Source organism: Petromyzon marinus, unplaced genomic scaffold (genome assembly GCF_048934315.1).
Source record: "Petromyzon marinus isolate PM22_M1 ecotype Great Lakes invasive population unplaced genomic scaffold, UKy_Petmar_22M1.pri1.0 PM_G_Scaffold_42, whole genome shotgun sequence".
Classification (NCBI taxonomy): domain Eukaryota; kingdom Metazoa; phylum Chordata; class Hyperoartia; order Petromyzontiformes; family Petromyzontidae; genus Petromyzon; species Petromyzon marinus.
In genome coordinates this window covers 1,700,013-1,771,733 of record NW_027422994.1, presented here as the reverse complement: position 1 = coordinate 1,771,733, position 71,721 = coordinate 1,700,013, and the positions used below count along the sequence as shown (strand labels likewise).

The window sequence follows — 71,721 nt, the reverse complement described above, 5'->3', positions numbered from 1 at the left end:
CTAGGACAGCCCTGATGTCACGTGGGTCCACACTCTTTGCGTCTTTCGGTAAAGTCACGGAGGTAGAAATGAAAATGTATTTATTATTTATTTTAATTACATTTCATTTTATACCTACCTTAAATTTAATTTGAAATTTTGATTAATTTAATTAAAATGTATTTTATACCTACGTAATTTTTTTATAAATGAATATTTTTTTATAATTTAAATTCATTTTATTTTATACCTACGTAAAATTTTATTTAAATGTGTAATAAATTTAATTTAATTTCATAAATACGTTAAATTAAATTGAAATTTTTTATAAATCAAATTGATTTTAATTTATTTTATACTTACGTTTAATTTTTTTTTTTTATATATAAATTACATTTATTTAAATTTATTTTATTTTATACCTACATTAAATTAAATTTTTAATAAATTACATTTATTTTAATTAAATTCATTTTATATCTACGTTAAATTACATTTTTTAATAAATTACATTTATTTAAATTTATTTTATACCTACACATGTACAGTCATTTTAACTGCTCTGACTTCTACAAGCTAAGTGCAGCCTGGAATCGTATTAAGTAATACATTTTACAATTACAATTCCTTATAGAGGAACCCCATACTAATGAACTGACTACGTATCTATATAATTAAAAGACCGCACGCAGATACCGCAAAAGCGGACCCCGTTGTCAATGATATAATTCGATGTACGTACAGCTTTTGCTGTACGTACATCATTAAAATTACACCGATTGTAATACGTCACCAAAGACGACACAATTTTAATTTGACCACCGGGTCTGATCGCATTAACTGTGCAGGTGGCGGGTCGAGAGGTGACTTGCACGTGTGTGCAGCTTGTTGAATATTGACGTGCGATGACTTGTGGAGAGGAAGAATAATGATGATGATGCAAGTCTTGAAGTCTGACGTTCTCCGAGTTGTGTAGCCTACCGCGTGCGACTTTGGGGATTGCGTAATGTAATTTTAGTTTCCTCTGAAATTTTTTATTTGGTTTATTCTAACGATGTAACTGACGTAGGGCGGGCTTGGGAGCGGCGTTGACGATGTGTTTTGGCGTTGCACCAACCCAGCACCTTTGCATTCAGAAGTTGGAGGTGCTTTGATTGTTACAGCGAGAGGTGGAATCATCACCGCCATCGTCATGGGTTTAAGTGGGCACGGAGCCCGTCAAGGGAATGGGTAGGTAGAGGAATGGGGTTGGAGAGTATACACAACTTGCATTTCTAGTAATTTCAACAATTTATGGGCATGCGCATCATTAACAGTATCCTGATTGATGAGCAAAACAAAATTGCAATTTAATCGTGAATCTCTTGTCATAAATGAGTCCGAAATATCAATAGTCATGCTCAAAACCGCATTCCTATTATAAAAATAATTGAACCCCCATTCATGATAATTCCAATATGGTCATTATGATGCTCAGAATTACACTTATATTCTCAGAATCATGAACATTTATTAAAACAGCAGTGTGCTCAAAATGCTCATTTAACAATTTCAACATGTACACAATCAATTCCAAGATTCTAATCAAAGTAAGTCCTATGTATCTTGGTGTTTTCATGCTTATCCATTGCGCGCCCCCCCAAAAAATATACAAAAGTGTATTTTTATGTTTGCATGGTGTACAGTCTGGAAATTACCCACATGGCAAATTTCAAGCTTGGTGCGTGTCGGGAAGTACGCTAAACATTTTGAACAGACACACATTCACAACTTTGCCTTTAATATATGTGGAGATTGGTAATAAATTGTTAATTTTACTACTTTCACGTTGACGGATTGGAAATAGGAATAGCACTGGCTCACCACGGGGCTTATCGCGTGGTATCTGGGCACTTTATTTGAAACGTAAACCCCACAGTGTGTGAGTACAATTCCTCGCAAGTTGCGTCCACAGAGACAGACAGACAATGACGTTTCTAGGTAAGAGTAAGAAATGAATCTACGTGTCGAGGAGAGATGAGAGAGCCAAGAGGTCACCTCGGGAGACGGGGCGGCGCGTCAACCTTAGTCACGTGACTGAAGGAGTGTGGGCGTGCCGTGCATACGTGTGTGTACTGTGTGTGTACTGTGTGTGTGTATTGTGTGTGTGTGTACTGTGCGTGTGTGTGTACTGTGCGTGTGTGTCGTGCGTGTGTGTGCACCGTGTGTGTACTGTGTGTGTGTGTACTGTGTGTGTGTGTACTGTGTGTGTGTGTGTACTGTGTGTGTGTGTACCGCGTGTGTGTACTGTGCGTGTGTGTGTGTGCTGTGCATGTGTGTGTACTGTGTGTGTGTACTGTGTGTGTGTGTACTGTGTGTGTACCGTGTGATTGTGCGTGTGTGTGTACTGTGCGTGTGTGTACTGTGCGTGTGTGTGTACTGTGTGTGTGTGTGTGCGCCGTGTGTGTGTACCGTGTGTGTGTACCGTGTGTGTGTGTGCACCGTGTGTGTGTATACTGTGTGTGTGTAACGTGTTCGGCGGTAGTCCAGCGGTTAGTACGCTGCTCTACGAACATAACGACAGCCAACACCCAGTGACGATTATTTGAACCGGTTCTGGGCCTCCCCTAGGTCGACTCAGCCTCAAGTGAGTACCCGGTGTGGTGTGCAAACATCATTACTGGGGAGACAAAGGCGGTCGGGCACGGTGCTGGCCACCCACTCCCTTCGTGTACCATTCCGGCCTTCATAGGTGGTGCTGCTACTTGCTAACAGCACTTGCCCCAACAGTCTGTTAAGGCTACACGGGGGATCTTTGTCTTTGTATCACCACCCAGGAGTCACGAAGTTTTTGAGGCTCCGAGCCACGTGGGGATCCACAACAGCGTGAGGCGGTGCCACTCACAGGTGAGACTCGGGGATATGTGATTTCTAATCGATAGCCATCCGTCAGTTAACCCATCGCAACTGCTGAGTCTGTCACGCGACTTCCTCCTTCCAGCGAGCCTTTGACGCTTCACGTGGCCTCAAAGTGTACACAGTGTGTACGTATACACAATAATGTCCACGTTGTTGTTGCTGAGTTCACGCACTCAAGGGAGGGGGCAATGGAAAATGAATCTAAATCAACTTAAACTCCATCCCCATGACCTCATTGGCATGAAGTGCCAGCGGGAGGTGTACCTCGCTAGTGACGTCGTGTCACCAAGGTATTCACACTCCCCCAACCCCGTCCACCGCGCTACTTGATCGTGACGTCACCTCCGCTTGGGTCACTGCCGATATCGTTCCAGTGGCAATCCTTATTTGGGCAAAGCTACGCCCAGTGACTGGCGGTTCATTAACATAATGTGTTCGTTGAAGCCGTCGCGAGTTTATTGCGACGGGTTCAGCAGCCACGCCCTTTCCCTCGACATTGGGCCGGGCTCATTAACATAATTTATTCAGTTACAGAGCCGCTCATTGTGGGAGGGGCGTGTCTCTTACCCCGGAAGTGGCGTCATGTTACTTGCTTACCCGCGTGACGTCGCTAGGTAACAGGAGGCTGCCGATCCGCGCTTGCACTGAAATCCGAGGTGAGAAATTATCATGGTGGTGGTGGTTGTGGTGGTGGTGGTTGTTGTTGTTTACCAAGGTAGAACCTCGCTCTCTCTCGTAGGGATGTCAGTTGAGTAGCAGCGAGCATGGGAATCGATGTCCAGGTTGGAACTTTACATCGCGGGGCCTAGCCACGCGGGGCCTTGCCTCCTGCCCTCGCCTGATTGCATTCACTTTAATTATCTCGCTTAAGTTTAATTTGTCTTCACCCGGCTGGTTACTTTGTAACTTTGTTTTATTGTAAATATTCACGCAGTTTTTATTTTCTTTTGTTAGCAGGCCAAGCCCGCTTGAGTTCCTATACCGCTCTTGTTATCAGAAGCGACCTGCCCACAACAACACAAGGTGAGGCTTTGTCAACGTGTGTGAATGTTTTGACTTAAAACTTTGGTGACTGCAGGAATTAATATTCTTGGTTCTTTCGGTAAAGTCACGTAGATAGAAAATAAAATAAAAATAACAGATAATAATTTTTCTTTTTTTTTAAATTAAGCAAAACACCCCACAACGTTTCTATGGCAACATTAATGTTGAAGATGCGAGGGCTTACAGGAATATTTATGACATTTGCCCTCTCATTGCGTGCCATGACAGTGTTGTTTGCACAGTCACACAGAGTCACTGTAAGATGTTTTTCTTGGTCGTGTTTTTGTTTTTTTGCTTGTTGTGGTTGCACCCGATTCAAGAGCCGAATGGCTCACGGGACTATAACCAAAATAAATAAAACTGAAAATCAAAAAACTGAAACCGTGTGATGAATTTTGGGAAAGTTTTTCACTGCATCTCCAAATATATATAAAAGACAAAGTTGTGATTGTATTAAGTCTATTGCATTGCAAAGTATTCTAAGTAAAAATATAAATGTTATTAAACCAATATTAGATCATAAATACATTTCTACCCGACAATATACAAATCTACATTGTGCTAATGTTTTAATTCTACTTTTATTAACTCACAAACTTTCAAATATACTGTCTAGGACACATTTTCAAAGAAATATTTTCATGTACCCAGACAATATTTGCACGTGCCCACATAAAAAAAAACTTGCAGACTGCATACGTAGCTACGACAATGCAAAGCAGCACACACAGCCATGCATTCAATAGCTTTTTACGTTTCGCGGGTTTCTCTCTAAGTTTATTCGGTTTCTATTTCAGCTTATTGGGGTTTTCTGTCTCCTAGTGAATGGGCAGTGATGAGTCTATGGGCAGTGCTGAGTCTACGGGCAGTGCTTATCAGTTCTACGGAATCTCAGCCTCGCTAAACACGTGATCGCCTATCCGCGCTACGTTTTCTGAAAGCGTCAAGATAAGGCCTCTGACGCGATCACAGGCACGCGCGCAAGTCACCCGTCCGTGGTAGTGACACGGAACGTCGGACATAAGCGACCTCCTCTTCCACCAGCGCACTAGGAAACAGTTTCGTGTGTAACCTCATCAAGACCCCTCCCCCAGACACCTACGGAGCTTTGCGCCGGTAAGTGCCGTAGTGAGGCCTGGTCCCCGGGAGTGTCGCCGGTCTCGGCTAGATTGCTCACCCGGCCCAGGGTGGCGATGTTGGCCGCCTGGGGCTCGCTGGGGAGACAAAGGCGGGCGCGCGCTCAGGCGCTTGGTCACCCCATCGTGCGCCACACGGCGGCAGCTGCTGCTGCTGGAGACTGAACAGCGGCTCGCCCCCCAAGGGTCTCGTTCCAGGGCTCGTACGGTGGGGGGGGGGCATCTCTATAGTTTGTCTTTGATGGTGGTGGTGGTGATGGTGGTGGTGTTGGTGGTGGTGATGTTGGTGGTGTTGGTGGTGATGTTGTTGGTGGTGGTGATGGTGGTGATGGTGGTGGTGGTGATGTTGGTGGTGGTGTTGTTGGTGGTGGTGGTGGTGATGGTGGTGATGGTGATGGTGGTGATGTTGGTGGTGGTGATGTTGGTGGTGGTGGTGATGTTGGTGGTGGTGTTGTTGGTGGTGGTGGTGATGGTGGTGATGGTGATGGTGGTGATGGTGGTGGTGATGTTGGTGGTGATGGTGGTGGTGGTGATGGTGGTGGTGATGGTGGTGATGTTGATGGTGGTGGTGGTGGTGGTGATGGTGGTGGTGATGGTGGTGGTGATGATGGTGGTGGTGATGTTGGTGGTGATTGTGATTTTGGTGGTGATGTTGGTGGTGGTGATGGTGGTGGTGATGTTGGTGGTGGTGGGGATGTTGGTGGTGATGTTGGTGGTGTTGATGTTGGTGGTGGTGGTGATGTTGGTGGTGATGTTGGTGGTGGTGATGTTGGTGGTGATGGTGGTGGTGGGGATGTTGGTGGTGATGTTGGTGGTGGTGATGGTGGTGGTGATGTTGGTGGTGGTGGTGATGTTGGTGGTGGTGATGGTGGTGGTGGTGATGGTGGTGGTGATGTTGGTGGTGGTGATGGTGGTGGTGATGTTGGTGGTGGTGATGGTGATGTTAGTGGTGGTGATGTTGGTGATGTTGGTGGTGGTGGTGATGGTGGTGGTGGTGATGTTGGTGATGGTGGTGGTGTTGGTGGTGATGTTGGTGTTGGTGATGGTGGTGGTGATGGTGGTGGTGATGGTGGTGGTGATGGTGGTGGTGATGTTGGTGGTGGTGATGTTGGTGGTGGTGATGGTGGTGGTGGTGGTGATGTTGGTGGTGGTGATGGTGGTGGTGGTGGTGATGTTGGTGGTGGTGATGGTGATGTTAGTGGTGGTGATGTTGGTGATGTTGGTGGTGGTGGTGGTGTTGATGGTGGTGGTGGTGATGTTGGTGGTGGTGGTGATGGTGGTGGTGTTGGTGGTGATGTTGGTGGTGGTGATGTTGGTGGTGGTGATGTTGGTGGTGATGATGTTGGTGGTGGTGATGGTGGTGGTGATGTTGGTGGTGATGGTGGTGGTGATGGTGGTGATGGTGGTGGTGGTGATGTTGGTGGTGGTCGTGATGTTGGTGGTGGTGGTGATGTTGGTGGTGATGGTGGTGATGTTGGTGGTCGTGGGGATGTTGGTGGTGGTGGTGGTGGTGATGATGGTGGTGGTGATGTTGGTGGTGGTGATGTTGGTGGTGATGTTGGTGGTGTTGGTGGTGTTGTTGGTGGTGGTGTTGTTGGTGGTGGTGATGTTGGTGGTGGTGATGTTGGTGGTGGTGGTGATGGTGGTGATGGTGGTGATGTTGGTGGTGGTGATGTTGGTGGTGGTGATGGTGGTGGTGATGTTGGTGGTGATGTTAGTGGTGGTAATGTTGGTGGTGGTAATGTTGGTGGTGGTGATGTTGGTGGTGGTGATGTTGGTGGTGGTGGTGGTGGTGATGGTGATGGTATTGGTGGTGGTGATGATGTTGGTGGTGATGTTGATGGTGGTGGTGATGTTGGTGGTGGTGATGTTGGTGGTGGTGGTGATGTTGGTGGTGGTGGTGATGTTGGTGGTGGTGATGTTGGTGGTGATGTTGGTGGTGGTGGTGATGTTGGTGGTGATGTTGGTGGTGGTGATGTTGGTGGTGATGTTGGTGGTGGTGATGGTGATGTTGGTGGTGCTGGTGATGTTGGTGGTGGTGGTGATGTTGGTGGTGGTGATGTTGGTGGTGGTGATGTTGGTGCTGATGGTGATGTTGGTGGTGGTGGTGGTGATGGTGATGTTGGTGGTGATGGTGGTGGTGGTGATGTTGGTGGTGGTGATGGTGGTGGTGGTGATGGTGATGGTGGTGATGTTGGTGGTGGTGGTGATGTTGGTGGTGGTGGTGATGTTGGTGGTGGCGATGGTGGTGGTGATGTTGGTGGTGATGTTGGTGGTGATGATGTTGATGGTGGTGATGTTGGTGGTGGTGATGTTGGTGGTGGTGATGTTGGTGGTGGTGATGTTGGTGGTGGTGGTGATGTGGTGGTGGTGATGTTGGTGGTGGTGATGTTGGTGGTGGTGGTGATGGTGATGTTGGTGGTGATGTTGGTGGTGGTGATGTTGGTGGTGGTGATGTTGGCGGTGGTGGAGATGTTGGTGGTGGTGATGTTGGTGGTGATGTTGGTGGTGATGATGGCGGTGGTGGTGATGATGTTGGTGGTGGTGGTGATGTTGATGTTGGTGGTGGTGGTGGGGATGTCGGGTGGGACAGAACAGGGCAAGGTTCCTATGTAATTGGCCACTGATGTTATCCATTGTGGGAGTTAAACTCAGGTGGATGGGGTCATGGCTCAGTGTTCTAACCACTGCACCGCTGCTTCATCCACGTTACAGACTTGAGTCTCAGCAGCTGCTGAAGAGGCCCACTGAGCTTAGTGCAGCTCTGTTGCAAAGACGACCGCAGCCCAAGGCCGCCGCCAGTTGCAGGACATTGCAAGGTGTAGAGATGCGCCTACTGACAAGAGCAAAAACAACTTACTTCCACGAAATAGTTTAAACGTTACATTTTGATTTAAAGCTTTCGTGACTGCAGTAATTCATATTCTCAGCTCTTTCAGGTAAAGTCACATTGAAGAGAAACAATAAAATAATAACATATATATAAAACATATAGGAATAGGTTTTACCCTTTTAACTGACACAAAAACTGACACCTTTATTCAAGGCATCATGTTTGCAATAACCACAACACAAGCAGTCAAAATGCAAACAAAAAAGACAACTCTGATAATAATATGCACTGTCCTTGAATTTTGGCGTCTTCTGGTCCAACACCAGTGGAGACTGGGCTCTAAGAAAAGCCGTCTCGGGTGTGGACCAATCAAATTCAAGGACAGTGCCAATATTATTATCAGAGTTGTCTTTTTTGTTTGCATTTTGACTGCTTGTGTTGTGGTTATTGCAAACATCATGCCTTGAATAAAGGTGTCAGTTTTTGTGCCAGTTAAAAGGGTAAAACCTATTCCTATATCTTGTTACTGGCAAAGGAGGTCTCATAATATTTATAAAACAATATTATTTTATTGTTTCTCCTTCAACGTGACTTTAGCGAAAGAGCTAAGAATATAGTTTAAACGTTGTTCTCAAGGCTGTGTGATGCACCGAGTCGGAGTGTGACTCTTCCAGTCCGAGTGGCAGCCAGAGGAACGCAGAACGCGCCCGAGAGTCCAACCCAGGGTTGGGCAGATTTCTTGACTCACGGTGCCACCAATGGGTTCTAAAATTTGACAAGAGGGTGCCGGGCCAGGAACAGACGGACGGAGCGTTCATTTGCAAGGCAATTTTAACAAATTGCATGAACATGAACGACACAAAAACGTGTCGTAACGTGACTGATCAAACATCACGAAAACGTCTGAGGCCTGCGCCCAAAACAATTACCGCACTCCCGGTCAAAGTGCGCCGTCTAATCTGGGAAACGGGGGCATTACAGGAGAAAGGTAAAATTTAATTTAACAACAAAAACAATAATAATATTTGGACAAGTTCGGCAGGCCGGATTAAAAAGCCCAACGGGCCGTCCTTTGCCCACGTCTGGCCCAGCCCGTGTAGAGACGGAGCTACGGGATCGCTTCATGACGCAGGAGTGAAGTGTAACGTGGCCCTTGCAGTACCGAGAGCGACTGACAAGGGGGGTGCCCTTCACCCCGCAGCGGATAGACCACGGCTGAGACTGATGACGGACCGGTTGAGGGTCACGGCGTTCCTCTGAGGCCGAATGAATCAGCCTCGCCCCCCTCCGCTGCACTCCGGGCTCTCACGTGATGTATCCTGTACACAAATCGAACGTCTCTGAATATGGATTCAACTGTCGCCGGTTCCAACGTGCAAGCCTCATCTCCCCTCTTACACCAGGCACCGCCTCTGTGCGCTCTGCGCCGCAGGAGCCGAAGGTTTCTGATCGAAGCAGCGAGTTGACCTTCTCCTTGTGTAGAGGTCAACCCTCGGTTCGTCTTTTGCTTCGCCTTCTCCTCTTGCTGCCTCCAAGATCTGGAACTTACTTCCCTCAACCATCTGTCCACGTCCAAGCTAAATACATTTCCTCCTCTTCTCTGCCTATGGCCGTCTCTCTCTTAAAATACCGGACAAATATCACGCCTCGTTGTTACCGGTTAGGTGCACGCGTCTGTTGTGGTATAGCGTCGTGAGATTCGGTTGCATGTAGATGCTCTCTAAATTAAAAATCGTGTTAACTTATTCTGTACAAGCTACACCACTGTCGTCATGTATAATTATCACACACACACACCATTCACGCTATTCGCCACCGCAGAGTTAATCGTGTAGGCAATGTCACAACAGTAGTGCAGCTACCGACCTACTCACCTACAAAGAGTGCAATATAGCTAGGAGCTGATATGATTAGTCGATTATGTGAATTGACTTATAACTTTTGTGTGCATGTATGTTGTTGAACTTCTTTCACGCTGTACGGTAGTTAACCGTGCCAATCAGAGATGTGGGGGAAGGACGAAAGACTAAACACAAAGCAGTTACATTTTGATTTAAAGCTTTCGTGACTGCAGAAATTCATATTCTTAGCTCTTTCGGTAAAGTCACGTTGAAGGGAAACAATAAAGTAATAAAATATATATAAAACAATAAAAATCATGATGACCGTTTGTGTTATGGTCGAAACGTCGTGAGAATTTTTATTGTGTTTTATATATTTTATTATTTTATTGTTTCCCTTCAACATGACTTTACCGAAAGAGCTTAGAACACAAAAAGCAGTTCTAAAGAAATGAGTTTTAAATCTAGATGTGAATGTGCATAGCTCCAGTGGCTTCCTAATATAGTAATAAAAAGTATTCCAGGCGGCTGCAGAAACACACCTGACAGCGTGCGACACCGTGACCGTCTTTGTTCGGTGGCTGAGCCAAAAGGCACTGCGAGGATGACCGCAGTTTGCGTGAAGGTTCCTTAACCAGAGGAACGCGTGGTCAGTAACTCGGGTGGATTAAAAAACAGCGACCGTTTCAGCGTCACGCTTCCCGAAGGTAGGAAACCCCCTACAAGCCACGCCCAGCATGATACAACTGATTATGCCGCGCCCATAACCTCCCATCCAGTGGCACATATGCGGACACATTTTAAAAAAAAACTAATTATTTTCCAATTTGTCGAGTAATGAAACCGATATATTTGGTTGAGTGATCGACGACTTGAGAAATATGATGATATCCCAGCTCTAATTATAACTGCGGTTATTTAAGAGATGGTCAAATCAAAATTCATCACCATAATTCATGACACATTTATAAATTCATATATATAAAATATTTTACTTAATTAAAACCATGCGATATAATTTATTTCGTTATTGAGCTGCGTGAATTGTAAAACATGCACTCCATTGATTTAAAATATCCATTTAAAAATTGTATCCTTTTAGCAACTTGATCAAAACCTATTTGCGATTTGGCATCTTCATGAGATCAAAGATGAATCGGCCCACTCTGAAACACAAGCAAAATGAATATCTGAATATGAATGGCGTGACCAAATAAAACATATGCTGGATCGTTTTGGTGAACGCTACACTAACAACAATAATCATTTCTATACAACGTCTGGCTCGCGTGATTACTCTGTGTGGTTCATAAGGTGGGGGGCGTGTGCTGCTTTGATGATGGCAATTCAACCCCAGACCCACCACCCTCCCCAACAACTCGCTCCAACCATTCTGCGGTCATGATTTGGGACTGTGCTTCCATTTGCAAGTAAACTCACATTTCAACAATGAGGGTTTGAAAGCATTAAGCATTAGCTCTGTCTGCATGTCTGCTCTGTTGTAAAGATGATCCAATATGAACACAATTGTAGTACAACAGCTCTGTTGCTGTTAGGGACCTAACAATGTTGAAAACTGGCCAAAATTGATTAAACGGCCCACTCATGGTCCAGAGCAGAACTCGGTACCACCTAAGGTAGCAAAACTTAAGTCGTACCCATTTATTTGGATGGAAAATGAAAGTAAATTACTTGATAGTCTCACTTATTGCATTTGTTTATCACTGGCCACGTAGAGAAATTGAAACTGCTCAATTTAGGCCACCTCACGTGGTACCGACAAAGGAGACATCTCATGGGCTATGAAAAAATATGAATAGGTTGTATCCTTTCTGGCAATAAAACAGATCTTAAGATTCATTGAAGACGGTTTATTGCCAAAAAAGGATCAAATCTATTCTTATTTTGTCATACTTTGATACCGGCAAAACGGTCTCATTTTGAAGCGTCTCATGGACTATTGGATGGGGAGAAAAAAAACGGCGCTAAAAGTCAGTGCCGACCTCTCCTGTCGTGCCCAGTGATGTCATCACGGGCGAAGTTCACCGCGCGAAGTCAAACGCCGCTCGAAACGCAAACTCATCGCTCGGTGAACATTTCCGAGGACAAACAAACGCATGCCGGGAACCGTGTGAGTTTGTGTTTCTTGTTTCCTCTGCGCAATGTGGGGGAGGGCTTCATCGAGCAGTGGATTGACAAAAGCGCTGTATGCATACTGCACAGGCTACGCTAACGTCACATTTAGGCCCATGGACAGAACAAACGCGTCTCTCTTTCTCCATCCGTCTCCACTCTCTCTCTCTTCCTCTCTTCACTGCTGGCCTGTAGGTTTGGGCCGAGCGAGTTCCTGCCGGGGATTTGGCTTTTCAGGAGCTGATTCCCCCCGTGGCTTTGTCGGCACGAGGCGACCGCGCGGAGTGTCAAGGGCTCCACCGGGCCCCAAGGCGCTGCCCCAGCACCACCGTAGTAGCCAAACCATCGGTGCTCGGCATGGCCTGCATGAAGGTCCTGCTGGACCTCATGTTGCGCACGGGGTACAGCATCGTCCAGGAGAGCAGACAGAGGAAGTTCGGACCGCCGCCCGACTGGCGGCGGTCCGAAGAAACACCTCGCAGCCCGTGGCTGCGAGGTGTTTCTGGGGGGGATCCCGCGCGACCTCTACGAGGATGAGCTGGTGCCCGTGCTGGAGATGGTGGGGAAGCTCTACCACCTCCGCCTCATGATGGATTATAGCGGAGAGACCCGCGGCTATGCGTTCGCTACCTACGCGACGCTCGCCCAAGCCACGGATGCCGTCAAGAAACTCAACAAATTCGAGATCCGTCCCGGACGCCGCATTGGAGTCCACTTCAGCGTGGACAATCGCCACCTCTTCATTGGGGGGCTGCCAAAGGACAAGAAGCAAGCGGAGGTGATGATGGCGATGAGCGGTGCCACGGAGGGCGTGGTGGACGTCACGATGAGCGTCTGTTACCGGGACAAAACCCTCAACCGAGGCTACGCGTTCATCGAGTACCGGAGCCATCATGCGGCCGCCATGGCCCGGCGGAAGCTCCTTCGAATCAACTTGCAGCTATGGGGCCGGACCATCAAGGTGGACTGGGCGTGGCCAGAGGCGTGGCTAGGCCCCGCCTCCGGCCACGCCCTCTCGTGAAACCTTGGAGCAGGTTACACGAGAGGGCGTGGCCAGAGGCGTGGCTAGGCCCCGCCTCCGGCCACGCCCTCTCGTGGAACCTTTCGAGCAGGTTACCGGAGTAACTCGGCTAGCCCCACCTGTTGCCTTTGCCCCAGATGCGCCTCCTTCCCTGATTGGTTGTTACCTCTGTGGCCGTACCTGTGAACCCCTTGCCAGGCCAGCAGGTGTCACCCTGTCATGTCAGTAGGTGTCACCCTGTCATGTCAGCAGGTGTCACCCTGTGATGTCAGCAGGTGTCACCCTGTGATGTCAGCAGGTGTCACCCTGTCATGTCAGCAGGTGTCACCCTTTCATGTCAGCAGGTGTCACCCTGTCATGTCAGCAGGTGTCACCCTGTCATGTCAGCAGGTGTCACCCTGTGATGTCAGCAGGTGTCACCCTGTGATGTCAGCAGGTGTCACCCTGTCATGTCAGCAGGTGTCACCCTGTCATGTCAGCAGGTGTCACCCTGTCATGTCAGCAGGTGTCACCCTGTGATGTCAGCAGGTGTCACCCTGTGATGTCAGCAGGTGTCACCCTGTGATGTCAGCAGGTGTTACCCTGTGATGTCAGCAGGTGTCACCCTGTGATGTCAGCAGGTGTCACCCTGTCATGTCAGCAGGTGTCACCCTGTGATGTCAGCAGGTGTCACCCTGTGATGTCAGCAGGTGTTACCCTGTCATGTCAGCAGGTGTCACCCTGTGATGTCAGCAGGTGTCACCCTGTGATGTCAGCAGGTGTCACCCTGTCATTGCACTTTAATGAAAACCGACAACAGAATCCTTGAAGAAAAAACTAATTCAGGTGTTTGACATGTCGATGCCATTTCGTTTTGAAAATGTAGCGCAGAAAAATATATATTGTTCACATCGCATTCTGTTTTGTCAATGATCTCTGTAACGTGCGACTGCTCTGCAAGCCATGCATTAACCCCTTTCTGTCTCAATTTAATTCCCAGCATGCAATTCTCCAAGCCTCAGATTTTATAAAATCTTTCGTGCAACTTTAATCCTAGTAAATATATTTTTTTATTTTAAAACACAAGCATTATATTTAGTCTATTGCATGGCTAAAGTATTCTAAGTAAAAATATAAATTGTATTAAACCAATATACAAATCTACATTGTGCTAATGTTTCAATTCTACTTTTATTAACTTACAAATATATATAGTCTAGGACACATTTTCAAAGGAATTTTTCATGTACCCAGACAATATTTGCACGTGCCCACAGAAAAAAACTTGCAGACTGCATACGTAGCTACGACAACAGAATCCTTGAAAAGACGAATTCAGGTGTTTGACATGTCAACGCCATTTCGTTTTGAAAATGTAGGGGAGAAAAATGTATATTGTTCACATCGCATTCTGATGTCAAAACATTTGATTCTTTATAAAATAAAAAAACCCTTGAACAACTTTGCTGCACATGGAGATGTCCGTGCACCGTCTCGTTTCCACAGCCTCTATCCCGGTGCCATTTGTATTTCATGCACATACCGCTGTTAAGAGTTTGATGTTTTATTGATTTTCAATTTTGGTGTTTTTTTGCTGTAATGTTTTTTTGTTAGTTTTTTAGTGGAAATAAAGTCCTGAAAAGTATCTTCCTCTCTCTCTCTCCACTCTCTCGGCCGAGTCTCTGCCACTTTTGGTTCTGAGTGTCGCATGCTTGGGATCCTTTCCCTCCTCTGTGGATTTAATTTGATTTGCTGATTTACACGTCAACATATTTCAGACTTTTTCCTTATCATTACCAACGTTTCCATGGCCATGCACTTTAGAGTAACTTATTACCTTTTACCACAGCATCATAATATAATTTTCCTGGATCATTGCCTTCATAGCTTTGATCAATCACCAATGGTTTACTGGTTCGTTTTTGTATTTACTTATGCCACCGTCTTTCCCAGTGGGACCATGTGGCGTGAAGTTGTGTCGCACATAAACAGAATCGGTGCACATCACGATTTTCCGTACTCGACTGTCAGTTGCCATCCCCGGGGCGATGTGCACATTTGTCAACTCGGCGAATCGATTTGATTTCTGGGCCCCGTTGGGTCGCCCCTTTTGTGCTTTTGCGTGAGCCGGATTTCAACGCAATTCCCGATCCGCTGTGGTGCCACGGTCTCGGAGCAACTCTGCCATTGCCTCGACTCCCCCGTGCCCCCCCACACCGAGCACGCACCTGCAGCGCGCGCACGTAGCGTCCTGGCGGGGGATTGCCCGGCACGACGGGTTTTCATCCGAAGGGTCTCTGGGATGAAAGTCCCGCGGTTTCCCGGCGCCAGGAGAATGGCCGACCCTCGCAGAGCGAGTCACATTGCGGCGCCCCTGAGTTGGCTTCAAATTGTTTGGGCGCGCGAAGTTTCGCCGGGTCGGCGGCGACGAGTCGCACGCGACGCTCCCCGCCTTCTCGAGCCGCTCGCGGCATCTGTGCGACACCGGCGAGCGCCGCTACGAGGCGGCGATAGGCAAAGTTCCCTTTCGTCTTCGTCCCTCCAACTCTCACGGCGTCCGCGAGACGCCGTGAGCACGGCCGCGAGGTACGTGATGGGGCGTGCGAGCATTTGCGGACTTGGGTAGCGGTAGGCCTACGGTCGGCTCGTAGAATATTCCCTCCGGGCGGTGCGGGGTTTGCGCCATGAATAAAAGTTAGCAGAGAGCATCGGTGTGGTGCGCGTGTGATTCCCGTGCGGAGCGGCTCCGTGGGCGGATGCGCGGCGAGAGCGAGGGCGGAGCCGCGGCCAGAGCTCGCGCGTTGAGATCATCGCCCGTCGGCGTGGACGCGAGTGGGCCGCCGCGTGCTGCGTCAGCGTCAGCCGTAGTGGGCGCGCGGCGTGCACGGACGCGCGTTGAGATAATCGCCCGCAGGTGCGAGACCGTTCGGGCCCCGTGTTAACGACGGCTGCGGTGCGCGCGGATGCTCGTGGAGGTAATCGCTCGCCGGTGCAGGCGCTAGCGTGCCGCTGTCCGCTGCGCTAGCGATAGCCGCGGTGCGCGCCGGGGTGCGTGGGTTTACTCCGTGCGGCCGTGAGCCAGCAGCACGAGTCTGTCCCTCGGAGAGGGCGCTAGCGCGGGGGGTCCGATCGCTCGGTCGGCGGGGGCCCGGCGGGAGCCGACCGACGCGGTGGAGGAGGCGGCGGAAGGGGCGGACGTCGCGCCCCACCTGCCTAGCGAGGGCGGTGGGGTGGACGTCGGCCCCCACACCGCCATGGCCCTGTACACGTTAAAGTATTGAGCACAAACTCAAGGAGCAGGTAAAATGGTAATGTTGCTTGGATTTAATTTTAATATCATTGCAACTGTATAGTTTTGATATGTTTTATTGAAAAACATTCCCGTGCATTGGCATGTCCCTCTGTCTCAAACATTAATAATGTATCATCTGCAAATGTCCTTAAGCAATGTAAATGTTTGTTCAACATTGGTATGCAGCTTGAAGAATGACGGAGTCTTATAACTGAAGACACTTCGGATTTTCAATCAAAATTTACAAATAATCCACTCTACCACAGATATTTTGTACAAACCCAGTGAGATGGGAGTGCTGCTTTGATGCATTACGCTTGGATCCGATCTCATGGGTTCAATTCAGGCTAACCCCTAAGGGTACAATTTTATTTTTACAGTTTCAATCGGACCAAGTACCTGGGGAGGTTTATTCCAAGTCAACATGGCTTAAAATCTGCCATGCTGAAATAAAATAGCTGGACGTTATTGCTTCTGATGTGAGTGCAGGACTCGCTATCCATGCCAAGGTGCGGAGGCTGATTTGGGCGACCAAAGGAATTCCGAATGCATGTTACAATCACGTTAATTTCAGATGACTGGATTCATTGGTAGAGTGCTCCACCTTGGGTAGAGATTTCTGGCTGGAAAGTGATGTCGCTAAAACGTTTGTCTCGCAGTTTTAAAGGTTGCAATTTCAAGATACAGTTTGGGCATCAGAGCTCAATAAATTTAGTACTAGTGTGTGAGGTTAACAGGAGTGATCCTATGGAGAGACTGGGCTACGCCATATAAATGTGGAATTTATATCAGTTGACAGGTCAAACGTACTCTTTGTCCTTTTTGGTCACTTCATTATTATAGGCTAGTGGTGTTTGTGTGTTTTAATCACAGAGATGGGGGGGGGGGCATTGCACCTCGCTACACCCATCCACTGCTGACGGTAGAGGTTGTGTCTGTGTGTGTACACACAGACAGTGTAAACACACACAGTGTACACACACACACACATTGTACACACACACAGTGTAAACACACACAGTGTACACACACACAGATTGTACACACACAGAGTGTACACACACAGAGTGTACACACACACACAGTGTAAACACACACAGTGTACACAGACACAGTGTACACACACACAGTGTACACACAGTGTAAACACACAGAGTAAACACACACAGTGTAAACACAGTGTAAACACACACAGTGTACACACACAGAGTGTACACACACAGTGTACACAAACACGCATTGTGTACACACACACAGTGCACACACATATTGTGTACACACACATTATGTACACACATTGTGTACACACACAGTGTACACACACACAGTGTACACACTGTGCACACACACAGTGTACACACACACAGTGTACACACACTGTGCACACACACACATTGTACACACACATACAGTGTACACACAGTGTACACACACAGTGTACACACACACATACAGTGTACACACAGTGTACACACACACATACAATGTACACACAGTGTACACACACACACAGTGTACACACACAGTGTACACACACACACAGTGTACACACACACAGTGTACACACACAGTGTATACACAATAATGTCCACGTTGTTGTTGTAGCTGAGCCCACGCACCCAAGGGAGGGAGCAATGAAAATTAATCTAAATCAACTTAAACTCCAATCCCGCTCTGTGACGTCCCCACTCAGCATTACTTCATCGGCGTGAAACGCCAGGGGGAGGTGTACCTCGCTAGTGACGTCATGTCACCAAGGTATTACACCGCGCTCTTGAGCGTGACGTCACCTCCGCTTGTGTCACTGCCGATTGCGTTCCAGTGCCAATCCTTATTTGGGCAAAGCTACGCCCAGTGACGGCAACTCATTAACATAATTTATTCGTTAAAGCCGACGAGTTCATTGCCCACGACACATGGGACGAGTCACATTAACATTTATTTTCTATTTAGTTACGGAGCTGCTCATTGTGGGAGGAGCGTGTATCGTTCCCCGGATGTGACGTCATGTCGCCCGCTGCCGCGTGACGTCACGAGGTAACAGGAAGCTATCGCTTCCTGCACTGAAATCCGAGGTGAGAAATTCTCATTGCGATTGTGGTTGTTGTGGTGGTTGTTGTTGTTTACCAAGGTAGAGCCTCTCTCTCGTAGGGATGTCAGTTGAGTAGCAGCGAGCATGGGAATCGATGTCCAGGTTGGAACTTTACAGCGCGGGGCCTAGCCACGCGGGGCCTTGCCTCCTGCCCTCGCCTGATTGCGTTTGCTTTAATTATCTCGCTTAAGTTTAATCTGTCTTCACCCGGCTCGCCACTTTGTAACTTTGTTTTATTGTAAATATTCACGCAGTTTTTATTTTCGTTCTTTTGTTACCAGGCCAAGCCCGCTTGAGCTGCTATACCGCTCTTGTTATCAGAAGCGACCTGCCCACAACAACACAAGGTGAGGCTTTGTCAACGTGTGTGAATATTTTGACTTAAAACTTTGGTGACTGCAGGAATTAATATTCTTGGTTCTTTCGGTAAAGTCACGTAGATAGAAAATAAACTAAAATAAGATAATAAATTAAAAGAAAAAGAAAAAAATTGAAAATGAAGCAAAAACCCCACGACGTTTCGATCTCAACACAAGTGGTCTTTATCTTATTGAATTTAATCTGTTATTTGTATTTTCTATCTACGTGACTTTACTGAAAGAACCAACAATACGTGCGTCAATGTATCGGTCAAAGACGCGAAGCGCGTGCCGCTGTTGACTCTGAATGTGTGGAGGGGAACACCTTCACCACGGGGAGAGAGAGACAGACACGGATAGCCTCGGCTGTGTTGATTGATCCTCGATTCATTACTTGGTGGAGTGAGGAAGAATTAATGCTGAGCAGATGAAGGTAGCCAGGCATGGTTCTGGTCACACCGCCACCTGTTTACTCATGGCAGTGTGTGACAGTGTCAAGTTTGTGTTTGCAGTAAAGTCGATTAACTCTGTTGAACACGAGGTTATATCAAAACAATAGTTTATTTCAGTTTTCCTCTGGAACTTTATATGAATGGAAACAGGAGGTGAACACAGCACACACATTCAGCTGAAGTCGGAACTGTACATCCCCATCATTCAAGGACATATGAGCCTGGACTCACACCTGAGTTGCGATTAAACATTAATTTATGCATTTCTGCACAACACAAATAGTATTGTTTTCAACACCCTTTGCTATGTCAGCTGAATTTAGCTTTCATAAATATTCATTTTGTAGTCAGACAGCCAAATTTGTGTGCTTAGAGTTTTGAGTTAACATTAATCTTGAAGATATGAAGGCTTCCAGGCATATTAATGACATTTTCCCTCTCATTGTGTGCCATAACAGCCCGTGGAGAGAAGCCCTTCAGGTGCAGTGTGTAAGGCGTTTGCACGTTCATCAAATCTGATAATTTTGGGAAACTTTTTCACTACATCATGAATATATTAATAAGTATAGACGTGTAAGTCACGTGTGCATTCCTCTGTGCCTGACGTGTAGATGGTGTGGATATTCTTTTTTTCTGTCTGCAGCTGACGCTTCCTCTGCAGAATTGGTCTGATGGAGCAAAGGCACTCAGCGCAGCTCGGTACGACAAGTCAACAATGCGACCAGCGTGCATACAGCACGGACCGGACTGGAAATCTGACACGGCACCAGAGAAGTCACACAGGAGAGAAACCCTTCAAATGTACTGTGTGTAACAAGGCATTTGCATGGCCATCAGTTTTTCAGAACCAACAGAGAACACACACGGGAGAGAAACCCTTCAGGTGCACGATGTGCGGGATGGCGTTTGCACAGTCATGTAATCTTGTAACACACCAGAGAACACACACGGGAGAGAAACCCTTCAAGTGCACTGTGTGTGGGAAGGCGTTTGCACAGTCATCTGCTCTTAAAACACACCAGAGAACACACACGGGAGAGAAACCCTTCAAGTGCAGTGTTTGTGGGAATACATTTTCAGGTTCATTTGCTCATAAAACACACCAGAGAACACACACGGGAGAGAAACCCTTCAAGTGCAGTGTTTGTGGGATGGCATTTTCATGGTCATCTGCCCTTAAAAAACACCAGAGAACACACACGGGAGAGAAACCCTTCAGGTGCACTGTGTGCGGGATCGCGTTTGCACAGTCACCACATCTTCAAGTACACCAGAGAACACACACGGGAGAGAAACCCTTCAAGTGCAGTGTGTGCATGAAGGCATTTGCACAGTCATCTGCTCTTGTAACACACCAGAGAACACACACGGGAGAGAAACCCTTCAAGTGCAGTGTTTGTGGGAAGGCATTTTCACGGTCATCTGCTCTTAAAAAACACCAGAGAACACACACGGGAGAGAAACCTTTCAGGTGCACTCTGTGCGGGAAGGCGTTTGCACATTCATCAAATCTTCAAGTACACCAGAGAACACACACGGGAGAGAAACCCTTCAAGTGTACTCTGTGCGGGAAGCCGTTTGCAGATTCATCAAATCTTCAAGTACACCAGAGAACACACACGGGAGAGAAACCCTTCAGGTGCACTCTGTGCAGGAAGGCGTTTGCACAGAAACTACATCTTCAAGTGCACCAGAAAACACAAAAGCATCAGAAGATCCACAAGGAGTGGAGTCTGAAATCAGCTTGTGAAAGTCAAAGTGCCGCAATGAGCCTATCCCTCATGAAACAAGAACCGGACGAAAATCCCAGCTTGGGCACTTTTAAAGGTATCAAGGTGAAATATGAAGAGATGATGGTGAAATGTGAAGAAGTGATGAGCGATGAAGTGAAGGTAAAATGTGAAGATTCAACTCCAAAATGGGACCTTCACATCGTGAAGCAGGAGGAGAATTCTGACTGTGAGGCAGAGTGAGGCAACTCCCAGCAGTTTGTGGAAGTGGAGGTGTGGGTGGACTTGCTCCTAGACAATACAAAGTCAAGTGGAGACCCGGTAGATGTGTAAGCCAGAGACGATGTCGCTACAATAGATGCACCTTTGTCACAGGCCCTTAATGACAAGAATGTGAAGTTGCACACTTTGTGGGCCCATGGGTTGGGTAGATCTCTAACCAGGAGCAAGAGCCAATAAGCTCCCAAGCATTCACTATGTTATAATAATTGCTTTTACATGGTGCTTGCTTAATCGCCTCAGCAACTCGGAGTTTTGTGTCGTACCTCGTCTGAAACACTCGAAGAGCATCCCCAAGTAGCAGCTGCCCCTGTGTGGCACAAGGTGGTGGCCCTGCACCGGCCTGCATGTGGACAAGAGCCTGTCAGTAGGGGGCGATGATTGATGTGTCATCTCAGTTGTGTAGTTTGTAGGTAATGTTTAGAATTTGCTACATTTTCACTCAGACGCCAGCATGCAATGGCCTCGTTTTGAATGACACAATAGTATGTTTTACATACACTGTGAAGCAGACTTTGCAACTTTTTTGTAAAAGCTTCTTGTTAATACGATATAACGTGATGCAGGATATTTCACTGCAGTAATCCAATTGTGTTAATATGCCTGTCAATAATTTAGAATGAATACTTGTCTGGTTTTGTGCATACTTGTAACATTTCATCTATAAGGGTCAAACATTGAATAAGTGATGTTAGGACAAAGTGTGTGTTTGAAAGTAACCTGTACAGAGAACTCAGGTGAGACCCGTTCTTCTTGTGATACAGGCCAAAGGGTACTTTTGTGTTTCACGAAGCGTCTGCCTCTGGAGCAACTCATTGTCTTTGAAATAGGTAGCACGCTCGGATCATTCATCAGTTACAAGGCATACCACTTGAAAGTTACACGTATGGGAGGAGGTACATTCTCTTCAACACGAATTGTAGTTTTGTCTTACGTGTTGACGTAGATTTTGTCTAACTAGGACTAGAAATGCTCCTTGCTGATTCACGTCTGGATGTTCGTTACCTATCGGTTGAAGCAAACCGCACTGTTGTTGTTGAGACGCTGTGCACCAATAAGGGTCCAACACATTGACGGCCTTCAGGCCAGGAAAGTCACAGCATTTGCACACGAAGGACGCATTCACGCAAGCACCCCATGCTCCGTTTTGAAGTTTTAAAATGAAACATCTTTGAATTGTGTTGTGTTTTGAATTAGATGATTTTATTTCTTCATTAAAAGCTTGTATCAATTTACATCTGGAAGACTTCATTGAAAAGGACATTTCGTGTGAATTTTCTCTCGTCATTAAGTAGATGGCCTTGCCGGGGGTTCGGTTCAATGTGGACACAAACAGTGTACACACACACAGTGTACACACACAGTGTACACACAATGTACACACACAGTGTATATACACACAGTGTATACACAGTGTACACACACAGTGTATACACAGTGTACACATAGTGTACACACACACAATGTACACACACAGTGTACACACACACAGTGTACACACACAGTGTACACACTGTACATACAGTATATGCACAGTGTACACACACAGGGTACACACACAGGGTACACACACAGTGTACACACACAGTGTATATATAATTTCCACGTTGTTGCTGAGCCCACACACTCAAGGGAGGGAGTAATGGAAAATTAATCTAAATCAACAAACTCCAACTCTGTGACGTCACCACTCTGTATCACCTCATCGGCGTGAAACGCCAGGGGCAGGTGTACCTCGCTAGTGACGTCATGTGACCAAGGTATTCACCCCACCCCCGTCCACCGCGCTCTTGAGCTTGACGTCACCTCCGCCTGGGTCACTGCCGATATCGTTCCAGTGGCAATCCTTATTTGGGCAAAGCTACGCCCAGTGACTGGCGGCTCATTAACATAATGTGTCCGTTAAAGCCGTCGCGAGTTTATTGCGACGGGTTCAGCTCTCAAGCCCCCATCCCTCGACATATGGGCCGTAGTCATTAACATAATTTATTCAGTTAAAGAGTCGCTCGTGGGAGGGAAGTGACGTCATACTACTTCCTGCTGTCGCGAGGCAACAGGAAGCTGCCGTGTGCGCGCTTGCACTGAAATCCGAGGTGAGAAATTCTCATCGTTGTGGTGGTGGTGGTCGTTGTGGTGGTGGTGGTTGTTGTTGTTGTTTACCAAGGTAGAGCCTCTCTCTCGTAGGGATGTCAGTTGAGTAGCAGCGAGCATGGGAATCGATGTCCAGGTTGGAACTTTACAACGCGGGGCCTAGCCACGCGTGGCCTTGCCTCCTGCCCTCGCCTGATTGCGTTAACTTTAATTATCTCGCTTAAGTTTAATTTGTCTTCACCCGGCTCGCCACTTTGTAACTTTGTTTTATTGTCAATATTCACGCAGTTTTTATTTTCTTTTGTTACCAGACCAAGCCCGCTTGAGCTGCTATACCGCTCTTGTTATCAGAAGCGACCTGCCCACAACAACACAAGGTGAGGCTTTGTCAACGTGTGTGAATGTTTTGACTTAAAACTTTGGTGACTGCAGGAATTAATATTCTTGGTTCTTTCGGTAAAGTCACGTAGATAGAAAATAAAATTAAAATAACAGATAATTTTTTTTTTTTACAATGAAGCAAAACACCCCACGACGTTTCTATGGCAACATTAATGTTGAAGATGCGAGGGCTTACAGGAATATTTATGACATTTGCCCTTTCATTGCGTGCCATGACAGTGCTGTTTGCACAGTCACACAGAGTCACTGTAAGATGTTTTTCTTGGTCGTGTTTTAGTTTGTTTTGCTTGTTGTGGTTGCACCCGATTCAAGAGCCAAATGGCTCACGGGACTATAACCAAAATAAATCAAACTGAAAATCAAAAAACTGAAACCGCGTGATGAATTTGGGAAAGTTTTTCACTGCATCTCCAAATACATATAAAAGGCAAAGTTGTGATTGTGTGTGTTGTCTGTTCAAAATGTTTAGCGTACTTCCCGACATGCAACAAACTGGAAATTTGCCATGTGGGTACTTTCCAGACTGTACACCGTGCAAACATTATACAAATACACTTTTGTGTTTTTGTTGGGGGGGGGAGCTCAATAATGTATAGATTTTTTGCACGGCAAGTGACCTGTGATGTCAAATCTGTCACGTGACCCTCGCATGTGGAAGCGTCACGCATTGTAGTGTAGCGGTTAGTGTTGTCTGTGTGTGTGTCTGTGTGTGTCTGTGTGTGTGTCTGTGTGTGTGCGTCTCTGTGTGTGGAAGCGTCGCGCATTGTAGTGTAGCGGTTAGCGTTGTCTGTGTGTGTGTCTGTGTGTGTCTGTGTGTGTGTGTCTGTGTCTCTGTGTGTGTGTATCTGTGTGTGTGTCCGTGTGTATCTGTGTGTGTGGAAGCGTCACACATTGTAGTGTAGCGGTTAGCGCTATGCTGCGCTACAAACCCGGCGACCCGAGTTCGATTCCCGCTCACGGCCACCACCGGCGACGATTATTTGAACCGATTCTGGGCCTCCCTTAGGTCGACTCAGCCTCAAACGAGTAACTGCTGTGGTGTGAACATCGCCACTGGGGAGACAAAGGTGGCCGAACGTGGTGAATCCAAGTCCCGGGCGAAGCCGGGTAGTACAGCTAGTCGTGAATATATGAATCAATATAGACGTGTAAGTCACGTGTGACTGTATATATTCATTCCTCCATGGCTCGATACTGACGTGTAGATGGTGTGGATATTCTTATTTTCTGTCTGCAGCTGACGCTGGTCTGATGGAGCAAAGGCACTCAGCACAGCAGCTTGGTACGACAAGTCAACAATGCGACCAGCGTGCATACAGCACGGATCGGACTGGAAATTTGACACAGCACCAGAGAACTCACACAGGAGAGAAACCCTTCAAGTGCACTGTGTGTGACAAGGCATTTGCATGGCCATCAGTTCTTGAGACCCACCAGAGAACACACACGGGAGAGAAACCCTTCAAGTGCACTGTGTGTGGGAAGGCATTTTCACAGTCATCTGCTCTTAAAACAAACCAGAGAACACACACGGGAGAGAAACCCTTCAGGTGCAGTGTGTGTGGGAAGACATTTTCAGATTCATCTACTCTTAAAACACACCAGAGAACACACACAGGAGAGAAACCCTTCAGGTGCAGTGTGTGTGGGAAGACATTTTCATGGTCATCCGCTCTTAAAACACACCAGAGAATACACACGGGAGAGAAACCCTTCAAGTGCAGTGTGTGTGGGAAGGCATTTTCAGATTCATCTCATCTTCAAAGACACGAGAGAACACACACGGGAGAGAAACCCTTCAAGTGCAGTGTGTGTGGGAAGACATTTTCAGATTCATTTGCTCTTAAAACACACCAGAGAACACACACGGGAGAGAAACCCTTCAAGTGCAGTGTGTGTGGGACGGCATTTTCAGATTCATTTGCTCTTAAAACACACCAGAGAACACACACGGGAGAGAAACCCTTCAAGTGCAGTGTGTGTGGGACGGCATTTTCATGGTCATCAGCTCTTAAAACACACCAGAGAACACACATGGGAGAGAAACCCTTCAAGTGCACTGTGTGTGGGAAGACATTTTCATATTCATCTACTCTTAAAAAACACCAGAGAACACACACGGGAGAGAAACCCTTCAAGTGCAGTGTGTGTGGGAAGACATTTTCAGATTCATCTGCTCTTAAAACACACCAGAGAACACACACAGGAGAGAAACCTTTAAGGTGCAGTGTGTGTGGGAAGACATTTTCACATTCATCTACTCTTAAAAAACACCAGAGAAGACACACGGGAGAGAAACCCTTCAGGTGCAGTGTGTGTGGGAAGGCATTTTCAGATTCATCTACTCTTAAAACACACCAGAGAACACACACGGGAGAGAAACCCTTCAAGTGCAGTGTGTGTGGGAAGGCATTTTCACGGTCATCTGCTCTTAAAACACACCAGAGAACACACACGGGAGAGAAACCTTTCAGGTGCACTCTGTGTGGGAAGGCATTTTCAGATTCATCTCATCTTCAAAGACACCAGAGAACACACACGGGAGAGAAACCCTTCAAGTGCTGTGTGTGTGGGAAGACATTTTCAGATTCATTTGCTCTTAAAACACACCAGAGAACACACACGGGAGAGAAACCCTTCAAGTGCAGTGTGTGTGGGACGGAATTTTCATGGTCATCAACTCTTAAAACACACCAGAGAACACACACGGGAGAGAAACCCTTCAAGTGCACTGTGTGTGGGAAGACATTTTCACATTCATCTACTCTTAAAAAACACCAGAGAAGACACACGGGAGAGAAACCCTTCAGGTGCAGTGTGTGTGGGAAGGCATTTTCAGATTCATCTACTCTTAAAACACACCAGAGAACACACACGGGAGAGAAACCCTTCAAGTGCAGTGTGTGTGGGAAGGCATTTTCACGGTCATCTGCTCTTAAAACACACCAGAGAACACACACAGGAGAGAAACCTTTAAGGTGCAGTGTGTGTGGGAAGACATTTTCAGATTCATCTACTCTTACAATACACCAGAGAACACACACTGGAGAGAAACCCTTCAAGTGCAGTGTGTGTGTGAAGGCATTTTCACGGTCATCTGCTCTTGAAAAACACCAGAGAACACATATGGGAGAGAAACCCTTCAAGTGCAGTGTGTGCGGGAATGCATTTGCACATTCATTAAATCTTCAAGTACACCAGAGAACACAGAAGCATCAGAATATCCACAAGGAGTGGAGTCTGAAATCAGCTTGTGAAAGTCAAAGTGCCGCAATGAGCCCATCCCTCATGAAACAAGAACCGGACGAAAATCCCTGCTTGGACACTTTTAAAGGTATCGAGGTGAAATATGAAGAGGTGATGGTGAAATGTGAAGAGGTGATGGTGAAGAGCGAAGAAGTGAAAGTGAAATGTGAAGAAGATTCAACTCTAAAATGGGACCTTCACATCGTAAAGCAGGAGGAGAATTCTGACTCTGAGTCAGAGTGAGGCAACTCCCAGCAGTTCGTGGAAGTGGAGGTGTGGGTGGACTTACTCCAAGACAATACAAAGTCAAGTGGAGACCCGGTAGATGTGTAAGCTTGAGATGATGTCGCTCCAATAGATGCACCTTTGTCACAGGCCTTTAATGACAAGAATGTGAAGTTGGACACTCAGTTCCTAGTTCAACTTGCAGAGTAAGGGCGGCCAGGCTTTGTGGGCCCGTGGGTTGGGTAGATTTGTAACCAGGAGCGAGAGACAATAAGCTCCCAAGCATTCACTATGTTATTATAATTGCATTTACACGGTGCTTGCTTAATCGCATCAGCAACACGGAGTTTTGTGTCGTACCTCGTCTGAAACACTCAAAGAGCATCCCGAAGTAGCAGCTGCCCCTGTGTGGCACAAGGTGTGGCCCTGCACCGGCCTGCATGTGGACAAGAGCCTGTCAGTAGGGGGCGATGATTGATGCGTCATCTCAGTTGTGCTGTTTGTAGGCAATCTTGATTCGAAACTTTCGTGACTGCAGGAATCCACACACTTGAGTTATTTCGGTAAAGTCACCACGTGGGTAGCAACATAACAGACCACGGCGTTTAGATCACAACACAAGGAATCGTCATCAGGTGGGACAACCACAGCAAGAGAAACTGCTGAAGAAGTAGGCGCGTACTCCAGCAGTTTCTTCTTATTGCTGCTGTGCTTGTCCCACCTGATGACGATTGCTTGTGTTGCCATCGAAACGCCGTGATTTATTATTTGTAGCGTAATGTTTAGAGTTTGCTACATTTTGACCCAGATGCCAGCATGCAACGGCCTACTCGTTTTGAATGACGCAACAATAGTACGTTGTACATTCACTGTTAAGCAGACGGTGCGTATTTGTAAAATAACTTCTTGTTAATACGATGTAACGTGATGCAGTCAATTTCGCTGCAGTAATTCAATGTTGCTAATATGTCCGTCAATGATTTAGAATGAATACTTGTCTGATTGTGCGCGTACATGTAATATTTTGTCTGAGGGTCACACATTGAATAAGTGATGTTAGGACAAAGTGTGTGTGTGTTTTGGAAGTAACCTGTACAGAGAACTCTTGTGTTTCACGAAGCGTCTGCCTCTGGAGCAACTCATCGTCTTTGAAATAGGGAGCACGCTCGGATCATTCATCAGTTACAAGGCATACCACTCGAAAGTTACACGTATAGGAGGAGGTACATTCTCTACAACACGAATTGTAGTTTTGTCTTACGTGTTGACGTAGATTTTGTCTAACTAGGACTAGAAATGCTCCTTGCTGATTCACGTCTGGATGTTCGTTACCTATCGGTTGAAGCAAACCCCACTGCTGTTGTTGAGACGCTGTGCACCAATAATGGTCCAACACATTGACGGCCTTCAGGCCAGGAAAGTCACAACATTTCCGGCACACGAAGGACGCATTCACGCAAGTACCCCATGCTCCGTTTTGAAGTTTTAAAATGAAACATCTTTGACTTGTGTTGTGTTTTGAATTAGATGATTTTATTTCTTCATTAAAAGCTTGTATCAATTTACATCTGGAAGACTTCATTGAAAAGGACATTTCGTGTGAATTTTCTCTCGTCATTAAGTAGATGGCCTTGCCGGGGGTTCGGACACAAACAGTGTACACACAGTGTACACACACACAGTGTACACACACAATGTACACACAGTGTACACATGCACACAGTGTACACACACACAGTGTATACACACATACCGTACACACACACACAGTGTACACGCACACTGTACACGCACACAGTGTACACGCACACAGTGTACACGCACACAGTATATACACTGTACACATACACAGGGTATACACTGTACACACAGTGTACACACATACAGTGTACACACACAGTGTATATACACACACAGTGACACACACAGTGACACATAGTGTACACACAGAGTGTACACACACACACAGTGACACAACAACAACCGCCATTCGCCACTAAGTGGCGGTGACGTCACCACGACGCTTGTGCCAGGCACAGTGACACACAGTGTACACACACACACACTGTGTACACACACTGTACACACACACAGTGCACACTGTGTGTACGTGTACACACAGTGTACATGTACACACAGTGTACACGTACACAGTGTACACGTACACAGTGTACGCACACAGTTTACATACACATAGTGTGTACACAATAGTTTCAGTTGATATATATTGGTATACCCCTGTGAGCCATTCGGCTCTTGAATCAAGTGCAACCACAACAAACACAAACAAGAACAAGAAACACATCTTAAAGTTACTACTTTGTGTGACTCTGCAAACAGAAAATCCATGAAAAAAACAGCAAAATGTTCTTGAAAAAAGCACCGTACACCAACGCTGTGTGCTAAAAATCCCAGTGGGATGCAATGTCCACGTTGTTGTTGCTGAGTTCAAGGGAGGGAGCAATGGAAAATGAATCTAAACCAACTTAAACTCCAATCCCGCTCTGTGACGTCACTACTCAGCATCACCTCATCGGCGTGAAACGCCAGGGTGAGGTGTACCTCGCCAGTGACGTCATGTCACCAAGGTATTCACCCCACCCCGTCTACCGCGCCCTTGAGCGTGACGTCACCTCTGCCTGGGTCAACTTGCGTTATCTGTTCAAGTACAATCCTTATTTGGGCAAAGCTACGCCCGGTGACTGGCGGCTCATTAACATAATGTGTTCGTGTCGACCGTCGCGAGTTTATTGCGACGTATGGGCCGGACTCATTAACATAATTTATTTAAATTAAGACCCGCTCGTTGCGGGAGGGGAGTGTTCTTGTACCATGCAAGTGACGTCACTCCTGCTGCTGCGTGACGTCACGAGGTAACAGAAATCTGCCGCTCCGCGCGTGAACTGAAATCCGAGGTGAGAAATTCTCATCGCGGTTGTGGTGGTGGTTGTGGTGGTGGTGGTTGTGGTGGTGGTGGTTGTTGTTGTTTACCAAGGTAGAGCCTCTCTCTCTCAGGGATGTCAGTTGAGTAGCAGCGAGCATGGGAATCGATGTCCAGGTTGGAACTTTACAACGCGGGGCCTAGCCACGCGGGGCCTTGCCTCCTGCCCTCGCCTGATCGTGTTTGCTTCAATTATCTCGCTTAGTTGAGCAATCTTTGTAAGAAAGTAATCTACCAGGCTATGCGTTTATTGTGTGTTGACCGACTCTCTGTGTTGCATTGCATTACATTTCCAAGTTTTACTCAGTTTGTTTGATTAAGTGTGCTTTTGATTTAAAGCTTTCGTGACTGCAGGGATTAATATTATTGGTTCTTTTGGTAAAGTCACCACCACGTAGAAGGGAAACAATAAAATAATAAAAATATAAAACAATAAAATTATCACGACGTTTCGACTGCAACACAAGAAGCAATCATCATCAGGTGTGAAAACCATCAGCAAGAAAATGTTCATGTGTTGCTGTGGTTTTCACACCTGATGATGATTGCTCGTCTTGCAGTCGAAACGTCGTGAGAATTTTATTGTTTTATATTTTTATTATTTTATTGTTTCCCTTCTACGTGGTGACTTTACCGAAAGAACCAAGATTATAAGTGAGCTTTCTCTCTCTCTGCGTGTGCTCGTGTTATTATTATTTCCTGCAGTCACCAAAGTTCCAAATCTCTCATTGACACAAGGCCGTAATGATAATATGTTATAATAGTTATAATATATATTGGTGGGGGACATATCCCCCCCCAATAATCAAATATGCTCAAAATATATTGCTATAAAAATATTATTTCATATAATAATTGCTATGCTATGTTAATAAAAACAATATGCTAAACCTTGGCCACAAAATGTGGACTTGTCTTCATGTAACAATGCGTAGATTTGTGTTTGTATGATTGCGTTGTACTTTATGAATCCCTAATCTCTGCCATTACATACTATGAAACAAGAAAAGTTAAAAAATAAACAACAGAGCAATGTAATACAATACAATATTATACAATATTGTTAGTGAAATTTTTCAATATTTTAGAAATTAGTTTTCAAATTTAGATTTTCTTTCTGGGGGGGGGAGACCCCAGAGCCCCTGGTAGATTTGTTCCCCCCCCAATGTTGACTCCATGGCTACGGCCTTGCATTGACTCGCGAATTTCTCTACACCCCCTCCCCTCTCTCTGCCCCCCTCTCTCTCTCTATTTAAGGCCTCGACACAGAGACGTTGTTTCTCTGTGTGCCTACAGTGAGGGAAAACAGTATTTGTTCCCCTGCTGATTTTGTACGTTTGCCCACTGACAAGGAAATGATCAGTCTATAATTTTAATGGTAGGTTTATTTAAACAGTGAGAGACAGAATAACAACAATAAAATCCAGATAAACGCATGTCAAAAATGTTATAAATTGATTCGCATTTTAATGAGGGAAAGTATTTGACCCCCTCTCAATCGGAAAGATTTCTGGCTCCCAGGTGTCTTTTATACAGGTAACGAGCTGAGATTAGGAGCACACTCTTAAAGGGAGTGCCCCTTATCTCAGCTCGTTACCTGTATAAAAGACACCTGTCCATAGAAGCAATCAATCAATCAAATCCCAAACTCTCCACCATGGCCAAGACCAAAGAGCTCTCCAAGGATGTCAGGGACAAGATTGGAATGGGCTACAAGATCATTGCCAAGCAGCTTGGTGAGAAGGTGACAACAGTTGGTGCGATTATTCGCAAATGGAAGAAACGCAAAAAAACTGTCAATCTCCTTCGGCCTGGGGCTCCATGCAAGATCTCACCTCGTGGAGTTGCAATGGTCATGAGAACGGTGAGGAATCAGCCCAGAACTACACGGGAGGATCTTGTCAATGATCTCAAGGCAGCTGGGACCATAGTCACCAAGAAAACAATTGATAACACACTTCACCGTGAAGGACTGAAATCCTGCAGCGCCTGCAAGGTTTCCTTGCTCAAGAAAGCACATATACATGCCCGTCTGAAGTTTGCCAATGAACATCTGAATGATTCAGAGGACAACTGGGTGAAAGTGTTTTGGTCGGATTAGACCAAAATGGAGCTCTTTTGCATCAACTCAACTCGCCGTGTTTGGAAGAGGAGGAATGCTGCCTATGACCCCAAGAACACCATCCCCACCGTCAAACATGGAGGTGGAAACATGCTTTGGGGTGTTTTTCTACTAAGGGGACAGGACAACTTCACCGCATCAAAGGGACGATGGACGGGGCCATGTACCGTCAAATCTTGGGTGAGAACCTCCTTCCCTCAGCCAGGGCATTGAAAATGGATGGTGGATGGGTATTCCAGCATGACAATGACCCAAAACACACGGCCAAGGAAACAAAGGAGTGGCTCAAGAAGAAGCACATTAAGGTCCTGGGGTGACCTAGCCAGTCTCCAGACCTTAATCCCATAGGAAATCTGGAGGGAGCTTAAGGTTCGAGTTGCCAAACGTCAGCCTCGAAACCTTAATGACTTGGAGAAGATCTGCAAAGAGGAGTGGGACAAAATCCCTCCTGAGATGTGTGCAAACCTGGTGGCCAACTACAAGAAACGTCTGACCTCTGTGATTGCCAACAAGGGTTTTGCCACCAAGTACTAAGTCATGTTTTGCAGAGGGGTCAAATACTTTTTTCCCACATTAAAATAAATTTATAACATTTTTGACATGCGTTTATCTGGATTTTTGTTGTTATTCTGTCTCTCACTGTTCAAATAAACCTTCCATTAAAATTATAGACTGATCATTTCTTTGTCAGTGGGCAAACGTACAAAATCAGCAGGGGATCAAATACTTTTTTCCCTCATTGTATGTGTGTATCTCTCTGTGTGTCTCTGTGTTATCTCTCTGCCTATGTGTCTCCGTGTCTGTGTTTTGTCTCTCTTTCAAATTGAGCAATCTTTGGAAGAACGTTATCAACCAGGTGGGGTGTTGCCTCTTATGTTGGCCGACTCTCTGTGTTGTATTGCATTACATTTCTATTCTAGATTTTAAAGCTTTCGTGACTGCTAGGATCCATACTCTTTGGTTCTATTGGGTAAAGTCATGTAGGTAAAAAAATTAAATAACAAAAACCACGACGTTTCGGCCACAACACAAGCGGCCTTCATCAGGTGAAGGGACGAGACTGTCTGGAGGACATCGCTGGAGTGGAAAAAGCCACGCGCAGATCACGACCTTTAAGCTGTGTGAGAAGAAACAAAGCGCCTTGACAAAGGAATTAGGATATAATTTAGCATTGAAATGGCTCATTGAAATAGCTAAGTTAAAGTATACACATCCGCAGAGGCACCCCTTGACAAAGGAATTAGCATAGAATTTAGCATTGAAATAGCTGAGTGATGTTCTGTGCATGTGGACAAGAGCCTGTCAGTAGGGGGCAATGATTGATGCGTCATCTCGGTTGTGTAGTTTGTCGGCAATCTTGATTCGAAGCTTTCGTGACTGCAGGAATCCATACTCTCTCGTTATTTCGGTAAAGTCATCACGTGGGTAGAAACATAACAGATAACGGCGTTTAGATCACAACACAAGCAATCGTCATCAGGTGGGACAACCACAGCAAGAAGAAGACGCTGAAGTAGGCGCCTACTTCAGCAGTTTTGTCTTCTTGCTGCTGTGGTTGTCTCACCTGATGACGATTGCTTGTGTTACGATCTAAACTCCGTGATCTATTATTTGTAGCTAATGTTTAGAATTTGCTACATTTTGACCCAGACGCCAGCATGCAATGGCCTACTCGTTTTGAATGACACTGCAATAGTTTGTTGTACATACACTGTTAAGCAGGAGTTGCGTATTTTTAAAATAGCTTCTTGTTAATACGATGTAACCTGATGCAGTATATTTCACTGCAGTAATTAAATTTTGTTAATATGCCTGTCAATAATTACGAATGAATACTTGTCTGTGCGTATTTTAAATGTTATTCTTTTATAAGGTGATGTTGATATCGAAAACTGACACATAGCTGGCATGCCATAAATAGGAAATTAACTCTGCTTATTCGAATCAATGTATTCATATATGTTGATAAACTGTTTCAAGCAGATTTTGTCTCTTAACGGCGACTACAGGGACCACGTGATTGTTTAAAAATGTCTTTGATTATAACTATAATTGCCTACAATTCGTCATGTGTAGCTTATTTAGACTACAATTTATTCACTACCCAAAATGTATTTACTTGAAAACATAGAGCTGATATTTGTAAGCAGTCTTTTTTATTTATACGTTTGAAAAAATATATTTGCACAAATTGAACTTGTTCAGATACAAGGTGAATTCACAAGGCTTTGTAAAAAATCCAATATTTCAGAATTTTGCCTTAACGGAGAATATTTAAAAAAATGTTGGTAACAATAAAGATTCAGAAATATATATTGTGCCGTGTCTACAATTTTATTGTAAAGTGGAATTGGTAAAAAAAAATGTATTTGTACACGTATAGGCGTTGTGGTCAATAAGTCTGGTGACACAGAGGAATTGTGGTCCATAAGTCTGGTGACACAGAGGCATTGTGGTCCATAAGTCTGGTGACACACAAGTTTCATTTATTAGGTATAGCCCTGTGAGCCATGCGGCTCATAAGTCGGGTGCAACCGCAACAAACATAAGTCTGGTGACACAGAGGCGTTGTGGTCCATAAGTCTGGTGACAGAGGCGTTGTGGTCCATAAGTCTGGTGACACAGAGACGTTGTGGTCCATAAGTCTGGTGACACAGAGGCGTTGTGGTCCATAAGTCTGGTGACACAGAGGCATTGTGGTCCATAAGTCTGGTGACACAGAGGCGTTGTGGTCCATAAGTCTGGTGACACAGAGGCGTTGTGGTCCATAAGTCTGGTGACACAGAGGCGTTGAGGTCCATAAGTCTGGTGACAAAGGCGTTGTGGTCCATAAGTCTATGGGCTGTGTTGAGTCTATGGCAGTGTTGAGTCCATGGGTAGTGCTGAATCTATGGGCAGTGTTGAGTCTATGGGCAATGTTGAGTCTATGGTAGTGTTGAGTCTATGGTAGTGTTGAGTCTGTGGGTGGTAGTGTTGAGTCTATGGGTGGTAGTGTTGAGTCTATGGTAGTGTTGTGTCTATGGTAGTGTTGAGTCTATGGGTGGTAGTGTTGTGTCTATGGTAGTGTTGAGTCTATGGGTAGTGTTGAGTCTATGGTAGTGTTGAGTCTATGGTAGTGTTGAGTCTATGGGTGGTAGTGTTGTGTCTATGGTAGTGTTGAGTCTACAGTGAGGGAAAAAAGTATTTGATCCCCTGCTGATTTTGTACGTTAGCCCCATGCCAAAGAAATGATCAGTCTATAATTTTAATGGTAGGTTTATTTGAAGAGTAAGAGACAGAATAACAACAAAATCCAGAAAAACGCTTCGCTACGTGGCCACGAGTGACGGTGAAATATGAAGAAGGGGCGACCCTGAAGCGTGAAGGTCAGGAATCTTCTCCGGGTGCTCCTCCTCCCACGTTTGCAGGCGCCTATCACCGTCATCACAGCATCCCAATGGCAGTATTCTCGACACGAATATCTCGAGACTCAAGGAGGCTATTCTGGACAAATTCATTCGCGTTATTCTTATTATTATTGTAATCCTCATGTGTGTATGTTGAACTTCTTTCGCACAGTACGTAGCAAACCTTGCTATACATCCTAAATAGAAGAGTCATCCTATGCAGAGGCCGGTGCCTGCCAATAAATGTATAATTTCCACCCTCAAGCTCAGATGAGAGCCGTCAAATGTATATTTGACAATGGTGACACTTTGATTTGTGTTTCTGGATAAGGTTAACATATAGGTTGCATTTTGCATTCAGATGATTATACAGGAATACAGCTTCTGACCTTCAAGTGTGCATAACGTTAATTTTATTTAAGCCGAGATGCCATTCATTAATGTGAATGGAAATAAGCTCAAATATATGTTTTATGAAAGTATACCACATTGATGAAATGTATGGTGTGCATTATTGAAGGTCTGTGAACTTTCTAACAGTTTTCCTAGGAAGTGAAGAAACTTGTCAAGCATTTCTAAAACACTTTATATAAACAAGGTTAATGTTTTAATGGTATCTGTGAAAGCAGAGGATGGAGCTCTTTTTTCGTCAGCGGAGTACGGTGCCCACACTCCTCTTACACAGCAACTCTTTGAGTTATGGATCACGCAGAGATCGTAAAACTCTGCACGCCCGACTTGCAGGGCAGCACTGTGGTGTCTGTAAGAGCATTCATTTTGATCTATGCACGTAGTCTTCAGTCTCGGTGGTGCTTTCCTGGGTAAATATTCTAATGAAATATGGATAATGAACGTTAGCAACTGCTCAATCTGCTGTGTGTATATTTACATTTCTGCTCTAATTTGATGCGTGAGAAGGGGAGATCCATTTTTCACTTAATGGGAACCAGTCTTCCCGAAAAAAGACTGCAGTATAGTGGTTGTACAAATATACTTACAGCTTTGTTGAACAGCACCACTCACCTTCATTACAGTGGAGATAACCCATGTATATCAGTTCACCAACATTGATCTGTTGTTCACACATTACTAAGGTTGTGGTTATGGTGGTGGAAACAGAAAAATGCATTTGTGGGGGCTACCGTCCCCCGCCATCACCGAATTGTCGGGGCCGTTGGCCCCCGACTCCCCCGTTAAATTCATACCACTACCACAACTGCAACACCCGTTGTATGATTATGCCCGTGGGTACCCGTGTACCTCACGGCGCAGCTCTACTCACGCAGTAACCACCGCCAGCAGCATCGCGTGCTTGAATTGTGTAATCTTGTTTCATTTACCTTCGCAGCTGGTCGGAAGCAACTAATTAGGCCACGCTGCGCAATTCCCGCTCACCAATTGATCTCTACACGCTACACGCGTGGCGCGTGCCGTGAGCGCCGCTGCTCCTGCACGTCCCCGTACTGGCGCGGGCGAAGTGCAACCAGTACCACACAATGCAGAGGCTCACCACACCACGCACGAGTGCATTTAATGATCGAAGGACCCGTACTTTAATTCCCAGGGCGATAGCACGTTGCTGCTGCCCCGGCATGCGCGTCAAGCCCCGAGTGGACTCACCCGTGCGAGCGTAAACACATGGGTAAAATTACTCACTCACGCGCAAACAAAAGAATCACCGCGGGCAGGCTCGCCACACCACGCACCACCCCTCCGTACTCACAGAGACAACACGATACGGTTTATACCCTACGGACGGTTTATTCCCCACGAATAAACGAACTAGACTGTGCGTGTCAGTACGGACCAGCAGGACAGGTCTAACCTATCTCGCTACTGCCTGATACTTAATCGACCTGTCTGCCCTCTATTTTCTCTCCCCGTGCTTCCCCAAAGCGTCCCTTTTTATCCTCCTTTCAAAGCCCTCGCACCGCCCATCCGCGGTGCATCACGGGTCAGGCCGTTAATCTGCGGTGCATCATGGGTAGGGCCGTTAATTCGCGGTGCATCATAGGTAGGGCCGTTAATCCACGGTGCATCATGGGTAGAGACGCTAACCTGCGGTGCACCATGGGTAGAGACGCTTAACCCGCGCTGCCCCGCTCCCCACCTGTCTGCTGGTCCGCGTGTGTCCTAGGCATCTCCTCACTGCAGTTCTCAGCGAGTTCTCCGTGGTCATTTAATTCTAAGTTAAGCCACGGCGCCGCAGTGCCATTTGGCCTGGGGGGGGGGGGGGTGCCTGCCAATTCCCTAACCCTGAGAAACCGTGGAGCACCCCCACGAGGGGGCCTCTCGGGTAACAACTCAGGGCAGGTACCCCCCCCCCTCCCCATGAGGCCCTACTTGAGTGTGTGTGTGTTTAGGTGGGGGGGGGGGCAGAGGAAGTGCTGTGATGGGAGCCGGGTGGCTTCTCGGTCGCAGCAGCACAGCGACTGCCCCGGTTTCGACGGAGCGGCTTCTCTGTTGTGGCACCACAATGGCAATTGTCATCCCGGCCGAGGGGCGCCTGACAGCGAGGGACATCCGTCGCTTCATTACTGAGAACTTCCCCTTCTATCAGAACAATGACAAGAAGCGGGGAAACTCTGTCCGTCGCTGCCTCACGTTTGAAGACTGCTTCGTTAAAGTGCCCAGAAGGCCGGGCCAGCCGGGCAGAAGCAATCACTGGGTCGTGGACCCGGCGGCTGCGAACATCTTTGATGACGGCTCGTATCAGCGCAGGAGGAAGAGGTTCAAACGGTGCGGTGTGGTGTGGGGTGAGTGGGCGAATGACTGGATGGGTAGGTGAGTGGGTGGGTAGGTGAGTGAGTGGGTAGGTGAGTGGGTGGGTGAGTGGGTGGGTAGGTGAGTGGATGGGTAGGTGTGTGGGCGAATGACAGGGTGGGTAGGTGAGTGGATGGGTAGGTGAGTGGGCGAATGACTGGGTAGGTAGGTGAGTGGATGGGTAGGTGAGTGGGTGGGTAGGTGAGTGGGTGGGTAGGTGAGTGAGTGGGTAGGTGAGTGAGTGGGCGAATGACTGGATGGGTAGATGAGTGGGTGGGTTGGTAGGTGAGTAGGTGGGTAGGTGAGTGGGTGGGTAGGTGAGTGGGTGGGTAGGTGAGTGAGTGGGCGAATGACTGGATGGGTAGATGAGTGGGTGGGTGGGTAGGTGAGTGGGCGAATGACTGAATGAGTAGATGAGTGGCTGGGTAGGTGAGTGGGTAAGTGAGTGAAAGGGTGGGTGAATCGGTTGGTGGGTGAGTGGGAGGGTGGGTGTGGATGTGTACTGTGATGCATCTGCCAATTGTCTCAAGTCAGTCAACCCATGGCATCTGGGTCTGTCCCGTGACCTGTCAGCGAACTTGGCCTAAGCTCCGTGGTGATCTCACGGGTGGTCGGGGCATTTAAACTGGAGCATGATGTGTGTGTGTCTGTGTGTGTCTGTGTGTGTGTCTGTGTGTGTGTGTGTCTGTGTGTGTCTGTGTGTGTGTCTGTGTGTGGCTGTGTGTGTGTCTGTGTGTGTCTGTGTGTGGGGGGGGGAGCGGTAGTGTAGTGGTTAGCGCTACGCTGCGCTACGAACCCGGCGACCCGAGTTCGATTCCCGCTCACGGCCACCACCGGTGACGATTATTTCAACCGGTCCTGGGCCTCCCCTAGGTCGACTCAGCCTCAAACGTGTAAATGTTGTGGTGTGAACATCGGGAGACAAAGGTGGCCGGACGTGGTGAATCCAAGTCCCGGGCGAAGCCGGGTAGTTAAAGCTCGTGCTGTTATATTCACAATCAGATGTTTTTATTTCGACTCGAGGAAAATCGGTGAAATCGGAAGCCAACGATAGGCCCCAGTTGTGGGCCCTTCTTAACCTGGTAACAAAATAATATTCTTAATCAGTGATGTCCTCACCTAAGCGTGTGAGACGAGACGGACGCACAAGACTCTAGTCTCCCGTTGCTGTACATCACTCACAGAGCACCACAGCGCCCCCCCCCCCCACCAGATCCACAACAGCGTTCGCCCCGCAAGACTAAGGCAGCTTCTCCGTGCCTCAGCTGGACCATCAACAACGGCAACATTTGTGTCAACAACAGCAGCAACAGCTAACTTGGCGCCTTTATCATTACGTCTTCAGCACGGCAGCAGCAGCAGCACGGAACAACTTCAGGGCATGACTCAGTCGCAACTCGCGTTTAAAATCGTCACGCAAGACGGCTCTCCGCGAGACGTCGCGGGCACACGGCGCGTCACTTTTCTCCCCCAATAAAACTCGGACAACGTGAATGCGTGGAAACGAGAAACGATGTCGGAACGCAACGGGGCATCGCAAATCGTAAAGATTTTTGCGAGAGCGAGAAAGAAAAGCTTCCTTCTAGACGTCGCCGCCGCGCGCCAACGACGGCACCAGCGTGAGCAGAAGCGCCGTGGCCCAAGCGGCACCGGGGCAGCAAGACGCCTTGCTGGTGGCAGTCGCCCGCCCCGCTGACGTCGTCGCCGCCGCTGACGTCGTCGCTGATGACGTCGTCGCCGCTGATGACGTCGCTGATGATGTCGTCGCCGCTGCAAAGGGGCAAGCGGAGAAACGAGACGTCAGTCGCCATCGCTATGATGAGAGCAATGTACGAGTACCGGGGGGCCTCTTACAACCCTCCGCCTCCTCCTCCATCTCCACCACCACCAACACCACCATCACCACCAACACCACCACCAACACCACCACCAACACCACCACCAACACCACCACCAACACCACCAACACCAACACCACCACCAACACCACCAACACCACCACCACCAACACCACCAACACCACTAACACCACCAACACCACTAACACCAACACCACCACCACCAACACCACCAACACCACCATCACCACCACCAACACCACTAACACCACCACCAACACCACCAACACCACCGCCACCATCTCCACCACCACCAACACCACCACCTCCTAGGGGATGGAAGATTTGTTGGAGGTTGTTGGTAGTTGAGACTGAAACCTCTTCCTCACTTGTTCACTCTGCCACTCACCCAATCATTCAGAGAGACGATCCATAACACTACGTTTAAAACTATTTGGTAAATTAAAACGCCGACTGTCACATCATCGACGTCGGGTGCCCGATTGTAACTCCTCTGCGGTGAGCGGTGGACCACCACCACCACCACCAACACCCGAGTGTCAACAACGCTCTTTGCCAAAACAGCAAACCCCTGCCCAGAGTTGCGATGCTGAGAATCTTTTTTATTTTCAAAGCGTTCTTTTATCTCCGTTTGACCGGAACTTTGTTGACTGCCCTCGATGTGTGCACCTCCGTGAGTCTATGGGAGCCTTTAACATTGAAGTCTATGGGACCCTTTAACAGTGAAGTCTATGGGAGCCTTTAACAGTGAAGTCCATGGGAGCCTTTAACAGTGAAGTCTATGGGAGCCTTTAACAGTGAAGTCTATGGGAGCCTTTAACAGTGAAGTCTATGGGAGCCTTTAACAGTGAAGTCTATGGGAGCCTTTAACAGTGAAGTCTATGGGAGCCTTTAACAGTGAAGTCTATAGGAGCCTTTAACATTGAAGTCTATGGGAGCCTTTAACATTGAAGTCTATGGGAGCCTTTAACAGTGAAGTCTATGGGAGCCTTTAACAGTGAAGTCTATGGCAGCCTTTAACAGTGAAGTCTATGGGAGCCTTTAACAGTGAAGTCTATGGGAGCCTTTAACATTGATGTCTATGGGAGCCTTTAACATTGAAGTCTATGGGAGCCTTTAACAGTGAAGTCTATGGGAGCCTTTAACAGTGAAGTCTATGGCAGCCTTTAACAGTGAAGTCTATGGGAGCCTTTAACAGTGAAGTCTATGGGAGCCTTTAACATTGAAGTCTATGGGAGCCTTTAACATTGAAGTCTATGGGAGCCTTTAACAGTGAAGTCTATGGAAGCCTTTAACAGTGAAGTCTATGGGAGCCTTTAACAGTGACGTCTATGGGAGCCTTTAACAGTGAAGTCTATGGGAGCCTTTAACAGTGAAGTCTATGGGAGCCTTTAACAGTGAAGTCTATGGGAGCCTTTAACATTGAAGTCTATGGGAGCCTTTAACATTGAAGTCTATGGGAGCCTTTAACATTGAAGTCTATGGGAGCCTTTAACATTGAAGTCTGTGGGAGCCTTTAACATTGAAGTCTGTGGGAGCCTTTAACATTGAAGTCTGTGGGAGCCTTTAACATTGAAGTCTGTGGGAGCCTTTAACAGTGAAGTCTATGGGAGCCTTTAACAGTGAAGTCTATGGGAGCCTTTAACAGTGAAGTCTATGGGAGCCTTTAACAGTGAAGTCTATGGGAGCCTTTAACATTGAAGTCTATGGGAGCCTTTAACATTGAAGTCTATGGGAGCCTTTAACAGTGAAGTCTATGGGAGCCTTTAACAGTGAAGTCTATGGCAGCCTTTAACATTGAAGTCTATGGGAGCCTTTAACATTGAAGTCTATGGGAGCCTTTAACATTGAAGTCTATGGGAGCCTTTAACATTGAAGTCTATGGGAGCCTTTAACAGTGAAGTCTATGGGAGCCTTTAACAGTGAAGTCTATGGGAGCCTTTAACAGTGAAGTCTATGGGAGCCTTTAACAGTGAAGTCTATGGGAGCCTTTAACAGTGAAGTCTATGGGAGCCTTTAACAGTGAAGTCTATGGGAGCCTTTAACATTGAAGTCTATGGGAGCCTTTAACATTGAAGTCTATGGGAGCCTTTAACATTGAAGTCTATGGGAGCCTTTAACATTGAAGTCTGTGGGAGCCTTTAACATTGAAGTCTGTGGGAGCCTTTAACATTGAAGTCTGTGGGAGCCTTTAACATTGAAGTCTGTGGGAGCCTTTAACATTGAAGTCTGTGGGAGCCTTTAACACTGAAGTCTGTGGGAGCCTTTAACATTGAAGTCTGTGGGAGCCTTTAACAGTGAAGTCTATGGGAGCCTTTAACAGTGAAGTCTATGGGAGCCTTTAACAGTGAAGTCTATGGGAGCCTTTAACAGTGAAGTCTATGGGAGCCTTTAACAGTGAAGTCTATGGGAGCCTTTAACATTGAAGTCTATGGGAGCCTTTAACATTGAAGTCTATGGGAGCCTTTAACATTGAAGTCTATGGGAGCCTTTAACATTGAAGTCTATGGGAGCCTTTAACATTGAAGTCTATGGGAGCCTTTAACATTGAAGTCTGTGGGAGCCTTTAACATTGAAGTCTGTGGGAGCCTATAACATTGAAGTCTGTGGGAGCCTTTAACATTGAAGTCTGTGGGAGCCTTTAACATTGAAGTCTGTGGGAGCCTTTAACATTGAAGTCTGTGGGAGCCTTTAACATTGAAGTCTATGGGAGCCTGTAACATTGAAGACTATGGGAGCCTTTAACATTGAAGTCTATCGGAGCCTTTAACATTGAAGTCTATCGGAGCCTTTAACATTGAAGTCTATGGGAGCCTTTAACATTGAAGTCTATCGGAGCCTTTAACATTGAAGTCTGTGGGAGCCTTTAAAATTGATGACTGTGGGAGCCTTTAACATTGAAGTCTGTGGGAGCCTTTAACAGTGAAGTCTATGGGAGCCTTTAACATTGAAGTATATGGGAGCCTTTAACAGTGAAGTCTATGGGAGCCTTTAACATTGAAGTCTATGGGAGCCTTTAACATTGAAGTCTATGGGAGCCTTTAACATTGAAGTCTGTGGGAGCCTTTAACATTGAAGTCTGTGGGAGCCTTTAACATTGAAGTCTGTGGGAGCCTTTAACATTGAAGTCTGTGGGAGCCTTTAACATTGAAGTCTGTGGGAGCCTTTAACATTGAAGTCTATCGGAGCCTTTAACATTGAAGTCTATCGGAGCCTTTAACATTGAAGTCTATCAGAGCCTTTAACATTGAAGTCTATCGGAGCCTTTAACAGCCTTTAACATTGAAGTCTATGGGAGCCTTTAACATTGAAGTCTGTGGGAGCCTTTAACATTGAAGTCTGTGGGAGCCTTTAACATTGAAGTCTGTGGGAGCCTTTAACATTGAAGTCTGTGGGAGCCTTTAACATTGAAGTCTATCGGAGCCTTTAACATTGAAGTCTATCGGAGCCTTTAACATTGAAGTCTATCAGAGCCTTTAACATTGAAGTCTATCGGAGCCTTTAACAGCCTTTAACATTGAAGTCTATGGGAGCCTTTAACATTGAAGTCTGTGGGAGCCTTTAAAATTGATGTCTGTGGGAGCCTTTAACATTGAAGTCTGTGGGAGCCTTTAACAGTGAAGTCTATCAGAGCCTTTAACATTGAAGTCTATGGGAGCCTTTAACATTGAAGTCTGTGGGAGCCTTTAACATTGAAGTCTGTGGGAGCCTTTAACATTGAAGTCTGTGGGAGCCTTTAACATTGAAGTCTGTGGGATCCTTTAACATTGAAGCCTGTGGGAGCCTTTAACATTGAAGTCTATGGGAGCCTGTAACATTGAAGACTATGGGAGCCTTTAACATTGAAGTCTATCGGAGCCTTTAACATTGAACTCTATGGGAGCCTTTAACATTGAAGTCTATGGGAGCCTTTAACATTGAAGTCTGTGGGAGCCTTTAAAATTGATGTCTGTGGGAGCCATTAACATTGAAGTCTGTGGGAGCCTTTAACAGTGAAGTCTATGGGAGCCTTTAACAGTGAAGTCTATGGGAGCCTTTAACAGTGCAGTCTATGGGAGCCTTTAACAGTGAAGTCTATGGGAGCCTTTAACAGTGAAGTCTATGGGAGCCTTTAACAGTGAAGCCTATGGAAGCCTTTAACAGTGAAGTCTATGGGAGCCTTTAACAGTGAAGTCTATGGGAGCCTTTAACAGTGAAGTCTATGGGAGCCTTTAACATTGAAGTATATGGGAGCCTTTAACATTGAAGCCTATGGGAGCCTTTAATATTGAAGTATATGGGAGCCTTTAACATTGAAGTCTATGGGAGCCTTTAACATTGAAGTCTATGGGAGCCTTTAACATTGAAGTCTATGGGAGCCTTTAACATTGAAGTCTGTGGGAGCCTTTAACATTGAAGTCTGTGGGAGCCTTTAACATTGAAGTCTGTGGGAGCCTTTAACATTGAAGTCTGTGGGATCCTTTAACATTGAAGTCTGTGGGAGCCTTTAACATTGAAGTCTGTGGGAGCCTTTAACATTGAAGTATATGGGAGCCTGTAACATTGAAGACTATGGGAGCCTTTAACATTGAAGTCTATCGGAGCCTTTAACATTGAAGTCTATGGGAGCCTTTAACATTGAAGTCTATGGGAGCCTTTAACATTGAAGTCTGTGGGAGCCTTTAAAATTGATGTCTGTGGGAGCCTTTAACATTGAAGTCTGTGGGAGCCTTTAACAGTGAAGTCTATGGGAGCCTTTAACAGTGAAGTCTATGGGAGCCTTTAACAGTGAAGTCTATGGGAGCCTTTAACAGTGAAGTCTATGGGAGCCTTTAACAGTGAAGTCTATGGGAGCCTTTAACATTGAAGTCTTTGGGAGCCTTTAACATTGAAGTCTATGGGAGCCTTTAACATTGAAGTCTATGGGAGCCTTTAACAGTGAAGTCTATGGGAGCCTTTAACAGTGAAGTCTATGGGAGCCTTTAACATTGAAGTCTATCGGAGCCTTTAACATTGAAGTCTATCGGAGCCTTTAACATTGAAGTCTATGGGAGCCTTTAACATTGAAGTCTATCGGAGCCTTTAACATTGAAGTCTGTGGGAGCCTTTAAAATTGATGACTGTGGGAGCCTTTAACATTGAAGTCTGTGGGAGCCTTTAACAGTGAAGTCTATGGGAGCCTTTAACATTGAAGTATATGGGAGCCTTTAACAGTGAAGTCTATGGGAGCCTTTAACATTGAAGTCTATGGGAGCCTTTAACATTGAAGTCTGTGGGAGCCTTTAACATTGAAGTCTGTGGGAGCCTTTAACATTGAAGTCTATCAGAGCCTTTAACATTGAAGTCTATCGGAGCCTTTAACATTGAAGTCTATCAGAGCCTTTAACATTGAAGTCTATCGGAGCCTTTAACATTGAAGTCTATGGGAGCCTTTAACATTGAAGTCTATGGGAGCCTTTAACATTGAAGTCTGTGGGAGCCTTTAAAATTGATGTCTGTGGGAGCCTTTAACATTGAAGTCTGTGGGAGCCTTTAACATTGAAGTCTGTGGGAGCCTTTAACATTGAAGTCTGTGGGAGCCTTTAACATTGAAGTCTGTGGGAGCCTTTAACATTAAAGTCTGTGGGAGCCTTTAACAGTGAAGTCTATGGGAGCCTTTAACAGTGAAGTCTATGGGAGCCTTTAACAGTGAAGTCTATGGGAGCCTTTAACAGTGAAGTCTATGGGAGCCTTTAACAGTGAAGTCTATGGGAGCCTTTAACATTAAAGTCTATGGGAGCCTTTAACATTGAAGTCTATGGGAGCCTTTAACATTGAAGTCTATGGGAGCCTTTAACATTGAAGTCTATGGGAGCCTTTAACATTCAAGTCTATGGGAGCCTTTAACATTGAAGTCTGTGGGAGCCTTTAACATTGAAGTCTGTGGGAGCCTTTAACATTGAAGTATGTGGGAGCCTTTAACATTGAAGTCTGTGGGAGCCTTTAACATTGAAATCTGTGGGAGCCTTTAACATTGAAGTCTGTGGGAGCCTTTAACATTGAAGTCTATGGGAGCCTGCAACATTGAAGACTATGGGAGCCTTTAACATTGAAGTCTATCGGAGCCTTTAACATTGAAGTCTATCGGAGCCTTTAACATTGAAGTCTATGGGAGCCTTTAACATTGAAATATATGGGAGCCTTTAACATTGAAGCCTATGGGAGCCTTTAATATTGAAGTATATGGGAGCCTTTAACATTGAAGTATATGGGAGCCTTTAACATTGAAGACTATGGGAGCCTTTAACATGGAAGTCTATGGGAGCCTTTAACATTGAAGTCTATGGGAGCCTTTAACATTGAAGTCTATGGGAGCCTTTAACATTGAAGTCTATGGGAGCCTTTAACATTGAAGTCTATGGGAGCCTTTAACATTGAAGTCTATGGGAGCCTTTAACAGTGAAGTCTATGGGAGCCTTTAACATTGAAGTCTATGGGAGCCTTTAACATTGAAGACTATGGGAGCCTTTAACATTGAAGTCTATGGGAGCCTTTAACATTGAAGTCTATGGGAGCCTTTAACATTGAAGTCTATGGGAGCCTTTACCATTGAAGTCTGTGGGAGCCTTTAACATTGAAGTCTGTGGGAGCCTTTAACATTGAAGTCTGTGGGAGCCTTTAACATTGAAGTCTGTGGGAGCCTTTAACATTGAAGTCTGTGGAAGCCTTTAACATTGAAGTCTGTGGGAGCCTTTAACATTGAAGTCTATGGGAGCCTGTAACATTGAGGTCTATGGGAGCCTTTAACATTGAAGTCTATCGGAGCCTTTAACATTGAAGTCTATCGGAGCCTTTAACATTGAAGTCTATGGGAGCCTTTAACATTGGAGTCTATGGGAGCCTTTAACATTGAAGTCTGTGGGAGCCTTTAAAACTGATGTCTGTGGGAGCCTTTAACATTGAAGTCTGTGGGAGCCTTTAACAGTGCAGTCTATGGGAGCCTTTAACAGTGAAGTCTATGGGAGCCTTTAACAGTGCAGTCTATGGGAGCCTTTAACAGTGCAGTCTATGGGAGCCTTTAACAGTGAAGTCTATGGGAGCCTTTAACAGTGAAGTCTATGGGAGCCTTTAACAGTGAAGTCTATGGGAGCCTTTAACAGTGAAGTCTATGGGAGCCTTTAACAGTGAAGTCTATCGGAGCCTTTAACAGTGAAATCTATGGGAGCCTTTAACAGTGAAGTCTATGGGAGCCTTTAACGGTGAAGTCTATGGGAGCCTTTAACAGTGAAGTCTATGGGAGCCTTTAACAGTGAAGTCTATGGGAGCCTTTAACAGTGAAGTCTATGGGAGCCTTTAACAGTGAAGTCTATGGGAGCTTTTAACATTGAAGTCTATGGGAGCCTTTAACATTGAAGTATATGGGAGCCTTTAACATTGAAGTCTATGGGAGCCTTTAACATTGAAGTCTATGGGAGCCTTTAACATTGAAGTCTGTGGGAGCCTTTAACATTGAAGTCTGTGGGAGCCTTTAACATTGAAGTCTATGGGAGCCTGTGACATTGAAGTCTATGGGAGCCTTTAACATTGAAGTCTATCGGAGCCTTTAACATTGAAGTCTATGGGAGCCTTTAACATTGAAGTCTATGGGAGCCTTTAACATTGAAGTATATGGGAGCCTTTAACATTGAAGCCTATGGGAGCCTTTAATATTGAAGTATATGGGAGCCTTTAACATTGAAGTATATGGGAGCCTTTAACATTGAAGACTATGGGAGCCTTTAACATGGAAGTCTATGGGAGCCTTTAACATTGAAGTCTATGGGAGCCTTTAACATTGAAGTATGTCGGAGCCTTTAACATTGAAGTCTGTGGGAGCCTTTAACAGTGAAGTCTATGGGAGCCTTTAACAGTGAAGTCTATGGGAGCCTTTAACATTGAAGTCTATCGGAGCCTTTAACATTGAAGTCTATCGGAGCCTTTAACATTGAAGTCTATGGGAGCCTTTAACATTGAAGTCTATCGGAGCCTTTAACATTGAAGTCTGTGGGAGCCTTTAAAATTGATGACTGTGGGAGCCTTTAACATTGAAGTCTGTGGGAGCCTTTAACAGTGAAGTCTATGGGAGCCTTTAACATTGAAGTATATGGGAGCCTTTAACAGTGAAGTCTATGGGAGCCTTTAACATTGAAGTCTATGGGAGCCTTTAACATTGAAGTCTGTGGGAGCCTTTAACATTGAAGTCTGTGGGAGCCTTTAACATTGAAGTCTATCAGAGCCTTTAACATTGAAGTCTATCGGAGCCTTTAACATTGAAGTCTATCAGAGCCTTTAACATTGAAGTCTATCGGAGCCTTTAACATTGAAGTCTATGGGAGCCTTTAACATTGAAGTCTATGGGAGCCTTTAACATTGAAGTCTGTGGGAGCCTTTAAAATTGATGTCTGTGGGAGCCTTTAACATTGAAGTCTGTGGGAGCCTTTAACAGTGAAGTCTATCGGAGCCTTTAACATTGAAGTCTATGGGAGCCTTTAACATTGAAGTCTGTGGGAGCCTTTAACATTGAAGTCTGTGGGAGCCTTTAACATTGAAGTCTGTGGGAGCCTTTAACATTGAAGTCTGTGGGATCCTTTAACATTGAAGCCTGTGGGAGCCTTTAACATTGAAGTCTATGGGAGCCTGTAACATTGAAGACTATGGGAGCCTTTAACATTGAAGTCTATCGGAGCCTTTAACATTGAACTCTATGGGAGCCTTTAACATTGAAGTCTATGGGAGCCTTTAACATTAAAGTCTGTGGGAGCCTTTAAAATTGATGTCTGTGGGAGCCATTAACATTGAAGTCTGTGGGAGCCTTTAACAGTGAAGTCTATGGGAGCCTTTAACAGTGAAGTCTATGGGAGCCTTTAACAGTGCAGTCTATGGGAGCCTTTAACAGTGAAGTCTATGGGAGCCTTTAACAGTGAAGTCTATGGGAGCCTTTAACAGTGAAGCCTATGGGAGCCTTTAACAGTGAAGTCTATGGGAGCCTTTAACAGTGAAGTCTATGGGAGCCTTTAACAGTGAAGTCTATGGGAGCCTTTAACATTGAAGTATATGGGAGCCTTTAACATTGAAGCCTATGGGAGCCTTTAATATTGAAGTATATGGGAGCCTTTAACATTGAAGTCTATGGGAGCCTTTAACATTGAAGTCTATGGGAGCCTTTAACATTGAAGTCTATGGGAGCCTTTAACATTGAAGTCTGTGGGAGCCTTTAACATTGAAGTCTGTGGGAGCCTTTAACATTGAAGTCTGTGGGAGCCTTTAACATTGAAGTCTGTGGGATCCTTTAACATTGAAGTCTGTGGGAGCCTTTAACATTGAAGTCTGTGGGAGCCTTTAACATTGAAGTATATGGGAGCCTGTAACATTGAAGACTATGGGAGCCTTTAACATTGAAGTCTATCGGAGCCTTTAACATTGAAGTCTATGGGAGCCTTTAACATTGAAGTCTGTGGGAGCCTTTAAAATTGATGTCTGTGGGAGCCTTTAACATTGAAGTCTGTGGGAGCCTTTAACAGTGAAGTCTGTGGGAGCCTTTAACATTAAAGTCTGTGGGAGCCTTTAACAGTGAAGTCTATGGGAGCCTTTAACAGTGAAGTCTATGGGAGCCTTTAACAGTGAAGTCTATGGGAGCCTTTAACAGTGAAGTCTATGGGAGCCTTTAACATTGAAGTCTATGGGAGCCTTTAACATTGAAGTCTATGGGAGCCTTTAACATTGAAGTCTATGGGAGCCTTTAACATTGAAGTCTATGGGAGCCTTTAACATTCAAGTCTATGGGAGCCTTTAACATTGAAGTCTGTGGGAGCCTTTAATATTGAAGTCTGTGGGAGCCTTTAACATTGAAGTATGTGGGAGCCTTTAACATTGAAGTCTGTGGGAGCCTTTAACATTGAAGTCTGTGGGAGCCTTTAACATTGAAGTCTGTGGGAGCCTTTAACATTGAAGTCTATGGGAGCCTGCAACATTGAAGACTATGGGAGCCTTTAACATTGAAGTCTATCGGAGCCTTTAACATTGAAGTCTATCGGAGCCTTTAACATTGAAGTCTATGGGAGCCTTTAACATTGAAGTATATGGGAGCCTTTAACATTGAAGCCTATGGGAGCCTTTAATATTGAAGTATATGGGAGCCTTTAACATTGAAGTATATGGGAGCCTTTAACATTGAAGACTATGGGAGCCTTTAACATGGAAGTCTATGGGAGCCTTTAACATTGAAGTCTATGGGAGCCTTTAACATTGAAGTCTATGGGAGCCTTTAACATTGAAGTCTATGGGAGCCTTTAACATTGAAGTCTATGGGAGCCTTTAACATTGAAGTCTATGGGAGCCTTTAACAGTGAAGTCTATGGGAGCCTTTAACATTGAAGTCTATGGGAGCCTTTAACATTGAAGACTATGGGAGCCTTTAACATTGAAGTCTATGGGAGCCTTTAACATTGAAGTCTATGGGAGCCTTTAACATTGAAGTCTATGGGAGCCTTTACCATTGAAGTCTGTGGGAGCCTTTAACATTGAAGTCTGTGGGAGCCTTTAACATTGAAGTCTGTGGGAGCCTTTAACATTGAAGTCTGTGGGAGCCTTTAACATTGAAGTCTGTGGGAGCCTTTAACATTGAAGTCTGTGGGAGCCTTTAACATTGAAGTCTATGGGAGCCTGTAACATTGAGGTCTATGGGAGCCTTTAACATTGAAGTCTATCGGAGCCTTTAACATTGAAGTCTATCGGAGCCTTTAACATTGAAGTCTATGGGAGCCTTTAACATTGGAGTCTATGGGAGCCTTTAACATTGAAGTCTGTGGGAGCCTTTAAAACTGATGTCTGTGGGAGCCTTTAACATTGAAGTCTGTGGGAGCCTTTAACAGTGCAGTCTATGGGAGCCTTTAACAGTGAAGTCTATGGGAGCCTTTAACAGTGCAGTCTATGGGAGCCTTTAACAGTGCAGTCTATGGGAGCCTTTAACAGTGAAGTCTATGGGAGCCTTTAACAGTGAAGTCTATGGGAGCCTTTAACAGTGAAGTCTATGGGAGCCTTTAACAGTGAAGTCTATGGGAGCCTTTATCAGTGAAGTCTATCGGAGCCTTTAACAGTGAAATCTATGGGAGCCTTTAACAGTGAAGTCTATGGGAGCCTTTAACAGTGAAGTCTATGGGAGCCTTTAACAGTGAAGTCTATGGGAGCCTTTAACAGTGAAGTCTATGGGAGCCTTTAACAGTGAAGTCTATGGGAGCCTTTAACAGTGAAGTCTATGGGAGCTTTTAACATTGAAGTCTATGGGAGCCTTTAACATTGAAGTCTATGGGAGCCTTTAACATTGAAGTCTATGGGAGCCTTTAACATTGAAGTCTATGGGAGCCTTTAACATTGAAGTCTGTGGGAGCCTTTAACATTGAAGTCTGTGGGAGCCTTTAACATTGAAGTCTATGGGAGCCTGTGACATTGAAGTCTATGGGAGCCTTTAACATTGAAGTCTATCGGAGCCTTTAACATTGAAGTCTATGGGAGCCTTTAACATTGAAGTCTATGGGAGCCTTTAACATTGAAGTATATGGGAGCCTTTAACATTGAAGCCTATGGGAGCCTTTAATATTGAAGTATATGGGAGCCTTTAACATTGAAGTATATGGGAGCCTTTAACATTGAAGACTATGGGAGCCTTTAACATGGAAGTCTATGGGAGCCTTTAACATTGAAGTCTATGGGAGCCTTTAACATTGAAGTATGTCGGAGCCTTTAACATTGAAGTCTGTGGGAGCCTTTAACAGTGAAGTCTATGGGAGCCTTTAACAGTGAAGTCTATGGGAGCCTTTAACATTGAAGACTATGGGAGCCTTTAACATTGAAGTCTATGGGAGCCTTTAACATTGAAGACTATGGGAGCCTTTAACATTGAAGTCTATGGGAGCCTTTAACATTGAAGCCTATGGGAGCCTTTAATATTGAAGTATATGGGAGCCTTTAACATTGAAGTATATGGGAGCCTTTAACATTGAAGACTATGGGAGCCTTTAACATGGAAGTCTATGGGAGCCTTTAACATTGAAGTCTATGGGAGCCTTTAACATTGAAGTCTGTCGGAGCCTTTAACATTGAAGTCTGTGGGAGCCTTTAACAGTGCAGTCTATGGGAGCCTTTAACAGTGAAGTCTATGGGAGCCTTTAACAGTGAAGTCTATGGGAGCCTTTAACAGTGAAGCCTATGGGAGCCTTTAACATTGAAGTCTGTGGGAGCCTTTAACAGTGCAGTCTATGGGAGCCTTTAACAGTGAAGTCTATGGGAGCCTTTAACAGTGCAGTCTATGGGAGCCTTTAACAGTGCAGTCTATGGGAGCCTTTAACAGTGAAGTCTATGGGAGCATTTAACAGTGAAGTCTATGGGAGCCTTTAACAGTGAAGTCTATGGGAGCCTTTAACAGTGCAGTCTATGGGAGCCTTTAACAGTGAAGTCTATGGGAGCCTTTAACAGTGAAGTCTATGGGAGCCTTTAACAGTGAAGTCTATGGGAGCCTTTAACAGTGAAGTCTATGGGAGCCTTTAACAGTGAAGTCTATCGGAGCCTTTAACAGTGAAATCTATGGGAGCCTTTAACAGTGAAGTCTATGGGAGCCTTTAACAGTGAAGTCTATGGGAGCCTTTAACAGTGAAGTCTATGGGAGCCTTTAACAGTGAAGTCTATGGGAGCCTTTAACAGTGAAGTCTATGGGAGCCTTTAACAGTGAAGTCTATGGGAGCCTTTAACATTGAAGTCTATGGGAGCCTTTAACATTGAAGTCTATGGGAGCCTTTAACATTGAAGTCTATTGGAGCCTTTAACATTGAAGTCTATGGGAGCCTTTAACATTGGAGTCTATGGGAGCCTTTAACATTGAAGTCTGTGGGAGCCTTTAAAACTGATGTCTGTGGGAGCCTTTAACATTGAAGTCTGTGGGAGCCTTTAACAGTGCAGTCTATGGGAGCCTTTAACAGTGAAGTCTATGGGAGCCTTTAACAGTGCAGTCTATGGGAGCCTTTAACAGTGCAGTCTATGGGAGCCTTTAACAGTGAAGTCTATGGGAGCCTTTAACAGTGAAGTCTATGGGAGCCTTTAACAGTGAAGTCTATGGGAGCCTTTAACAGTGAAGTCTATGGGAGCCTTTAACAGTGAAGTCTATGGGAGCCTTTAACAGTGAAGTCTATGGGAGCCTTTAACAGTGAAGTCTATGGGAGCCTTTAACATTGAAGTCTATGGGAGCCTTTAACATTGAAGTCTATGGGAGCCTTTAACATTGAAGTCTATGGGAGCCTTTAACATTGAAGTCTATGGGAGCCTTTAACATTGAAGTATATGGGAGCCTTTAACATTGAAGCCTATGGGAGCCTTTAATATTGAAGTATATGGGAGCCTTTAACATTGAAGTATATGGAAGCCTTTAACATTGAAGACTATGGGAGCCTTTAACATGGAAGTCTATGGGAGCCTTTAACATTGAAGTCTATGGGAGCCTTTAACATTGAAGTCTGTCGGAGCCTTTAACATGGAAGTCTGTGGGAGCCTTTAACAGTGAAGTCTATGGGAGTCTTTAACAGTGAAGTCTATGGGAGCCTTTAACATTGAAGACTATGGGAGCCTTTAACATTGAAGTCTATGGGAGCCTTTAACATTGAAGACTATGGGAGCCTTTAACATTGAAGTCTATGGGAGCCTTTAACATTGAAGCCTATGGGAGCCTTTAATATTGAAGTATATGGGAGCCTTTAACATTGAAGTATATGGGAGCCTTTAACATTGAAGACTATGGGAGCCTTTAACATGGAAGTCTATGGGAGCCTTTAACATTGAAGTCTATGGGAGCCTTTAACATTGAAGTCTGTCAGAGCCTTTAACATTGAAGTCTGTGGGAGCCTTTAACATTGAAGTCTGTGGGAGCCTTTAACATTGAAGTCTGTGGAAGCCTTTAACATTGAAGTCTGTGGGAGCCTTTAACATTGAAGTCTATGGGAGCCTGTAACATTGAGGTCTATGGGAGCCTTTAACATTGAAGTCTATCGGAGCCTTTAACATTGAAGTCTATCGGAGCCTTTAACATTGAAGTCTATGGGAGCCTTTAACATTGGAGTCTATGGGAGCCTTTAACATTGAAGTCTGTGGGAGCCTTTAACATTGAAGTCTGTGGGAGCCTTTAACATTGAAGTCTGTGGAAGCCTTTAACATTGAAGTCTGTGGGAGCCTTTAACATTGAAGTCTATGGGAGCCTGTAACATTGAGGTCTATGGGAGCCTTTAACATTGAAGTCTATCGGAGCCTTTAACATTGAAGTCTATCGGAGCCTTTAACATTGAAGTCTATGGGAGCCTTTAACATTGGAGTCTATGGGAGCCTTTAACATTGAAGTCTGTGGGAGCCTTTAAAACTGATGTCTGTGGGAGCCTTTAACATTGAAGTCTGTGGGAGCCTTTAACAGTGCAGTCTATGGGAGCCTTTAACAGTGAAGTCTATGGGAGCCTTTAACAGTGCAGTCTATGGGAGCCTTTAACAGTGCAGTCTATGGGAGCCTTTAACAGTGAAGTCTATGGGAGCCTTTAACAGTGAAGTCTATGGGAGCCTTTAACAGTGAAGTCTATGGGAGCCTTTAACAGTGAAGTCTATGGGAGCCTTTAACAGTGAAGTCTATCGGAGCCTTTAACAGTGAAATCTATGGGAGCCTTTAACAGTGAAGTCTATGGGAGCCTTTAACGGTGAAGTCTATGGGAGCCTTTAACAGTGAAGTCTATGGGAGCCTTTAACAGTGAAGTCTATGGGAGCCTTTAACAGTGAAGTCTATGGGAGCCTTTAACAGTGAAGTCTATGGGAGCTTTTAACATTGAAGTCTATGGGAGCCTTTAACATTGAAGTATATGGGAGCCTTTAACATTGAAGTCTATGGGAGCCTTTAACATTGAAGTCTATGGGAGCCTTTAACATTGAAGTCTGTGGGAGCCTTTAACATTGAAGTCTGTGGGAGCCTTTAACATTGAAGTCTATGGGAGCCTGTGACATTGAAGTCTATGGGAGCCTTTAACATTGAAGTCTATCGGAGCCTTTAACATTGAAGTCTATGGGAGCCTTTAACATTGAAGTCTATGGGAGCCTTTAACATTGAAGTATATGGGAGCCTTTAACATTGAAGCCTATGGGAGCCTTTAATATTGAAGTATATGGGAGCCTTTAACATTGAAGTATATGGGAGCCTTTAACATTGAAGACTATGGGAGCCTTTAACATGGAAGTCTATGGGAGCCTTTAACATTGAAGTCTATGGGAGCCTTTAACATTGAAGTATGTCGGAGCCTTTAACATTGAAGTCTGTGGGAGCCTTTAACAGTGAAGTCTATGGGAGCCTTTAACAGTGAAGTCTATGGGAGCCTTTAACATTGAAGTCTATCGGAGCCTTTAACATTGAAGTCTATCGGAGCCTTTAACATTGAAGTCTATGGGAGCCTTTAACATTGAAGTCTATCGGAGCCTTTAACATTGAAGTCTGTGGGAGCCTTTAAAATTGATGACTGTGGGAGCCTTTAACATTGAAGTCTGTGGGAGCCTTTAACAGTGAAGTCTATGGGAGCCTTTAACATTGAAGTATATGGGAGCCTTTAACAGTGAAGTCTATGGGAGCCTTTAACATTGAAGTCTATGGGAGCCTTTAACATTGAAGTCTGTGGGAGCCTTTAACATTGAAGTCTGTGGGAGCCTTTAACATTGAAGTCTATCAGAGCCTTTAACATTGAAGTCTATCGGAGCCTTTAACATTGAAGTCTATCAGAGCCTTTAACATTGAAGTCTATCGGAGCCTTTAACATTGAAGTCTATGGGAGCCTTTAACATTGAAGTCTATGGGAGCCTTTAACATTGAAGTCTGTGGGAGCCTTTAAAATTGATGTCTGTGGGAGCCTTTAACATTGAAGTCTGTGGGAGCCTTTAACAGTGAAGTCTATCGGAGCCTTTAACATTGAAGTCTATGGGAGCCTTTAACATTGAAGTCTGTGGGAGCCTTTAACATTGAAGTCTGTGGGAGCCTTTAACATTGAAGTCTGTGGGAGCCTTTAACATTGAAGTCTGTGGGATCCTTTAACATTGAAGCCTGTGGGAGCCTTTAACATTGAAGTCTATGGGAGCCTGTAACATTGAAGACTATGGGAGCCTTTAACATTGAAGTCTATCGGAGCCTTTAACATTGAACTCTATGGGAGCCTTTAACATTGAAGTCTATGGGAGCCTTTAACATTGAAGTCTGTGGGAGCCTTTAAAATTGATGTCTGTGGGAGCCATTAACATTGAAGTCTGTGGGAGCCTTTAACAGTGAAGTCTATGGGAGCCTTTAACAGTGAAGTCTATGGGAGCCTTTAACAGTGCAGTCTATGGGAGCCTTTAACAGTGAAGTCTATGGGAGCCTTTAACAGTGAAGTCTATGGGAGCCTTTAACAGTGAAGCCTATGGGAGCCTTTAACAGTGAAGTCTATGGGAGCCTTTAACAGTGAAGTCTATGGGAGCCTTTAACAGTGAAGTCTATGGGAGCCTTTAACATTGAAGTATATGGGAGCCTTTAACATTGAAGCCTATGGGAGCCTTTAATATTGAAGTATATGGGAGCCTTTAACATTGAAGTCTATGGGAGCCTTTAACATTGAAGTCTATGGGAGCCTTTAACATTGAAGTCTATGGGAGCCTTTAACATTGAAGTCTGTGGGAGCCTTTAACATTGAAGTCTGTGGGAGCCTTTAACATTGAAGTCTGTGGGAGCCTTTAACATTGAAGTCTGTGGGATCCTTTAACATTGAAGTCTGTGGGAGCCTTTAACATTGAAGTCTGTGGGAGCCTTTAACATTGAAGTATATGGGAGCCTGTAACATTGAAGACTATGGGAGCCTTTAACATTGAAGTCTATCGGAGCCTTTAACATTGAAGTCTATGGGAGCCTTTAACATTGAAGTCTATGGGAGCCTTTAACATTGAAGTCTGTGGGAGCCTTTAAAATTGATGTCTGTGGGAGCCTTTAACATTGAAGTCTGTGGGAGCCTTTAACAGTGAAGTCTATGGGAGCCTTTAACAGTGAAGTCTATGGGAGCCTTTAACAGTGAAGTCTATGGGAGCCTTTAACAGTGAAGTCTATGGGAGCCTTTAACAGTGAAGTCTATGGGAGCCTTTAACATTGAAGTCTTTGGGAGCCTTTAACATTGAAGTCTATGGGAGCCTTTAACATTGAAGTCTATGGGAGCCTTTAACATTGAAGTCTATGGGATCCTTTAACATTGAAGTCTATGGGAGCCTTTAACATTGAAGTCTGTGGGAGCCTTTAACATTGAAGTCTGTGGGAGCCTTTAACATTGAAGTCTGTGGGAGCCTTTAACATTGAAGTCTGTGGGAGCCTTTAACATTGAAGTCTGTGGGAGCCTTTAACATTAAAGTCTGTGGGAGCCTTTAACAGTGAAGTCTATGGGAGCCTTTAACAGTGAAGTCTATGGGAGCCTTTAACAGTGAAGTCTATGGGAGCCTTTAACAGTGAAGTCTATGGGAGCCTTTAACAGTGAAGTCTATGGGAGCCTTTAACATTGAAGTCTATGGGAGCCTTTAACATTGAAGTCTATGGGAGCCTTTAACATTGAAGTCTATGGGAGCCTTTAACATTGAAGTCTATGGGAGCCTTTAACATTCAAGTCTATGGGAGCCTTTAACATTGAAGTCTGTGGGAGCCTTTAATATTGAAGTCTGTGGGAGCCTTTAACATTGAAGTATGTGGGAGCCTTTAACATTGAAGTCTGTGGGAGCCTTTAACATTGAAGTCTGTGGGAGCCTTTAACATTGAAGTCTGTGGGAGCCTTTAACATTGAAGTCTATGGGAGCCTGCAACATTGAAGACTATGGGAGCCTTTAACATTGAAGTCTATCGGAGCCTTTAACATTGAAGTCTATCGGAGCCTTTAACATTGAAGTCTATGGGAGCCTTTAACATTGAAGTATATGGGAGCCTTTAACATTGAAGCCTATGGGAGCCTTTAATATTGAAGTATATGGGAGCCTTTAACATTGAAGTATATGGGAGCCTTTAACATTGAAGACTATGGGAGCCTTTAACATGGAAGTCTATGGGAGCCTTTAACATTGAAGTCTATGGGAGCCTTTAACATTGAAGTCTATGGGAGCCTTTAACATTGAAGTCTATGGGAGCCTTTAACATTGAAGTCTATGGGAGCCTTTAACATTGAAGTCTATGGGAGCCTTTAACAGTGAAGTCTATGGGAGCCTTTAACATTGAAGTCTATGGGAGCCTTTAACATTGAAGACTATGGGAGCCTTTAACATTGAAGTCTATGGGAGCCTTTAACATTGAAGTCTATGGGAGCCTTTAACATTGAAGTCTATGGGAGCCTTTACCATTGAAGTCTGTGGGAGCCTTTAACATTGAAGTCTGTGGGAGCCTTTAACATTGAAGTCTGTGGGAGCCTTTAACATTGAAGTCTGTGGGAGCCTTTAACATTGAAGTCTGTGGGAGCCTTTAACATTGAAGTCTGTGGGAGCCTTTAACATTGAAGTCTATGGGAGCCTGTAACATTGAGGTCTATGGGAGCCTTTAACATTGAAGTCTATCGGAGCCTTTAACATTGAAGTCTATCGGAGCCTTTAACATTGAAGTCTATGGGAGCCTTTAACATTGGAGTCTATGGGAGCCTTTAACATTGAAGTCTGTGGGAGCCTTTAAAACTGATGTCTGTGGGAGCCTTTAACATTGAAGTCTGTGGGAGCCTTTAACAGTGCAGTCTATGGGAGCCTTTAACAGTGAAGTCTATGGGAGCCTTTAACAGTGCAGTCTATGGGAGCCTTTAACAGTGCAGTCTATGGGAGCCTTTAACAGTGAAGTCTATGGGAGCCTTTAACAGTGAAGTCTATGGGAGCCTTTAACAGTGAAGTCTATGGGAGCCTTTAACAGTGAAGTCTATGGGAGCCTTTATCAGTGAAGTCTATCGGAGCCTTTAACAGTGAAATCTATGGGAGCCTTTAACAGTGAAGTCTATGGGAGCCTTTAACAGTGAAGTCTATGGGAGCCTTTAACAGTGAAGTCTATGGGAGCCTTTAACAGTGAAGTCTATGGGAGCCTTTAACAGTGAAGTCTATGGGAGCCTTTAACAGTGAAGTCTATGGGAGCTTTTAACATTGAAGTCTATGGGAGCCTTTAACATTGAAGTCTATGGGAGCCTTTAACATTGAAGTCTATGGGAGCCTTTAACATTGAAGTCTATGGGAGCCTTTAACATTGAAGTCTGTGGGAGCCTTTAACATTGAAGTCTGTGGGAGCCTTTAACATTGAAGTCTATGGGAGCCTGTGACATTGAAGTCTATGGGAGCCTTTAACATTGAAGTCTATCGGAGCCTTTAACATTGAAGTCTATGGGAGCCTTTAACATTGAAGTCTATGGGAGCCTTTAACATTGAAGTATATGGGAGCCTTTAACATTGAAGCCTATGGGAGCCTTTAATATTGAAGTATATGGGAGCCTTTAACATTGAAGTATATGGGAGCCTTTAACATTGAAGACTATGGGAGCCTTTAACATGGAAGTCTATGGGAGCCTTTAACATTGAAGTCTATGGGAGCCTTTAACATTGAAGTATGTCGGAGCCTTTAACATTGAAGTCTGTGGGAGCCTTTAACAGTGAAGTCTATGGGAGCCTTTAACAGTGAAGTCTATGGGAGCCTTTAACATTGAAGACTATGGGAGCCTTTAACATTGAAGTCTATGGGAGCCTTTAACATTGAAGACTATGGGAGCCTTTAACATTGAAGTCTATGGGAGCCTTTAACATTGAAGCCTATGGGAGCCTTTAATATTGAAGTATATGGGAGCCTTTAACATTGAAGTATATGGGAGCCTTTAACATTGAAGACTATGGGAGCCTTTAACATGGAAGTCTATGGGAGCCTTTAACATTGAAGTCTATGGGAGCCTTTAACATTGAAGTCTGTCGGAGCCTTTAACATTGAAGTCTGTGGGAGCCTTTAACAGTGCAGTCTATGGGAGCCTTTAACAGTGAAGTCTATGGGAGCCTTTAACAGTGAAGTCTATGGGAGCCTTTAACAGTGAAGCCTATGGGAGCCTTTAACATTGAAGTCTGTGGGAGCCTTTAACAGTGCAGTCTATGGGAGCCTTTAACAGTGAAGTCTATGGGAGCCTTTAACAGTGCAGTCTATGGGAGCCTTTAACAGTGCAGTCTATGGGAGCCTTTAACAGTGAAGTCTATGGGAGCATTTAACAGTGAAGTCTATGGGAGCCTTTAACAGTGAAGTCTATGGGAGCCTTTAACAGTGCAGTCTATGGGAGCCTTTAACAGTGAAGTCTATGGGAGCCTTTAACAGTGAAGTCTATGGGAGCCTTTAACAGTGAAGTCTATGGGTGCCTTTAACAGTGAAGTCTATGGGAGCCTTTAACAGTGAAGTCTATCGGAGCCTTTAACAGTGAAATCTATGGGAGCCTTTAACAGTGAAGTCTATGGGAGCCTTTAACAGTGAAGTCTATGGGAGCCTTTAACAGTGAAGTCTATGGGAGCCTTTAACAGTGAAGTCTATGGGAGCCTTTAACAGTGAAGTCTATGGGAGCCTTTAACAGTGAAGTCTATGGGAGCCTTTAACATTGAAGTCTATGGGAGCCTTTAACATTGAAGTCTATGGGAGCCTTTAACATTGAAGTCTATTGGAGCCTTTAACATTGAAGTCTATGGGAGCCTTTAACATTGGAGTCTATGGGAGCCTTTAACATTGAAGTCTGTGGGAGCCTTTAAAACTGATGTCTGTGGGAGCCTTTAACATTGAAGTCTGTGGGAGCCTTTAACAGTGCAGTCTATGGGAGCCTTTAACAGTGAAGTCTATGGGAGCCTTTAACAGTGCAGTCTATGGGAGCCTTTAACAGTGCAGTCTATGGGAGCCTTTAACAGTGAAGTCTATGGGAGCCTTTAACAGTGAAGTCTATGGGAGCCTTTAACAGTGAAGTCTATGGGAGCCTTTAACAGTGAAGTCTATGGGAGCCTTTAACAGTGAAGTCTATGGGAGCCTTTAACAGTGAAGTCTATGGGAGCATTTAACAGTGAAGTCTATGGGAGCCTTTAACATTGAAGTCTATGGGAGCCTTTAACATTGAAGTCTATGGGAGCCTTTAACATTGAAGTCTATGGGAGCCTTTAACATTGAAGTCTATGGGAGCCTTTAACATTGAAGTATATGGGAGCCTTTAACATTGAAGCCTATGGGAGCCTTTAATATTGAAGTATATGGGAGCCTTTAACATTGAAGTATATGGAAGCCTTTAACATTGAAGACTATGGGAGCCTTTAACATGGAAGTCTATGGGAGCCTTTAACATTGAAGTCTATGGGAGCCTTTAACATTGAAGTCTGTCGGAGCGTTTAACATGGAAGTCTGTGGGAGCCTTTAACAGTGAAGTCTATGGGAGTCTTTAACAGTGAAGTCTATGGGAGCCTTTAACATTGAAGACTATGGGAGCCTTTAACATTGAAGTCTATGGGAGCCTTTAACATTGAAGACTATGGGAGCCTTTAACATTGAAGTCTATGGGAGCCTTTAACATTGAAGCCTATGGGAGCCTTTAATATTGAAGTATATGGGAGCCTTTAACATTGACGTATATGGGAGCCTTTAACATTGAAGACTATGGGAGCCTTTAACATGGAAGTCTATGGGAGCCTTTAACATTGAAGTCTATGGGAGCCTTTAACATTGAAGTCTGTCAGAGCCTTTAACATTGAAGTCTGTGGGAGCCTTTAACAGTGAAGTCTATGGGAGCCTTTAACAGTGAAGTCTATGGGAGCCTTTAACATTGAAGACTATGGGAGCCTTTAACATTGAAGTATATGGGAGCCTTTAACATTGAAGACTATGGGAGCCTTTAACATTGAAGTCTATGGGAGCCTTTGACATTGAAGTCTATGGGAACCTTTAACATTGAAGTCTATGGGAGCCTTTAACATTGAAGACTATGGGAGCCTTTAACATTGAAGTCTATGGGAGCCTTTAACATTGAAGTCTATGGGAGCCTTTAACATTGAAGTCTATGGGAGTATTTAACATTGAAGTCTATGGGAGCCTTTAACATTGAAGTCTATGGGAGCCTTTAACATTGAAGTCTATGGGAGCCTTTAACATTGAAGTCTATGGGAGCCTTTAACATTGAAGCCTATGGGAGCCTTTAATATTGAAGTATATGGGAACCTTTAACATTGAAGTATATGGGAGCCTTTAACATTGAAGACTATGGGAGCCTTTAACATGGAAGTCTATGGGAGCCTTTAACATCGAAGTCTATGGGAGCCTTTAACATTGAAGTCTGTCGGAGCCTTTAATATTGAAGCCTGTGGGAGCCTTTAACAGTGAAGTCTATGGGAGCCTTTAACAGTGAAGTCTATGGGAGCCTTTAACATTGAAGACTATGGGAGCCTTTAACATTGAAGTCTATGGGAGCCTTTAACATTGAAGACTATGGGAGCCTTTAACATTGAAGTCCATGGGAGCCTTTAACATTGAAGTCTATGGGAGCCTTTAACATTGAAGACTATGGGAGCCTTTAACATTGAAGTCTATGGGAGCCTTTAACATTGAAGTCTATGGGAGCCTTTAACATTGAAGTCTATGGGAGTCTTTAACATTGAAGTCTATGGGAGCCTTTAACATTGAAGTCTATGGGAGCCTTTAACATTGAATCCAAGCATGAATGGAGCAAGCACTTGGGAACCCGAGCAGCCAATGGAGATTCACGGGGTGGCCAGAAACCCAGTTTTTTTAAAACCCAGGACTTTCCGCGCCGCCGACCTCATTGGGCTGACCACGGCCATTTGCATCGTCAGGGTGGACAGACGATCCAAGCCGCCGCCCTCCCGCGTACCTGGCGAGGTAGCTAACAGCTCGTCGTCGTCATCCTCGCCATCGTCAGCACCGCCGTCACGGCCGCTACCGGCGTTGGGGGCCGATGGCGAGGACGTAGAGGCCTCCTTGCCATCGTCCTGGCCCTCCTCCTCGTCCTCCTCGTCCTCGTCCTCCTTGTCCTCGTCCTCCTCCTCGTCCTCCTCCTCGTCCTCCTCGTCCTCCTCCTCGTCCCCCTCCTCCTCCTCCTCCTCGTCCTCCTCCTCACCGTCCGACGCCACTGTGGGGGTGGTTGTGGGGGTGATGGTGGTGGTAGTTAATGGTGGTGGTGGTGGCGGCGGCGGGTGTAGCGGTCTACGCCGCGCTACGCCGCGCTACGAACCCGGCCGAACCCAAGTTCGATTCCCGCTCACGGCCACCAACACGCGGTGATGATTATCTGAACCCGTCTTGGGCCTCCCCTAGGTCGACTCGGCCTCAAACGAGCACCCGGCGCGGTGTGTGGCGAACATCGCCAGCACCGGGGAGACAAAGGCGGTCGGGCGTGGCGCTGGCCACCCACCCCCTCGTGCGCCGTGCCGGCCTTCACAGGTGCTACTTGCTAACAGCGCTTGCCCCTTCGGCCTGTTGAGGCTACACCAGACGTGGGCAATGTACGGCCCCCGGGCCTTCTAGGGCCCGTTGGGCTTTTTAATCTGGCCCGCCGAACTTGTCCAAATATTATTATTATTAAATTAAATTTTACCTTTCTCCTGTAATGCCCCCATTTCCCCATTAGACGGCGCTGTTTTCACGATGTTTGATCAGTCACGTTACGACATGTTTTTGTATTGTTCAGATTCGTGCAATTTGTTAAATTGCCTTGCAAATAAATGCTTTGCTACCTGTTAAAGGCCAAATCCTTTCACGTAATGATTTTTAACACGCCATTTATATTTAGTTCACACAAACACTCCATCCATCTGTTCCTGGCCCGGCCCCTCTGTCAAATTTTAGAACGCACTGTGGCTCGCGAGTCAAAACATTTGCCTACCCCTGGGCTACACGGTGGGGGATCTTCGTCTTCGATGGCGGCGGTTGCGGTGCGGCAGCGGTTAACGGCTCGGCGCCGGATCGGAGAGGAATTCCGGCCGGCGGGTTTGTTGCCGGCGGCGACTTTGCTCACCTTCCACGGAGAGGTGCGCCCGCAGCTGGCCGGTGTTCAGGTTGTTGATGGCGAAGCAGGTGTAAGTGTTCGAGTCCTCGCGCCGCAAGTCCACGATGTGAAGGGTGCCATTCTCGAAGATCTGGAAGCGCTCGCCCTCAACATTCAAGCTCTGGTAGTTCCTGAACCTGGCGGTGCGCGGGAAGGCGTGGGGGGCGTGGGGGGCGTGGGGGGCGTGAACCGTTGAGGTTTGACGGCGATGCCGTCGGGGGATTTGAGATCCGGGGTCGGCTGCTTCGCGAGACGCGGAGGCGAACGTCCCGGGGGACGTTGGGGCGGCGAGGTTCACGCGGCCCTCCGCCGCGTTGAGTGCCCCTCTCTCGCTCTCTCGCTCTGAGCCACGTCTGCGTGGCGGCCATCGACAGTCGCCCTACCCCGCCCCCGCGCGCGCGAAATTATAAATGTTAGCCTATGGGAGCCTTTAACATTGAAGCCTATGCGAGCCTTTGACATTGAAGTCTATGGGAGCCTTTGACATTGAAGTCTATGGGAGCCTTTAACAGTGAAGTCTATGGGAGCCTTTAACATTGAAGTCTATGGGAGCCTTTAACATTGAAGCCTATGGGAGCCTTTAACATTGAAGTCTATGGGAGCCTTTGACATTGAAGTCTATGGGAGCCTTTGACATTGAAGTCTATGGGAGCCTTTAACAGTGAAGTCTATGGGAGCCTTTAACATTGAAGTCTATGGAAGCCTTTAACATTGAAGTCTATGGGAGCCTTTAACATTGAAGCATATGGGAGCCTTTAACATTGATGCCTATGGGAGCCTTTAACATTGAAGTCTATGGGAGCCTTTAACATTGAAGTCTATGGGAGCCTTTAACATTGAAGTCTGTGGGAGCCTTTAACATTGAAGTCTATGGGAGCCTTTAACATTGAAGTCTATGGGTGCCTTTAACATTGAAGTCTATGGGAGCCTTTAACATTGAAGTCTATGGGAGCCTTTAACAGTGAAGTCTATGGGAGCCTTTAGCATTGAAGTCTATGGGAGTGTTCTATGTTGAACTTCTTTCGCTCCGTACGTGGCCAGCCATGCAAACCCGCTGGCGGCATTCCAAAACAGACTCGGCTCTCGTGCCTCTGATTAGCACGGTTGGCCACATAGGGTGCGAAAGAAGTTCAGGGCACGTACACATACAGAGAGACCCACAGACACCCAGATCCACGGAGGCACAGATTAGCACGGTTGGCCACGTAGGGTGCGAAAGAAGTTCAGGGCACGTACAGCCCTCGCGACAGGGAGCTTCGAGGCGCGTCGTCAGGGCCGTCGTTTGCGACATGGCCGGGTAGCTTCTGAAAAACAGCTGCACGGCTCGGTGGGCATCAGGCGGTGAAATAAACAAAAAGAGTCTCCAGCGAGCGGAGAGCGAGAGGAGAGGCGGAGAGGGACGGACGCTCAGGCGCGGCGTTCGGTCTCACCACAGGATGGTGGCGGGCGGCCACACCGAGCACTCCATGTACACCGCCTCTCCCTCTCTCGCCCTGTACATCCTGTCTTGCTCCGACAGCATCGACGGGGGGTTGGCTGTGTGAGGCGGTGGTGGGGGGGGGGGGCAGAGACAGCGAGCGGGCAGAGGTCGCTCCCGAGGGTGGGGGGGGGGGGGGTCGCTCCGGGCCGAGCAAGTACTTGCAGTGTTGCACCTTAACAAACTGCGTACTCAACTGGGCCCTGTACGTGTGTGTGTATGTGATGTCGCAACCGTGCACCTTTCCGTCGTGTTTCCGGAGGTTGCTGCTTTGCTGCATACACCTGATGTGAGCTTCTTTGGTACCGTATGTGGCCAGAGATGATAACCGCAGCTGCGGGCGAAAATACAGCAGAGTGTTAGTAGGGTCTCTGTGTGAGTAGTGTGTGGGTCTCTGTGTGAGTAGTGTGTGGGTCTCTGTGTGAGTAGTATGTGGGTCTCTGTGTGAGTAGTGTGTGGGTCTCTGTGTGAGTAGTGTGTGGGTCTCTGTGTGAGTAGTATGTGGGTCTCTGTGTGAGTAGTGTGTGGGTCTCTGTGTGAGTAGTGTGTGGATCTCTGTGTGAGTAGTGTGTGGGTCTCTGTGTGAGTAGTCTGTGGGTCTCTGTGTGAGTAGTGTGTGGGTCTCTGTGTGAGTAGTGTGTGGGTCTCTGTGTGAGTAGTCTGTGGGTCTCTGTGTGAGTAGTCTATGGGTATCTCTGTGAGTAGTGTGTGGGTCTCTGTGTGAGTAGTCTGTGGGTCTCTGTGTGAGTAGTGTGTGGGTCTCTGTGTGAGTAGTCTGTGGGTCTCTCTGTTAGTAGTGCGTGGGTCTCTGTGTGAGTAGTCTGTGGGTCTCTGTGTGAGTAGACTGTGGGTCTCTGTGTGAGTAGTGTGTGGGTCTCTGTGTGAGTAGTGTGTGGGTCTCTGTGTGAGTAGTGTGTGGGTCTCTGTGTGTGAGTAGTGTGTGGTTCTCTCTGTGTGAGTAGTGTGTGGGTCTCTCTGTGTGAGTAGTGTGTGGGTCTCTGTGTGAGTAGTATTTGTGTCTCTGTGTGAGACCCACAGAAACCCACACACTACTCACACAGAGACCCACACACTACTCACACAGATACCCACAAGTGTTTCGAGTACTCGGCCCCGCTTGAACGTCGAAGTGCTTCGTTGAAGCCATCATTTGCAAGAGCCGGGGCGCTTCTGAAAAAAATAAGAGCCACGAAGCTCAGTGGGCATTGCCTGGTGAAGTCAAAAGTGTCGAGTTTAATCGATGGCCTTTAGTGGGAGTAGCTTTGAGAGGGGGCATCGTCTCAAGTGGGGTAGCGGCGCTGTTTGCTACTCACGGTCAAGCGGCAGGGCGAAGGGGTTGTGACGGTCGCCCAGCACAACGATCAGCAAGGCCACTAAACGGGTGGTGGTGTGGAAAGCCTCCATTGGGGGGGGGGGGGTGGCAGATGGTCGGCCTGGAGGCTTCCTTCACTTGGCTAGGAGGGGTGAAGGGGAGGGAGTAGGAGGAGCAGTGGAAATGATATTTATTTAGACTGCAAGAGGAGGAATCCAAAGCGCTACGAAGCTCTTTTTGTCACAGATGTCCAGCTGTGGCACTGGGTCAAAACATGACAACAAACACTAAACAAAAACACGGCGTGAGTGCAGAGTTACAGGAAGAGTAAACAAATCACTTTAAAAAAATCTATACTAATAAAAGTAACCAATGTTTAATGTTGCCACGTGAAGCACACCACCGTGCTACATAGCTCTTTTTAAGAAGAGACCTGGCCCACAAATAGTGGGCTGATATCAAGTGGACATTCAGGGCAAAATACTCTAAACGCGTGGCGTTTCGGAATGTGGAGGGGAAAAAACCGGAGGACTCGGGGAGAGAAATCCACGCGGCCGCGGGGCGCGAGAAACGTCAACTCCAAAGATACAGCAGGGAGTGTCAGGGTCGGTATCAAACCCCACGACCTCCTGTGCACCAGGTGACAACCATGCCGGGTTAAAGACCTCCTCCTTCACAAGGGACAATTGGATGCATGCCTAAGGCTCCCTCGTTGATGGACACGTTCCTCCTGCGTTGAGCAAAATGTTTAGGTTCTCATCGTTTCGCAGAGGCTGCATTTTTTGCCACCGCAGAAAACGAACGTTGGGGGAAACGCCTCCTCACATCGGACTCTTTGTTTTTTGTTCGCTAAAGTCACGTAGGTAAAAAAATCAATAAAATAAATAAATTTTAAAAACAACTCAATTAAAATCACGACGTTTCGGAGGCAGTAGCACAAGCTTCCGTCTTGAGGTGGAAACCATCACGGTAAAAATTGCTACATCAAGTGAAGAGAACTCTAAGCCAATTCTAGATTTAAAGCTTTCGTGACTGCAAGGATCCATACTCTTTGGTTCTATTCGGTAAAGTCACGTGGGTAAAAAATAAAACAACAAAAATCACGACGTTTCGGCCACAACACAAGCGGCCTTCATCAGGTGAAGGGATCAGGCTGTCTCGAGGGCAGCACTGGAGTGAAACACAGCCACGCTCAGACCGTGGACAGCTTAAAGGTCGCGGTCTGAGCATGGCTGTGTTTCACTCCAGCGCTGTCCTCGAGACAGCCTGATCCTTTCACCTGATGAAGGTCGCTTGTGTTGTGGCCGAAACGTCGTGATTTTTGTTTTATTTTTTACCTACGTGACTTTACCGAATAGAACCAAAGAGGAACTCTAAGACACCCGAGATTGTATACAGGTTAAGGGGGGGGAGAGACAAGAAGGGCCGTGGGGGGGGGCTAAGTTAAGCCGCCTTCTGTTATGCTGCAGGGGGTTGGGGACGGAGAGATGGCCGTGTGCAGGTTGAAGAGCATTACACACGTGAACCAGAGGCAGGAGGCAGTAGTTAAGCTGACAAACTGGTTGCCTTGCAGAGCATACTGCTGTAAACTATAAGGCTGCTAAAGTTTAACTTGGGTTTAACTTTATTTTTTTTACCTCCGCGACTTTACCGAAAATAAGCCAGAGTATGAATCCTTGCACATCACGAAAGCTTCAAATCTAGCGCCTCACATCGTGTTAGTTTGGCACCGATGTTCGTGCTGATTGTTTTAAACTAGATCAATAAAACAACATTGATTACACCCCCAGCTCAGGTTTTTTTTCCCATCAATGAAACAGCCCCTGAAGTGAGAGCACCTTCCAGGATAGAAACCAACACTGCCGCACGTCTGTCCAAGAGCTGTGTAAAAAAACAATTGAGTTGAAAAAAATGTCAAGCCGACAGGGAAAGGGGCTCCTGGCAACTTTGACCGCCAGCCAGGTCGATGTATTGGTAATGAGAATGTGCAATTTGTTTTATCCTTGGAAACACGGACTATGAATAAAACGAGATATTCTTAGCTCTTTCGGTAAAGTCACGTTGAAGGGAAACAATAAAATAATAATATATATAAAACAATAAAAATTCTCACGACGTTTCGACCATAACACAAACGGTCGTCATCAGGTCGAATTGTCGTGAGAATTTTTATTGTTTTATATATTTTATTGTTTCCCTTCAACGTGACTTTACCGAAAGAGCTAAGAATATGAATTACTGCAGTCACGAAAGCTTTAAATCTAAATTTAAAACGAGATACTCGCAGAGTTTACGCTTCTGAATGTGCACTTGTTCAAGCGATTCACTCGGTCTAAGAGGCAGACGCACAGTAAATTATTGGGCGGCACTTTGTAAGCTCCTAAGGTAGACAAAGCGAGCTTGAACACGACGCGCTCGAGTGAAGTCTTTGAGCGACGCATAGTTCATAGTTCATTTATTTGGTATAGCCCTGTGAGCCATTCGGCTCTTGAATCGGGTGCAACCGCAACAAACAAAAAACATGAACAAGAAAACATCTTAAAGTGATTACGTGACTGTGCAAACAGAAAATACAGGAAAAAAATATCAAAATATTCCTGAAATAGCACCGTACACCAACGCTGTGTGCAAAAATCCCAGTGGGATGCAAGTCAAATAACAACAACAACCACAAGACAACTAAGATTAAAGCCATCAGTCTAACTCCGTACTACAATAAACAAAAACATGGCCAAAACAATTTTTTTCGAAATCACCAAAATAAAAGCCATAAATGCAATGTAACAGTGATCATAGGGAGTGTGACCGAATTTTTAACAATAAACTACATAAATAAATTATAACACCAAAATCTAGAGCCATAATTTAGGCCACTGAATAGCAGTGGCAGCTAGGGTTCTACAACTCCTCTAGAGCACATTGACACGCGTGCATTGCAAATAATTCAAGTTTAAAACACGCAGCAAAGATTCGTTACAAAGGCCTAGCGGCAGCCTTCACGCATCCTTTGGAAGCTTGCTAACCCACAACATAACCTAGAGACCATCTTCCAGGTCTCTATGGAGACCATCGCATGACAGCGGCATCTGTAGCCGGCCAAAGTGCCGCCTCGGCCGGCTGGGCAATCTAGCCGAGACCGGTGACACTCCCGGAATAGGCCTCAACGCGGCACTCACCAGCGCAACGCTGCGTAGGTGTCTGGGGAGGGGGTCTTAAGCTATATCCTCCTTCGTGGTGAGGTTATAAACAAAACAATGTCCTCGTGTGGTCGTGGTGGAGGAGGAGATTCGACGTTCCGTGCCTCGAATCACAGGCAGGCGACTCGGTGGGGCTGTTATCACGTGAGGCCTTAGCAGGGCGCTTTTATAAATCGTAGTGCGGATAGGCGAACACGCAGTGCGAGCGAGGCTCAGATTCTGTAGAACTGATAAACACTGCCCATAGACTCAGCACTGCCCATAGACTCAACACTGCCCATAGACTCAACACTGCCCATAGACTCAACACTGCACCATAGACTCAACACTGCCCATAGACTCAAGACTGCACCATAGACTCAGAACTGCACCATAGACTCAACACTGCCCATGGACTCAACACTGTCCATAGACTCAACACTGTCTATGGACAGTGGCCTAAAATATGGCTCTAGATTTTGGTGTTATAATTTATGTAGTTTATTGTTAAAAATTCGGTCACAGTCCCTATGATCACTGTTACACACAGTGTACACACATTGTGTACACACACGGTGTACACACACACAGTGTACACACACACAGTGTATACACACAGTGTACATACACACATAGTGAACACACACACAGTCTACACGCACAGTGTACACACACACAGTGTACACATACACACAGTGTACCCACACAGTGTACACACACACAGTGTACACACAGTGTGTATACACATATTGTATACACACAGTGTACACACACACACAATGTACACACAGTGTACACACAGACAGTGTACACACATACACAGTGTACACACACACACATACAGTGTATACACACAGTGTATATACACACAGTGTACACACACAGTGTGTAAACACACAGTATACACACAGTGTACACACACACAGTGTATACACACAGTGTACACACACACAGTGAACACACACACAGTATACATGCACAGTGTACACACACATAGTGTACACACACAGTGTACACACACAATGTACACACAGTGTACACACACACAGTGTACACACACACAGTGTACACACATACACAGTGTACACACACACACAGTATACATGCACAGTGTACACACACACAGTGTATACACAATAATGTCCACGTTGTTGTTGTAGCTGAGCCCACGCACCCAAGGGAGGGAGCAATGAAAATGAATCTAAATCAACTTAAACTCCAATCCCGCTGTGACGTCACCACTCAGCTTTACCTCATTGGCGTGAAACGCCAAGGGGAGGTGTACCTCGCTAGTGACGTCATGTCATCAAGGTATTCACCCCTCCCCCGCGCTCTTGAACAGAGGTCACCTCCGCTTGGGTCACTGCCAATATCGTTCCAGTGCCAATCCTTATTTGGGCAAAGCTACGCCCAGTGACTGGCGGCTCATTAACATAATGTGTTCGTTAAAGCCGTCGCGAGTTTATTGCGACGGGTTCAGCACTCACGACATAACGGACGGCAACATTAACCTAATTTATTCATTCTCTAATTTAATTAGTTACGGAGCAGCTCATTGTGGGAGGAGCGTGTCTCG

General features: G+C 45.8%; 2 protein-coding genes and 1 pseudogene across 4 annotated transcripts; 2 read left to right on the top strand and 1 right to left on the bottom strand.

Moving 5' to 3' along the window:
• Positions 1-3,829: 3,829 nt before the first annotated feature.
• On the top strand, positions 3,830-13,183 carry LOC142917138 (putative RNA-binding protein 46 pseudogene; annotated as a pseudogene).
• A 6,091-nt stretch (positions 13,184-19,274) lies between these two features.
• LOC142917118 (uncharacterized) lies at positions 19,275-28,542 on the top strand. Its single transcript, XM_076061811.1, has 3 exons — positions 19,275-19,278; positions 25,141-25,447; positions 25,868-28,542. Exons 1-3 carry the CDS (start codon positions 19,275-19,277, stop codon positions 27,048-27,050), a joined length of 1,494 nt encoding a protein of 497 aa, XP_075917926.1. The 3' UTR covers positions 27,051-28,542.
• A 10,688-nt stretch (positions 28,543-39,230) lies between these two features.
• Positions 39,231-70,343, bottom strand: LOC142917137 (uncharacterized). 3 transcript variants are annotated; one of them, XM_076061841.1, is made up of 8 exons: positions 70,146-70,343; positions 66,971-67,111; positions 66,738-66,827; positions 65,899-65,991; positions 65,611-65,716; positions 64,151-64,317; positions 63,008-63,265; positions 39,231-40,014 (listed from the first exon to the last, which is right to left on the bottom strand). In XM_076061841.1, exons 2-8 carry the CDS (start codon positions 67,059-67,061, stop codon positions 39,827-39,829), a joined length of 993 nt encoding a protein of 330 aa, XP_075917956.1. In that variant the 5' UTR covers positions 67,062-67,111; positions 70,146-70,343; the 3' UTR covers positions 39,231-39,826. The 3 variants fall into 3 exon arrangements, with proteins under 3 accessions (XP_075917956.1, XP_075917957.1, XP_075917958.1); XM_076061842.1 differs by having other exon boundaries at positions 66,750-66,827; XM_076061843.1 differs by lacking the exon at positions 66,738-66,827.
• Between the last annotated feature and the right edge of the window lie 1,378 nt (positions 70,344-71,721).

Excerpts from the sequence above, each read along its gene's own strand:
- LOC142917118 (XM_076061811.1), top strand. Across the intron at positions 25,448-25,867 it reads ACGGGAGAGAAACCCTTCAA|GTGCAGTGTGTGTGGGAAGG; the intron begins GTGCAGTGTGTG and ends GAAACCCTTCAG.
- LOC142917137 (XM_076061841.1), bottom strand. The coding sequence starts at position 67,061 with ATGGAGGCTTTCCACACCACCACCCGTTTAGTGGCCTTGCTGATCGTT. Across the intron at positions 65,992-66,737 it reads AAACACTTGTGGGTATCTGT|CTGCGGTTATCATCTCTGGC; the intron begins GTGAGTAGTGTG and ends TTTCGCCCGCAG. Across the intron at positions 65,717-65,898 it reads TCCGGAAACACGACGGAAAG|CCAACCCCCCGTCGATGCTG; the intron begins GTGCACGGTTGC and ends CGCCTCACACAG.